Source organism: Daldinia loculata (assembly GCF_022478755.1).
Source record: "Daldinia loculata strain CBS 113971 unplaced genomic scaffold F4817scaffold_1, whole genome shotgun sequence".
Taxonomy (NCBI): Eukaryota; Fungi; Ascomycota; class Sordariomycetes; order Xylariales; family Hypoxylaceae; genus Daldinia; species Daldinia loculata.
The window spans coordinates 47,721-118,120 of NW_026054855.1; the positions used below are offsets into that span (position 1 = coordinate 47,721).

Sequence of the window (70,400 nt, forward strand, 5' to 3'; positions counted from 1 at the left end):
GCTTTATTATAAAGTTATAAAATTAAGTTAAAAAAAATTAAAAACGTAATTAAAAAACGTTATTAAAATATTAAAACTTAATAAAATCTTTTATTTTTAATTTATTATTATAATAATTTTATACTTAATAAAAATAATAAAACAAATATTAAATTTATTAAAAAATAATTACAAAAATTATATATTTATTAAAAAAAAAAAAACTGTTAATAAAAAAGATATTTAATATATAAATTAAAACGTATTTTAAAATATACCTTAAAAAATTGCATGGAAAATGTTTTAATTATTTTATAAAAAAGTTAAATTTTTACAATAACATTTTTTAATTTAATATAAACTTTTTTGGTAATATTTATTAAATAATTATTTTATTTTTAAATAATTTTATAACATTATTAAACCGCGTAAACTTTATTTATTTAACTTTATTTTTTATTTTTTATAAATATTTTTTTAAATTTTATTATATATTTTTAACAATATTTTAAAAATATTAATAAGTAATTATATAATATATATTACGATATATATTAAACAAATATTTGGATTATTAACCTAAATTTTAATAGTTATTTTTACAAATTAATAATAATAAATTAATATATTAATATATAATTTTTAATTATTAATATAACGTTAATATTTAATTAAAGTAATTACCGTACGTTAAATAAAAGGTAAAATAAATACCTAAAATTAATTTATTATTTATTTTAAAATAATAGTAATATATTTTATTACCTATAATACTAAACTGTTAATTAATTATAATATAATAATATTATTAATATAAAATTATTTATTTTATAAATATGTTAATTTAACGCTTGGTAAATATTATAAATATATAAAAAAAATTATTATTACAAAAAATAATATTAATTTAAATTAGTTTAAAAAAAAAAAAAAAAATTTATAAAAAAAAAGCAATTTTATATTATGTAAGACTTATGTTTAAACTTACGTTTAAATACTTGGTCTTAAAAGTATAATTACGTGGTAATATAAAAAAAAAAAAAAAGTTATTAATAATAAAATATTAATTATGTAACCATATTATATAACTAAAATTATGCTTATATATATTACTTAAAAATTAACCTATATATATATAAATAAATATTTCCCATTTAATAAATCTCCCACTTTTTTTACTTAATTAAATATAATTAATTAAATTATTTTATTTAAATTACTTTATTATTTTTTACCTTTCATATTACGTAATATATAGCAATACTATTGCCACTTTAACATTTTTTTCGATTTTTTTTTATTTAATTATTAAAATTTTTGTATTTTTTACAAATTTTTATGACTTAAATCTGTAACGTTATTAATAATATAAAAAGTTTATATTTTAAATTTTAAAAGCCATTAAAGTTAAAAATTATATTTTTAACCGCATCTTGGTTAATATTGGTCCAAATCACGTGCAATTAAATTTAAAATTTTTATTATTTTTTAATTAAATTTATAATATCTTTTATATATTTTTTATATTTATTTTTATATTTTTTATATTTATTTGTATAATTTTTATATTTATTTTTATAAAAAATAAATATAAATATAAAAAAAGTTTTTTATAAAGTTTAAAAATATTAAATAAATGTAAAAAAACGATTTTAAATTAAGTAAATTTTTTTTATAATTTTTACAATTTTTTATAATTTGTTTACTTTTTTTATATTTTATATTTTTAATATAAAAATATGGTTACAATGCGAGTGGAGTATATACATGGATTTAAACGAACGGACCATGTTTTACATGGCCGTGCGTGGTGGCTTTATGTGGCTTTATGTGGCTTATGTGGCGTATATCACGTGCAAAGTGGATGGGTTGGGAAACTATTAAATTTTACCTGGGAATTTAACGTTACTGAGCAATGCTGTGTCTCAACAAGACTTCAATGGGAGATTGATGTACGCCCTGGCACGGGGTAGTAGCGGGCATTAGGAGGTGGGTTATATCACAGAGCTTGTGTCGGGGGTTCGGTCCCAGGAAAGATCTGAGATGAAACGGGTACGGACCGGAATACCTATCCCCGCTGTTAATCCCGCCGTGAGCGAGATTATAAATAGCGGGCTGGTAGGAAGCTAAGCTGATCTAGTTAGCGTTTCCCAATTCTCCATCTTGGTGCGTCATTCTGCCGAGGCGTTCCCCAGGCACCTCACCGCCTGCTACCCCAGTACGACACGTACATAGTACGTAGGTTTCAAAGTATTACTGTACACTACCCGGTGCATCACCACACGACTCGAACATTAGGTAGGTTGGGGTTAAAATGCGCGGGTGTTGTACGGAACTCTATGGAATGAAAGCGACATGACTTGGAACGGATTTCTGTTGAGTTCTTTTTACTCTTGACTAAACGCTTAGACGTTTTAAATTTTAGACTGTTGATCACGGGCAATTAAAATTCTTGTTGATACATGTACGTTGGTACATGTTGGTACATGTTATGTTCTGAGCGACCTACATCAGTGACTGACGCAAGGACACAAAGACGCAAGGCTTGCTTTTATGAATGTACTTCTACTACATACTCGTACTGAAAATCGAACGATACGTGACGGCTAACCCAAAGTAGGGCGGTTGCAGAAGTACTTGAGCTAGGGTGGGTACCTATTTGCGAGCCGCTAATACCTTGTAAAGGATAGACAGTTCTTGCACTTAGCTATATGTACGTGCAGAACTAAGGCGAAAACTCCACTAAAATGTAAACCAGAAATACCCCTACCGTTCGAACCTGCCCTAACGTACCTAAGTGTAGATGCAGACTTATTAAAAGGGCGAGCCGTCGAGGACAATAGCCTGGTTCGCCGTCCCGTCCAGTCCAGTCCAAAAAACAAACCCTTTTCCAACCGTTGTCAACTCATTTGTCAACCTCCTTTTTAACTTTGCATCCTCAAATACCTATCGTCTACCAGCCGTAGCGTCTCATCTCCCGGTCCCGCATTCACTTACCATCACTTATTTTCGCTGACAAGATGAGATTGCTGCTACGTCTTGCCAATATGACCGGTACTCTCGATTCTCTTTGATCTGGCGTCTGCCGGACCGGACGACATCTTCCAACTCATCTTCCTATCAGCACTTGCACTTTAAATACGAGACACGCACTCCCCAATCTTACTGCTTAAATACTTCGCTTCTCCGCCTACACGGCAGGGTATTAACTGGACAATTCGGAACCAACCGCCGCGCCTCGCTTCCCTTGCAGAATACGCCATCAGCTCAGGCGGTTGGAAGATATGCTGTCCTGGCGAAGCCAGGATCACGGCGAGGACCTGGAGTCCTTACAAGATCGCAATGACGTAACCTATAACGAAGAAAAACTCGAATCACCTCACGCGATGGGAGTTAGTACGGAGTCTCCTGACGTCGTTCTTCGGGAAGCATATGTTTCCGCAAAGGACATAGCTGTTGAACGACCACTACTATTTTCCGGCGCTCCGCCTGTCAATTTTGCCGTGGTTCTTCCCGGCTTATATCGAAGTGGCTACCCAAAGGCTGCGGATTATCCGTTCATGCGGACCCTCAAGCTTAAGACCATCGTCACCCTAGTCGGAAAAGATCTCCCCGACGGCTATCAGCAGTTTATTGAGGCGAACCGTATCAAACACGAAATATTCGACATGACCGGCACGAAAAAGGCCGAGATCCCTATCAAAATGATGCAGTCGATCATCTCCATCGTCAGCAATCGGGAAAACTATCCTTTGCTCATCCATTGCAATCAGGGTAAGCACCGGACAGGATGCGTCGTCGGTATCCTGCGCAAGACTAAGGAGTGGGACACGGCCAGCATTATTCGAGAGTACAGCAAATATGCGGAGCCGAAGGTCAGAGAGACGGACGTCAAGTACATCACCGACTTTAAAATAGCCGATATTCCGAGAGTCGCGCCAAGACTGACCGGGGCGCCTTACATTGTGCGAACATTCTACGGCATGGTGATGTTGGCGTCCTTTACATTGTCGGTTTGGATGTACTCTGGCGCCAGGCTCCTGATACTCACAACAACATAACTATCGATGGCGCCGCTTCAATGATCAGATCTTATAGATGGACACATTCCCACGTATGTCTGAAGAGGCACAATCAGAATAGATAAACCCAATGCGATTAAACAGGTTGCGTAGAGTTAGTACTACGCTCAGAAGAGGGAAGAGGGGAGCGGAGATTTGGGGTAAAAGCTACACCATATGAGGCGTTGAGAAGAAAAAAAAAATGATGGCATTTCCGCGGGTTGAGATACAGGGGTTGTACCGGTGGTCGGTTTAGGAGACGATCAAGAGCTGAGGTGTCTCCTGGCGTTTGATTAAGGGTTGGTTCCGACGGACAACTCCGTCGCATCTTTGATTTATATTCTTTTGTCAAAAGGGTTTGTGGTTTCGGTAATTCGTCAGGATCCAGATAATGGAATTGGAGATCTCTGGTTGCAACTTGGATGGGTTAGACAGATGTTAAAAGAGTGCCGTGAAGCTTAATAATAGGCACGCTCGCATCCAGAATTATACTTCTTTCCACGTTCGAAGAGCTTTACTGATGTGTGACCTTGTATTCCGTGATACGGCCCAGTCTAGCTTTATATACGTACGGGCAGATATATGTACAAGCGATCTCTAAACCCCCTATGTGATATTCGTACAGCATCATGCTTTTATTTCTTCGGCACCTTTCATTCGCGCTAGGATCCCTCTACTCGACCCAACGCGGGTTATCTGTCCTCTCGGCCTTCTCCCTCTCCCGATCGCCTGTGCCGTATACCCACCCCGCGGCAATGGCGTTGATGATTCCTATACCAACGGCAGAACCTCTAACTAACCCCCTGACAGAGAAGCGATTTATGAAGGTGCTAGGCCGCCTTCTCATGGCGAGTAGAGCGTACGTGCCGCTAGCAGCAGCGGTGATGCCTGCGCTATCGATTTTGAAGCCTTGGAGATTTGCATAACTAGAAAAGAATAGGATAGGTACGAAAAGCATAGGTCGAATCTGCAGTGGGCGAAAGTGTACGGCCGTTATTAAGGTCGCGAGGCCCGTGGGGGCGAATGGGGAATCTGTCGTGCGTATTAGCTACCTAGATAGCTACCTAGCTATGCGTTCGCGAAACAGATGGCAATAATGTTAGGAGAGAATACGTACTTCCCCATGCTTCGAGGCGCGATCTTACGGACCTCGACGGCTCTAGTGTTGCCATGATTAGAAGCCGTAGTATTAGCTTGAAGCTCTCTTGATTTGGGTTTTCTTGATTTAGTGTTAGGAAATTCTCAACACTAGATTAAAATCCAAGAGGCAAAGCTTGACATCAATGACGATGGTGAGGCTCGGTCAAACAGAGATTCTTATTATTCTATTGGATAGAGACTTGAATTATAGCGGGGTGATTAGGATAGTATTAGTTCTATATCAGTAGCATGTACCAGCCACAACAAATGCGGTCTAAACAAGCCACATATGTTTTAGCTCTATCACCTATCACCTATCAATTACATGTAACCTTCAAGCACCTTAGACTGAGAATCGTGGAACTTTAGAACTTGAGAACTTCCGAGTTCTCGTCTCCCATTTATAGCCTCGATTTTTAATTCGACGACAACTTCGACCGCCTACGTTCCCCTAATTGGGCCTGGCCGAGTTTCGCCTCCTGGATTTTGCGCTACGTTTGTAGAACCTCTTTTTTTATTCGTTAATAGGTTTTCGTTTGGTACATCCGTTCGTTATTCGTCATTCGTCATTCGTCATTTGTTCCGTTCACGATAGTCTCATCCGCCCTTCTCCGTGCTCGCTTGATCTAGACCACCTAAGCCCAAATCGAATTAGCAACCAATACTATATACGTAATCGCGACTATCACTACCCGTCTCTCCGTATCCGTCCTCCCGAGTACGGTCTCGCTCGGCCATGCCCAGCGCAACCTCTTCCGGCTTCGACGCCTCGGGCGGGTCGACCCGGTCGCGAGATCATAACCAAGGAAACCAGGAACGCAAGTGTACTCCCGAGCAGAAAGCCGCGGTCCTGCGAATCCGGCGGTGCAAGGCGACCGCCTTCTACGACATCTTAGATCTCGAGGCCGTGCGGACGACGTGCAGCGATGCCGACATCAAGAAGGCTTACCGCAAGCAGTCCCTGCTCACGCACCCGGACAAGAACGGCCACGAACATGCAGACGAGGCTTTCAAGATGGTCAGCCGTGCCTTCGGCGTGCTAGGCGACAAGGAGAAGCGCGAAAAGTACGACCGCTTTGGTACCGATCCGGATAGCAGGTTCGAGAGCGCGAGGGCCCAGGCTAGCAATCCGTTTAATAATTTTGGTGGCATGAGACCTGGTGGAGGGCCGGGGGCAGGATTTGGCGGGGCAGGCATGTGGGAGGACGAGATCAGCCCGGAGGAGATGTTCGAGAGATTCTTCGGCGGTGCTTTTGGCGGTCCTTTCGGAGGTGAGTTACCCGCCTTCTATCCTTCTCTCTCGAAGGATGCGAACGGAGGGGATAGAGATCTAACGCGTGCTAGGGTTCGATACGGGACCGCAGTTCGTATTTAACATCGGCAGAAACAGGGGCTTCCGCGTACACCAGATGGGAGGGGCAAATCCGCGCAGGAGACCTCGGGAAGCCGAAGGTCAGCAGCGGCCTCAGACGGGCTGGGACACGCTCATCAGCCTGTTACCGATCCTATTCCTATTCGTGTTCCCGCTGCTATCATCTATATTTTCGGGCGGCGAAACGCAGCCGGCAGTACCCTCGATGGTTTTCGACGCGGCTGTACCGCCCCTAACTTACCACCGAACCACCCCCAAACTTGGAGTCGATTACTACGTAGATCCAGCTCAGGTGGTCGACTGGAACGACTACCAATTTCGTCAGTTAGATAAAGAGGCCGAGGTCGGTTTCGTGCGCGTCCTCCGCCGCCGCTGCGATGCCGAGATGCGCACCAAACGCGACCTGATCGACAAGGCGCAAGGGTGGTTTTTCCCGGATCCAGACAAGATGAAGATTGCCGACCAGTTTGAGATGACATCATGTAAGCGTATGGATGCCCTGGGTATCTCGCGGTAGCGCACCTCTGCAACTTGACTGTATTATTTAGACCTGTTGTCTAAAGACGTAGGCGAGTTCGTGAGAGATTTAGTCGATATGACTGCTTTGACGTTAATGAAAAGGAGCTACGCGTCGATTAGGCCGGCGGGATTTTGACAGATGCACCAGGCGTTCAGGGGGAGAGATTGGGAATCAATAGGGTAGCATATCCTCTGCCAAGTCTAGTAGTGCGCGGCGGACGTGGGAGTTCTCATATTCGTGTGATCATATATAGGCATTCCTATTTGTGCCACGTTTTGGCCGGGTGCGTTTCGACTTTTGTAGACCGTGTTAATACTGACTTACCTACCTTGCAGTCGTGCTTGGGACGAATCTTGAAGGCACATTTACCCTTATGACCACCGGATTCTCGTAGTTACCTATCAATAATGCACTCGTATATTTCCCATAGACTAGACGCGGAGTGACGGCAAGGACAAAAAATGGTCACCAAATTTAATACTGACAGCATAGCACGAATATTACTCCAGCGCGGCCTTGAAAGCAATGGTAAATTCCAACTTGCCACAAAGCTTTTAGCAAAGTTAAACCCTAAGGTTTAGGATTCTTAGGTTTGATTAATAGGTCAAATCGCAACATCTACGTAATACGTAGGCGGTATAAAGTCTAAACAAGCGCTACAACCAGGCGGCGGCCCGTGGTTTTATTAATTCGCATGAGCAACGCTCGACATGACTTGATGTGATATGTGAATTTTCCTTTTTCGTGCGGGCACGAGAGTAAAAGCTGTCTCGCTTATACTTCGTCTACCTCATTCCCCGCCGCGGATCCATGGCCTCGTTACGTCTAAAGTCCCGAATCTCCTTGGTGCCTAAACTTCCTAGACCCCCCTCGCTCCTACGCTCCCATCCGCCGAGCCTAACTACGAGGCATGTTGCGTTATCGCCGTCGCCGCTGACTTCGGTGGCATACGCCACAACGTCCCTAGCACCCTGCTCCGGCGTCTTCGCCTCCTTTACCACGTCCACGATCTCTTGATCGCTCAACGTTCCCGACACGCCGTCGGACATAAGGACGATGAAGCTGTACTGAGCCGGCCCCAGCTCCGTCCGCGTGATCTCCGGCTCGGCTGAGACGCCTAGACGCTTGGATGCCATGTCGCCAAACGCCCGAGAGTTGGCAAGCCCCTGAATCCGCTCTTCGCCGAACGAGTCCGTCACGAAGGATGCCGCAAACCGTCGCAGCCGATGCGACTCGCTCGGAGAGCTTGGGTGATGATCTGAAGTTAAGGGACGAGACAAACCGGTAGCAGTCTCGCACAGCAGGATGCGTGTATCACCCACGTGTCCGACTAATAGGGTGGAGCTCGCTGCCGGGTGCCAGAACGGAGCAGGCGTCGGTGTAGAGATGAGAGCGACCGAAGCTGTCGAGCCCCCTTTAAATCTTGTGCGGCCGCCGATGCCCTGGCCTGACGGCGGCAGATGGTGCGGCTTTCCCAGCACCTCGTCAAAATTCAGAGCCGTATCGGCTACGTAGGGATCGTCGGGGTCGGGCTTGCGGGCTTGAGCGGCGATAAAGTCGAGGTCTGCACGGAGGAACGCGTACGTGAGGACGGACTCGACGCTAACAGGTGGTTCGGGGGAATCGGGATCCCGCTTCAGTTGAAAGTAAGGAGGGTGGAAGCGCCGGAAATACCCGCCGACCGTACTCTTATATTCCTTTACTAGTTCGCTCTGCAGCTGCAGGGCCTTTGATGTCGATGCTTTAGCCGGCACGGGCTGAACACCCTCTATAGCGTCGGGGTTTTCGACTTCGCGGACCGCGCCGCGCTTGTCTATTTCTGGTATGTCTGCCTTAGCTGACACGGCCTCTGAACTCTTGATATCCAGCCGGTCGAGTCTCTTCTGTCCGCCAGCTTCGCTGTCTGATAAGATTGGAGTTGGCGCGCTAAGAGATTCCGAATCTGACCTGTGGCCCTTCCGCGCCGTTCGGAGGCTACTTTTTAGCTCGAACTCTTCGGCTGCCTCCTCGATATATCCGTGGAGCTCGTCCCGTAGGAAGTCGCTGCACTGGGTGCCTCCGTGACCGTCGAAAACGCCAAAGTAGAAGATCTGGGGATCTCCGTAGGGGCTGTCGGCTGAAGTTCCTTCTCCATTCTTGTTCATGGTGCTGCGGACGAGGCTGATGGGGGCCCGCTTTGCGAACGCGGGGATGTCGATGGTGCCGGCCTGATTCGTGTCTTCATTGTACGGCCTGGATCCTCTCGAATCCGCGACTCCGAAGTGGTGCTTAGCGCTACGCAGGGGAATGCGCACCACGGTCAAGTCGCGGTTGGGTGGCAAGTGAGGCGGAGACACGGGCGCCGCACCGGAAACTGCCGTGTGAGGCGCGGCGGCAGAGCGAGGTAGCTTGTGGTGAGGTCCGGTTGGGGCGCGAGAGTCCGGATGTAGCGAGGAGGACGGGAGGTGCGTGACGAAATAGGTGTGAAAGCTACGCTGGACGTTGTGACGAGGCGCGATCTTTGGAACTCGTGATTCGACGCGGGACGAAGTGGCATTCGCACTTTGTGGTACTGGTACCGAGCTAGAAGGTCGTTGCGCTGCTGTGCACCTTACAACCGCTCGGCGCGTATACGTACGCGTCTGTGTCTCGAAGAATGTTGCGATGAAGCCTACTCGAAGGACGTGTTAGCCGGCTTGGGACTTTGGCAGAAGCTCGAGATAGAAATATGCAAGACCCTAGAATATCTAACTGACCGTAGGTATCGTTTAGAGACCACCGCTTCGGACGACCGCGACTAAGTCCCATCTCGACGTAGAAATGCTCGTGGAGCGAGAGGGTATTTTACTTGTTATAACGAGGTCTATGGGACTTGCGATGTACCCATCAGATCGAGACGTGAAGACTTAGAAGATGTAGGAGTTGATCGAGAAGCCCCGAAGCTCGAAGTAGAGAAACGCTCAAAGGATAAGGGACTAGGCATGCCCACCTAGTCTTGGTAATAGTCCCTTGGTAATAGTTCTATGTAAATAATAAGATAACGCAGGACTCGAAAGAGGCTAGAAGCAATACTATGTAGACCTAAGAGGTTAGGATACCAATTGGCAAAAACCTGAACGAGGATTATTTCTGAGACGCCGACAATGTTCTTAGCCAGGATTAACACTGATAGAGAATGCCTGTCATAGGAGATTAGATTATATGCAAGCTTATTGCTTATTTGTTGGGATTAGATGGGATGAGGTTCGAGGTTTTGGGGAAAATGCTGTGAGGTAGGATTGACAAGACTGGCTTGCCTGGGCCGAATTACAAGAAGTCATTACCCCAACCCGACGCCTTGGACCGTTATAGGCTGGAAGGTTCCACTATCTGCATCTTACATAGGTACCTTAGGCACACTAATTAGCCTCGTTCGTCGACGTCGTTGTGGAGCGAATTTACACTATCTAGTGCAAGCACCTAGGTACCTAGGTTATCAGGTACATATACATATTGTATGAACTGCCCGTACAGAAGACGCTTATGTGCTATGCCGTCATACCCGAGTACTAGTTCAAAGAATCTATGCGGGGCTATATTTCGCTTTGGGCCGTCTAGCAATATAATGTGCGATAAGATAAAGATGATAAAGATAAAGAAAGAATACGGGGGATACGAGGGGTACGAAGGAATCTGCATTTACACGACATTGAAACAAACGAATGGCTTTTCGAGTTTTTCGAGTTTTTCGAGTATACCGCTCAATCTCTCGGCCTTGTAAACGTATAACGGTCGATAGTCAAGCAAATCAAATAGTCCGCATCCTCACCAAACTACGTTCGTAAAAGACAGAAGAGGAGCTGGATCCTGATCCGGCAAAGATCCAAGTCTTATGTAGCATCGACCTGCACCTCCATTTCCACGCGGACAACACAGCAGAGACTAGCGCGCGGTCTAAACTCGTTATTGAATACATATCCCCTCTCTCCCGTTCGTATCCTCTCTTAGACATTACCTTAGACATTACGTCTCTTACCGGACCGGATTATGTCTATATCCAATGTCGGCTCCGTCGTCTTACACCTCGTGGTATTCGTGACAACCCTTGTCAACTTTCACTCGGCGTTAGCTCACGTCGAACCTGTCATACTCATCGCCATATACATAATCTCTAGGCTCTTCGCCCGGACCCCCGAGGAATTTTGCATGCTAAAATGTCCCGAGTTCTAAGTACCCAGGTCGATGTCGAAGGAACCGTCAACGGTTATGTGACGCCCAGCGAAGAGTACTTCGACCGAGGCGCCTCTTCGCCGGTTCTGTCGCTGTCGAATCGGGATCGGCGGGAGAAGAGGCCACCCCCGGTTTCTCTCCGCGCTCCACCTAACGCTGATAGCCTAGCTAGGATGATCTCCAACGCTAGGAAGTCGAGAGGCGGAAAGAAGATTGGAATTCGGGATCGGATATGTTGCCACCAATGGACTTGGTTCACGATGGTACGTTTTTGATATAATATGAAATTCCCAAGTGTTGCTTCTTGGCCGCTAACGTCGATTTAGACTATGGTAAGCTGAGCTGTCAAAAACACTTGTACCCGCGGTCTTATCTGTCGGTTTCCTGTATATTTAACGAATTATCAACATAGGCAACCGGCGGCGTCGCTAACGTCCTCCATTCCGTATGGACCCCGTACCGCGCCGACTGGCTCTGGTACATTGGACTCGTCTTTTTTCTCTTTAATCTATGCCTCTTCGTCATGAATTGCGTCTTAATTACGATGAGATTTGTCATGGTCCCCGGAAGTTGTCTGCACTCGTTCCTAGACCAGATGGAGTCTCTCTTCATCCCAGCCGTGGTAAGCTCCGTTCGTAATCTCCCCGTCGGCGTGGAGCTCACGTATCACTCGATAAATAGGTAGTCTCGTAAGTAGCACGCAATCGTACGAGTCTCCCGCGCGCTTACCGACTACGAACGCAGTACAGCCACCATCCTAATCAACACCTGCGAATACGGAATCCCCGTGACCGGCCCCTGGTTGCAGCGCGTGATGGAATGGCTGTTCTGGATCTATATCGTCGTCAGCGTGGTGGCGAGCGCTGGCATGTACCTGATCCTATGGTCTACTCAGTTAGTCGGCCCAGCCCCTTAACCGTCTGGTTATACCTAACATATCGCACCCGCTTGCAGAATCTTTCCTATCCACACCATGACGCCCGTGTGGGTTTTCCCCGGCTATCCCCTTCTCCTGACCGCCCCGTTTGCCAGTACGCTCATAGCAGCAAACACGGCCGCTTCGGATAACCCGCCGGTCGATAGGTTGGCGATCGCGATGTGCGCAATAGCGGTGCAAGGGACCGGGTTTCTCATTAGCTTCATGATATGCGCCGCGTTTATCTATCGACTTATGACTCAGAAGTTACCGAGAGATATGCAACGACCGGGCGTTGTGAGTTCTGACGAATGATATCTCTTGAGAAAGGCTGATGCTCATGTAGCTAGTTTATTTCTATCGGACCTAGCGGCTTTACGGTAGCAGGATTAGGTAGGACTTCCCGTTTACATTTCGTCCCGCCGTGCAGTTATGACCTACCAAAGCACTCGGGCTAACGCATAGGTAGTCTCCCTCGGCCAGCAATCCGATGTCGTTATCCCGGACAATTTTCAAGGCTCGACCCACAGCGTCGTGATCCTGCGACTGCTTTCGACCATCGTCGGGTTGTGGCTTTGGGGTCTCAGCGTCTGGTTTTTCCTGGTTTCGGTCGGCTCCCTTCTGAAGTACGTACGCCCCGAACGCAAGATGCCTTTTCAGATGACCTGGTGGTCCTTCGTCTTTCCAAACACGGCCCTCGTGACTGCGACCTTAGCGCTAGCCGCCGCACTCGGTAGCACTGGACTTCGCATCACCGGCTGCGCAATGGCCGCCGTCCTAATCGTCGTCTGGGCGCTTGTCTTTATTTCCATGTTACGATGTCTCTGGAATAGGGAGCTGCTGTGGCCAAAGGAGTTGGAGAGCGAGTAAACTGGGGATGGAATACGAAGCAAATACTAGAAAAAGCTGGGCATTTTTATCATATCATCTAGAATCCTAACGCGGCAAGAGATTGGCATTTAGCTATAGTTAGAGTGATTATACCCCGTATCCGATAGAGCTTCGGAGGCAAAAATGGCCCATGTCCGGAATTCGACGGAATAGACACAATTAGATTATCTCAAATTTAGGTACTGTTCTATTTCCAGCATGTAAATGCCTGCCTGCCAAAGCGAACGAGGAGGCGAGGTGGATGTGGAATATCAATATGTACTTGTAATACTTTGTGCACAATCATCATAATATTTCGTCTGCACCGATATTCTAAGGTAGCTAGTCGATCTCTTCAATCTTAGGCCTCGCCTTCGGCTCCAAAGAAGGCAAGCTTGGAGCGGCCCCTATATCCAGCCCAGCTAGTCGCGTCAGCGCACCCTGGTCGTTCCGGACCTCTGCAGCGGGCGGCACCAAAGTGCTTAGTTGCCAATTATGTAGGCTCTCTACAACGTCTCTCGCGTGCTGCCGTACCAATCCGTCGTTGTCCGTCTGAGCTACGTACTCTAGCACGCGCGCGATATCCTGCCGGCTCGGGTCGGTTAACCCGAAGCCAAGACGTCTGCCGCTCTCGCGCGCATCTGCGAGCGACCGTACGAAATGCAGGATGAGTACGATGGCAGCTCGGCGAAGTATGCCGGTCTCTGGGCCTGTTTCGAGGGCGAGAACGTTAAGACACAGATCGACAGATGCTTCGACGAGAGGGGCGCCTAGCCCGGCGACGTTGGTCTCGATAGCAACCGAGAACACGGACAGCGCCGAGGCACGCATACGCACGTCCTCGGCTCCGCGCTTGCTCTCCCAGCCGGACACGATCTGCGCGATGAACTCGTTGCGCGCTTTCTCGTCTTCCGTCTGCTCGTCGTCGAGTTCGCTAAGGTCGGGCACCTCGCCCTGCCAAGCATCCTGTGCGGCCTTGTTCTTCATCTGCCCGAGCCGCTCCTGGCGATCTTGTCTTGCCTTTGCTTTAGGACGCTGAGCGCGCCGTCCCGCGATCGCGAGGAGCGCTTCGCCTACCTGCCGTGCTGTTTCGCCCGAAAAGGTCTCGCCGAGGCGCTGGACTACTTGGAGCAGTGCCTCGCCGAACCGGAGACGAGTGTCGGTGGTCTCTAATTCGTTAGCGTCGACATAATGCTCCAGGATCTCCTTGGTGGTTGAGCGAGGATGTCGGTCGGCGAGCTGAGTAAATAGCTTTACCACGGTCAAATTGACATAGTCGTCATCTTCATTCAGCAGAGATGAGAGGAGGACTAGAGTGGCTTGAATATCGAGAATGGGGCTGCTGGCTCGTATCAGGCTAGACAGCAGATTTAGACCCTCCGTGCGCACCGGCGGGGGCGAGTCCGGCTGCGTGATATAGGAGATAGCTAAGTTGTAAGTCTTGCGGTCTTCAACCTGGCGATCTGTAGGCGCTGTCGTCTGCTCAGACGGATCTTCTATGGCATCTCGGTACTTCAGCAGGAGAGAAAGGTTTCGAGCCGTTTGCGATACGTCGGTCGCTTGTAATTTACTTATTTTCTCGAGGGAATTCTCTATAGATGCGAGAAGACCGGCGCGGACATTTGCTTTCTGAAAGCCGGGAGCCGTGACTACGAGATTCAGCAGGCTGAGCGCTACGGCTGTAGCGTCGTCGTTGGCTGTAGCCGATGACGTTTCGGACCCGCCTAGTATCTGGCTGACGAGTTCGAGCATTTGCTTCCAGCTCGAGACTAGCCGGCCGGATAGCTTCTCCATCATTTTCTGCAGTACTTTGGCCTCTATCAGCTGCGCTGCCGGGTCTTTCTGCTTCCCCGCGTCCGGGTTTAATTTGATCTCTCGCGTAGTATCCGTAGAACCGAGCGAGTCTCGTAGCAGGCTGAGGAATAGTGTAGATATATCCGAATCGGTTCCGACCGACTGCAAGAGCTCTAGAAAGGCATCCGACTTAGACTCCAAAAGTCCCAGGTTCAACTCGATTTCTGCATCATTTGTGCCTCCCCGTAGGCGTTTCACCTGGATGTTAGAATCCCCGACCATATCAAATAGCCATCGAACCTTAGACGCGCTCCTACTTCCGTTTACGAGAAGGTTGCTAAGAAGCGTTTGGAACTTCTCCGGAGAGCCCGAAATTTTGAGATATATTTTCAGGAGAGCATTCGCTGGGTTTCTATAGTGCTCGTCAAACTCGCTACTCGCAGGCGGCCAAGACGATAACGTCCATAGCGGTAGCATCAATGGAGCAAGCAGTCTCTTTGTCAAGCCGGGATTCGGATGCGAGTCCAGCAGAGAAGACAGGCGTCTTAGCGCGTTACGCAGATCGACCGCTTCGACGAGGATAGCTTCTTTACGTAAGTCGACAACCTCGTCAGGGCCGGCACTGAATACGAGGGGTTCTCTCGTAGGCTCCTCGGACGATAGAGTAGGGTTTATCCTGGAGAGCATTGGCTCGGCAAACGCTTTCCACCCAGGCATTCCTAAATCTTGGTATTAGCGGATACAACTTTGCAAGAGGTTCCCCTGTCGAGTCGTACCAGGAGCCCCAAATTGCTTCCTCCCTAATACGCCGAAACCGATCACATAAGCGGCCGCTTTCGCAAGATCTGTGCCGTCTTTCCCGTCGAGGAGAACCAGAAGCTGGGGGGCAATGCCGGGAAACCATTGCTCCGGCGGAATGGTAGCGGGTGGCGTAGACAGCAGTTTAGAGGCGAGTTTAAGAGCCTCCATAGTGATATTTGCACCTTGCTTCTGAGGTACGGCCGCCTCGGACGGGTTTACAGCGCTCGAGGGGTGGACGGAAAAGACAAATTCCAAGGTGGCCCGGACGCCATCATGTCGCTGGGGAAGCAAGGTGAGCACATCCATTAGATGGATTCGAAGCCATGCCGGAACGCGGTCGGGCTGGGTCAAATTGCTTAGAGCGGACATAAGTGCCATGGTATTGGACCTACGACGATGTTCAGAGAAGGAAAATAGAGTTTTGTCAGGCTACCTACCTCGACAAGACGGTGCTAAGTTCCCGCTGGCCTTCCGAGCGAGATTCCCCGTCGCTTTGAGGCTGAAAGGCCTTTAAAGCAGCCTTCTCGATTGCGGATTCGAGCGTACTCTTTTGGCGATCCATGATGGCGTGGCAAGGAAGTTTACAGATTCCTTTCTTCAGACGTGAGATTAGAGAAGTCTGGTTCGTATTTATTAAGCTTACTTTATAGCATATCCAAAGATGTTAAATTTAGTGTACGGGACATGACCATAGCTAATATAGAATGTACCTATGTAAGAGCTACGTCGATATAGATTACTATGGAAATGAATGAGAAGCAGTTGACGTTTGTGGGGTTATAGGATAGAGTTACGTACCTAATACCTGTAGGTACCTACATGTAACTAGCGGTACTTCGAGTTAGGTACTTCCACAGCGGGGTCAGATGACATTGTAGCACGCTCAAATGGCACGACGCGACCCTTTTAAATTCTCGCGTCTTACACTTTATTTACTTTCTTTTACTTCCACCAATCATCATACTCCTATAGCATCCATCACCAACTTCCATCTATCCTTTATCGGAGACGAGTCTGCTGTTGATATCCAACCCGAGATACAGGCTGCATTACTCTGTCGCATTTTTATCTCCCTCGAGTTAGAACTCTTTCGCTCGTATCTTCTTCCCGGCGGAGAAGATTGAGCACGTACAAACCTCGCACTACGCCTCCCCTACGGTCCTCCGATTCTCATTTTCCGCAAGGAATGTCTTCGCGACCCCTCGGTTGAATCCAAAAACGCCTCGTACGATACGTCGCTGCTCGGGGTCCGACCCGATGAGCATTGCCGCGTGAGGATCGTCGTGCGAAGGTAGTCAGTCGCACCTGGCTAACGGATCAACTGCCAGGGAATGGAGTCTCGGAACTTAACCCTAACTACCTTTTGGTTCCAAGTCTTGCGCTTATAACCTTCTAGATTCCGCTTTATAAGCTTCTCGTTGCGCCTGCGAAAGTCTTACCCTGCTGAGAAGCAGGTTTGGCTGATCGGGACTTCGAGGGGTGGAAGGGTGGTGGTTAGATACTCCAGTCGCCTTCGGGTGCGCGAAGTGCCTTTGCTATGAGTCGTGCCGTTAAGAACTCCTGGCCCGGAGTCGCTCGTCAGCTCTGCGCCGCTGGAATTATACTCTGATCTACGTCACCGTGCTGGCGATGCTTGTGCGGGCTGGATACGATGGAAGATGGTTTTCTTGGCAGCTTGCTGCTGTTGACCAGATGTAGCATTGACCTTTCTTGGGTCGGCTATGCGCCGCCGAGGATGACAGGGAAGAACGTGACGCTGGCTACCTACAGTCGAAAATCCGGGATAATTTCATCTTGTCGCTGGCATCGTTCGCCGGAATCACTTACGGTGCTGTCTCGCGACTAAGCCAAGTGAGCGACGGCCACGCGGCTACAACAGAAAGTTTCCCTGAGCCCTTCGATACCTTTACCGCCGCGTCATACGCTCCGAGTACCCTGTCCCCTCTGGTCGCAGTCTGATCATCTGCAGTTGTCGGTGTAAAACCCGACCCTTTTTGAGCCGTCACGAATCCATCCACTCCACCTGCTCTAGCCCTATCCAACTCTCAGCACCGCATCGCGGCAGCAGCCACTGATGCGTCATTCTATGAGGTGAGATCAGGCGCATTAACCTCATCCCGTGGGTCTTGTCCCACGACGATAGGGGACGCCAAACCTATTTATCAGCTGCTCTCGCGGCAGTTGATGAGTATCCCTCGCCTCTGCCAGACATGGACTGAGGAGAGATGACAGCGCGACTTTTATGGACGTCTTTTGGTCGTGCGGAAATGCCCCCCTTTGCTGCTTGTTAGAGCTCGTCGGGGAGGAATCAAAAACCAGTCCGCGTTGGCAATGCGTTTAACAGAAAGAGCATTTCTTGAGATCGAGATTGGTGTGAGAGGTCGATGCAACCTGCCGGTTTCAGCAGTAGACTTTGTCGATGATGGTATGGGATCATGTGGGAAGTAGGTTCCGTGGAACTGTTGCGAGGCACACACGATTCTACAGTCCGTCGGATGCCACTCTCTATAGGGACAGAACCGGGATCCATCTCGTGTTGGATTCAAAGCTTAGCGCTTGTCCGGGTCTATTCACTGAAGCGAGTAGCGTCTGTGCGGGAAGTCTCAGTGTCGATTTTTTTTTTGGATGTTTGTAAGGACAGGCCAATAAGGAGGGTAGTCCTAGGTTGTCCTCTACTCTACGGGTAGAGGGCAGCCCCCTGCTTTAGGGATAAGTCTCACCGCCGTCCTCGAAACGTTCGCATCAGTTGCTAACATCGAGCAGGTCTCTCGTGTGCCAATAGGTCCGAGTATCCATCGTCCACTTACTCGTAGCTAAAGCCCTTCTACTTTAGGCGAGGTATTTACCTTTGCGCCTACTACGCTCTACAGGTCCAACCTATACGTACCAACATACATGCGGTTTTACTCTCGTGTTATACCTATTTGCTTTAATTGAGCTGGCCACAGCGGGCTTTCCCATTTATTCAATAGGCCATGAAGATCCGCGAAGCCATAGACGGTTTCCCCTGTATTGCCATACATGTACGGTTGAGGTAATTGTAATAGAGTTGAAAAAGGTATAGTTTGGGTCCGTATGGGTAAGTATCACAGTCCCGCAGAAGAGCTGTTGCATAGATGAAGCATCACAGACGTCTTCCTATTAATAATTGACAGATGTCATTTTTATGCATTCGTGGGATAGTTAGATCGTGCCTCTGCAAGAGTATCGCTGTGATTGAGAAGACGTGATAGTAATTCTCAGCTGGAAGTCAGACGCTTGTGTAATGTCTGCCTTGAATATTCAATTCGGTAGGACACTACGAAGGTTGGCACCGTATTTTGTACGTATTTTGACTTATAAATACTGTATTAGCCACTCGCTAAGCTAAAGGTCAGATAGTGGCCTGTCTACTAAATTTAGGTGGCTTACCACTATATTTATAGCGACATCAGCCACTATAACTTAAATAAGACCGTGCAGTTTCTTTTTTACTTGCACGCAGCTTTGCCAAGCTCAGATGTGCGAAACTTTTGGCCTGTAATGCATCCTTTTATCTTCATTGTGGTACATCTTCGTGTATATAACCGATGCCGATCCGATATGTAGCTCACCAGTAAACGGCACCGTTTTTTATCTAGCAGTCTGGGCACTCGGTGGCGTGCCGATCAAGTCGATACCTTTAGGTTGTTACCGCGGGGCTATGTCCGGGGCTATGTCAAGGCATCGGCTCGGCATCAGCATCAACATCAACGGACAGTCATAATAACAAACACTAGCCTACTGATCATTTCCATATGCTCTCTTCTTGATTTCTCAATGTCTTTACCGTTGCATAAATATTCGTCTCGTTCACTATGGCCAACGACGAAAAGAGGTCCTGGTCATCGCGCCTCTCCTTCTTTCGCACCAAGAGAGCCATCTTCACTTTGGCCTTGATGGTTATTATATCTGCCGTGTTGATCGGTAAGTTCTATCATCCGCAGACCCGAATACCTACCTGTCCTGTCTTCTAACTTCTCCCTTCCATCTCAGCTCTCGGTGCCACGCACATACTTCGACCCAAGACAGATATCAGCGATGACGACGATCAGCAACCAAGTGATATTAACAGTACGGCCAACGGCATCCTGACCGCGCCGGGCAATTGGAGGCCGGAGAATTCCAGCAGCATCGCTAACGGCACGCCCTTGCGTATCATGTCGCTCGGCGCCTCTCTAGTTCGAGGTGAATTCTCGACTGGCGATGTCGGCTTTCGCAAGACGATGCGCGACGAACTGGTCGATCTTGGCGTACCTGTCAATATGGTCGGATCCCAACGCTTCGGCGACATGCTTGATAACGATCTCGAGGCGTACGGCGGCAACCGCGTCAGCCAGATTCACGAGCATGCCACGCATATAGTCCCCCAGCTACAGCCCAACTTATTTCTCATACAGGTGGGAACAAATAATGTTCTACAAAATCGAGACGTTGACAAGGCCGGCGCGCATATGGAGGACTTTATCAACTACCTATTGAAGGCGTCGACGCGGGCTACCGTCATATTCAGCACCTGCTTGACCAACACGGTTCCCGATTGCGAGCCCAAGATCCTTGACGTCAACAAGCAGTACCGAGATGTCATCAAGAAGTTTGGTTCGAAGCCCGTTTTGCTGGCCGAGATGCATCCCAGCGAAGGCTTTCCCGACCGACCTCAGGCTGCAGACATCGGACCGGACGGTACGCACCCGACGGACTACGGATATGACCTGATGGGACGCATCTTCACGGAGAGCATCCAGGAGGCAGACAGGAAAGGTTATCTCCGATGGCCGGTCGAAAACGGGCTCGAAAAGGACGGAGACGTAGGACGAGCCGAAGAGACTACGACGACTCCAGAACTCCCACCCCCGACTATAGAAGTCCATCGTTGAAACCGTAGCCAGTCTCGAGCACTTCGTATACGTTATATCGCGTTAGTCGAGCCGAGTCGAGTCGAGTCGAGTACTTCGTATATCACAATTTAACGGTAGTACTCATTTAAGGACGTAGCCCGAAGAGATGCTTCAATCTCCGGATACCCCGCAACTTGGATCGGCTAGGCACTGCCTCCGTAACGAGACTAAATATGATCGAAATCGCGACGTCGCGTTGCTAGAGGGAGACTAGGATTTTGAAACGTAACTCCCAGCCCATACTATGTAGACCTATCATAGTAACTACGTAGAATACCTAACACTTACATGGATCCAGCTTTTTTACGATTGTCTTCCATCACGATATCGGAATCACGCTTTGTCAATCATTAAGTTGATGCAAAGGTATCTACCTAAGTATTATTACATGTATTTTCAATATGAATAACTTTCAGTGAACTAAATTCTCACCGAGGTTGGAGGTTGAGGCCGATAAATCTCGAACGGGCGCTAATACGACCCCCTGTCCCCCCGGTCCATCTCAGACTTGGTCGAAACAACGAGGGTTACGCGAGTTTCCGTGTAGTTTCGATCACTCGCTGTCTCATAAAACTAATATCTTGTGCTGATCTCCACGATCTACAACTTTCTTTTCTCATATCCTCCTCGCTTCGACCGACCCTAATAAAACCAGTAAATAGACGATTCCCCTGTGTAGATCACGATGGAATCTCAAAAGGCCAAGTACGCAAACTTACGGCCCGTCGATGATCGCGATGACTCGAGGTCCAGCACCGAAGTCGAGGATTCTCTGATGGGTGATGAGAAGCGGTGGCACGACGTAGAACTAAACAGGCCGACGACGCGAACGGGGAGACTAGGCAGATTCGTCACGGCCTTTAAATCGGCGAGGTGGATCATCGATACGGGTTTACTGCTAATTATACTGGCGCTGTTAATTCGAGACCAGTGGCGCCGGCCGGCAGCGGAAGAAAAAGAAGTCAACCCGTGGCAGTTCGGCCAAGACCTAACAGGAGTCGGCCCTAGACGTAAGCTTGACTCAGTTACTAGCTAATAGCCTCTTGATCAAATCTAACAGACTCTAGTTTCTCAAAGAATCACGACATTTGAGAGAGATGAATCGTACGCGCCGAATAACACGGCCGAGTTCTTCACGGATGAGGTATTACAGAGATGGAATGATCTGATGCCAAGTAAGTATTCGCGACGATTCATCTTCCGGGAATTCTGCTAACTATCGGATAGAGGGCATGGGGTTCGTATGGGTGAATGATACGCAAAAGTATCATGATCTTCCAACACCCATTGAGTGGCCGGACAAGACCGTCTTTACGACGTCGGCGACTCATCAATTGCACTGTCTCGTAAGTTGCCTGCTAACTCATCCACGGGCCTGTAAAAGCCGTAGTATCAAAATCTAACCATCTATCAACAACAGTTTGCCATCGTCCAGACGTACTCGGGCTTAACCTCGGGTCACGAAGTACCAGGCGACCATCACTGGCATATGATCCACTGCTTCGACTACATGAGACAAGCCATTATGTGCAGTTCTGATATGGCCTTAGAAGGCCTCGAGACGACATTCCCGGACCACAACGGGGGTTCCGACGGTTGGGACTCTAAGCACGGTAAGCCCCAACGCATTTCATCATATTCCATATCGGATACTAATCGTTTAATAGTGTGCCGGGATTGGAACGATGTCAAGTCGTATCTAGAGAGCGTGCGAGCGTATGATGACCAGCTAATCTACTGATTTTGTTTTGTATAAGCGACGATGAGCGATTGGAGTTAGGCGTAGGATCCCAGGTTACCTGTGAAATCATTACCTGTATTATGAGTGTCGGGAGAAATAGTAAAAGTTATTAGATATGGCAAATCGCTTGCTACACTTGAGCTATTCAGTGATATTTAAAGATATACGAAAAGAGACAATAATCAATTATCTGCCTACGCAAGTTACCTACACGAATTACCTATGTGAATTACCTATGTGAACGTTGCCCTCTAAACCACATAATTAAACCTATTTCGGATACACATCCATGTATACCGTAAACTCTCCCTTCGCCCGCTTCTCTTCAGCGACGAGCATCCTAGCTTATTTCTTCCTCTGCTCTTCAGCTGCCTCCTCAGGATAACAGACGGGGCAGGTCTCGTTGATGACCGGGGAGATCGGGTGACCACTCTTTGTCATGATGCTGTTAGTAATGCGTGTAGGATGGTAGCCTTGACCCTGCAAGCCGAATTTTGCGGCCAAACACTTCTTCACCACGGATCGAGTATGGCGACTATGCACCGGGTTCTTGCATCTTCTATAGTCTTCTACAGTACACTCGCACATCTCGACCGACTTCAAGTATGGATGGACAGGGAGGATATTTGAGTACAACCTACTAGGGTTGAAAGATTGGGTAGGAATTTAGTAGCAAACTGGAAACTTTCTGATGGCTAGAAATCTGGCTGCGAATGCAATCTCCCGGCACGTACGCCGTTATAAAACATTGGGTTTCTTCAACGATAACCTTTGATATTTAACAAAGACATTGTAAACTGTCGCCTTTCACCTTTGCAGACCAGTTTAACTAATTTAGTATTAAACTCCATTCAACCAAGATACCAAGCGGCTTTCTATGTCTCTTAGAGTAGCCCTGTTCTTTTACCTGGCTCTTGTCGCGAACTTTCAATGTTTGTTCGCATGTTTTTCTCGCCACTTGGCCGACTGCAAGCTGTGCTGAGATTCAATCTCGACTACACAACTCACAGTACAGTAGGCATGTATGATAATCGAAGCATTGTCATCTAAACCGAGCAGTAAAGTACCAGGAGAACAAAGCCCTCCTTGAACTCTACAATAACGAGCGAGACTAATTGTTCCGTTTCTAAGCATGCTACAAAGCATTCTTATATACCCTAACAATGTTCGTTACACCATGGAGGTTTTCCCCGGGAAGACAATATGTACAAGCAAAGCTTTGTCTTGATTTAGAACTGCACCCAGCTCATTTTGTATTAGTCAACTTTGAATTAATTATGAAGCTTTAATATCCAGCGGCTATAGATCAGAAGCAATTCGAGGAACCATCAACGGAATATAGTACCTACTAGTTAAAAACAACCCCAGACGTATGCAAGCGGTTCAACTTTGCAATATTCTTATTAAATGGGATTGTCGGATAAAAACGGCTGACCTTAATATATTTGATACGAACGAGGCTTGTGTAAATTGCTAAGCTGATACGATATCAACCGCAAGGCTGCATTGGATAAGACTACCTTACATATCTTAAAAATGTAGGACTATGAATGAATCTGAAGCAGTACTAAGAATAGCTCGAGGTTCTGGGCATGTGGTTTGCTATTTACTATTTGCTAATACATGTAGCTAACAGATGTCAAATTTAAGGTTGAATTTGATAAAGTTTCGAGGGCTTGCATTGCCGAATCTATTCTGTAGCTAGTTCTTGCTGATTCTTACCTCCTTTTATGCTTTGGCTTTGCTAAGTGAAGGATACATGTGACATGTGAACGGCTAGACCGTGCATGATAGTGACTTAGCCCCTGAACGCTATTGAAATCTTACACGATACCTGAGGTACTTGTGTGCATGTGGCCAAGAATTTGAAGTAGTAAAGTACCCATGGCAGCCACAATTCTCTTACTTGCTGCACCCTACAGCTACATAGGTACAGTACTCAAGATGTGATAAAGACTCAGGTAGGTTAGGTATGTACATACCTAGGTGGGTAAGCGGGTAGGTACTGTAAGCCGCTAAATGGCCGCTAGTAAGGGACGGCAGGTACAATACCGCTAACGCGTTCCTCGGGCCATGCGCCACAGTAGAGACGCGGAATTTTGGCCGATCTAGACGTCAAAGAATTTCTGGCCTGAACCCTGAATATCTGAACTAAACTAATAACCTCAACTTACAGAATAATAGAATTACTTGCTGCTCTCCTTTGCCTGCGAAAATTATCTCTTTATCTACCTAGGTACTTAGGCATTCAGAGTTCCAAGTCCAAGTCTTCAATCCGATCTTGCGTTACAAATCCCGTGCCGCTTTGTCCTTTTGCCGCCTTGCCGCTCTGCCCTATCAGACCAGACCAGACCAGACCTGACTCGGCCGTGCATTATCCTGCCTCCCTTTCCTCCTCTGTTCCCTCCGGTGCGACTGTGCGAGGGAAAGACGACAGGAAAGCAGGGGGAGAGGTTCGAGCGAAGATGCAATGTCGTATCCACCGGCCAAGCGACAGCGATCCAACACGTCGCGAGATTCCGTCAACGGCAACCCGCAGACTACGGCTCCCGCCCTGCGACATCACCAAATCAGTCAGGGTATCAACTTGTACTCGCCTACGGGCTACGAGAATGGCGGCTATTCCCTCCAACCCGCCGCGCGCCAGACTGTCGCCTACAACCCCTACTCTCCTGGTGCGGTGACAAATTCGGCTGGCGGATACGGCGGAGCGTACCAGACCTCGTCGACAGGCTACGGTGCCGGTCCGTACAGCCCCCAACAGCAGGCTAACACCTTCGCGGCTCACTACTCTCAACCGCCTACGAACGGCCACATGACGTCTCATGCTACACACTTTAACGGGATTCGGAATGGGAACTTCGCCGAGACACAGGCACAAGCACAAGCACAGACGCAGACGCTCTTACAGGGACAGTCACCGCAGACGGCCGCGGGTGGAACGTATTCGCCCGTACCGACAACTCACCACATCGCGAATTATAACCAGCAGCAACGTACTAACCCCCCGACGTCCACAATACCACAGCATCTATCGCAGTACGGGGAGCCGTACACTTCCCAACCCGCAGCGCACGCCACGTCATATCATGCCAGTACCAATTCCTATTCGGACGCTTCTACCTTGAATTCCCACTTCAGCCCGGCACATCTGCAGAGTCCGGCCCATCTAGCAAGCCCGGCTCCTCTATCGACCTCCGCAGCCCAGAACGGAAATGGTCACACTCCCGACGATGTCATGCAAGAGGATGACGACGAGGAAGAGGATGCGCAAGGCGAGACGGCGGACGAGTCGACAGATGTAAGGAGCAGCAAGAAAAATTACCAAGGGGTCTATATAGGGATCGTAGAATGCTAACGCACGCCTTGTAGGTTTACACGAATCCCGATCCGCCGAACGGGTCCATATCGTCCATACAGTCGGTTCCCACGCCACCGATCGATGCGTCGTCCAGAGGCGGTCAGCGAATTAAAAAGTGCTCCTGTAAGACGGGACGCGGAGACAAGAAGGCCTGCGTGTTTTGCGTCTGTAGTAAGCATGGACTCGGTTGCACTCCGACTTGCTCGTGCGGCGACGCCTGTGCGAACCCCTTTGCGGACCTGACGCAATTCTTCGGCCCGCCGTCTGCGTTCCCGAAACCCTGCGGTGCCAATGCGTGCTTTGCCACTTGGCTCTGTAACCAACCGAACGTCGAGGAGCTGGATGTAGATCTGATAATAGACATACTGTTGTACGACGATACGTCGTGGGCGACCATCAAGGAGTACGCGGAGCCGTTCAAGAAGTGGGAGGACAGTTGGAAGCGGACCCGTGGGGGTAAGAGGAAGAAGAGTCGCGAGGAGCGCGAGCGCCTGGAGTTCGAGTTGCTCCGCGGCGCGCTAGGTAACTGCAACCAGAACGACTTCTACGGCTACTGGTATAGTTTTTGTCGAGGCGGCTGGGTGGCGACCGATCTCTGGGACCATTGCCAGGAGTGTCGCGTCTGCAAGCCCAGCGCGGAATGGCACTGCGACAAACATAGTCGCTGCACGTCAGAACGCGTCTGTCCCGATTGCGCATCGACTGCACCGTACCCGAATATGATGTCTTCGTATCCGGATCCCGGTAGTTAGTCCGGTCTCGCTCTATATGAGAGAGGGTGCCTTGTTTCCTTGGTTTTTATCAACGTTTTGGGGGGATGGAAATCGGACATAGACAGCGTGCGTTAGGGATACATAACGGTATTTGCTATGGCTTACTCGCGTACATCTTGCATTTTTAGCGAGAATGCGTGCGTCGGCACGGAAACATACGAGGACTTCGGACAAAAGACAGATCGATCAGTTAGGGGTGCGTACCTATGTATAAGAACTAGAGCCAACATTATCAATATCAAGAGCATGGCTTGGGACTAAAACCCAGCTAATATTGTCACCATCTAGCTCGCCGCTATGCGTCTAGAGTTCCGTTATGCCTGGTAACGATAATTCCCGGCTGTCGATGTCTTTATCCTATAGACCTGATGAGCGATAGAATTTGACTCGAATGCCTTAGGTACTTGAACTTTTACGTCGACAAGACAAAAAAATTGACTATACAACATACGTGTTTTAAGTAACCACCGGTTTATACCTACCATAAGGCCTCGTTTAGAGTATAACGCGTATTCCAAGCACGGCGGCAATGATTAGCTATGTCGACTACAACGCCAAGCGGATCTTTTACGTCGACAGACTACTCGAGCCTAGGTAGCTACTACTACAAATACCTACTTCGTTGTCCAGTTCACGAATTGATTCGCTAGGAGCAGGAAAGAAGATACGACGGTAGTAGGTCGATGATAGGATATACACTAGGGTTGTTAAGGCATAATATTGTCGACAATATGCTCCTAGGATAACCTACCTTAGGTGCCCAAGGCATATTATCCACTCCGGCCACGGAATTATGATACTAAATGATAAACTATGGAGGAATTGCTAGGTATTCCTTATGACGGCAGGAGCTTGTTTTAGTCCGAAGACTCCTGGATAGAAGTCCCAAGGACCTCTTAATCTTTATGATCAACTTCTCGATCTTGACCCTGTCTTGTGGCCCTCTGGGGATTTCTAGTTTCAGGAAAATGCGACCTACTTACGGGATTTAGTGGTATCAAACTTCATCCGTATTTGTTAGTTACTAGGTCAATCATAATTCTCCGAGTTCGTGGATGCCATAGCTATTACCCCGATACTATACCGAACCTCAGCGGCTTACGATGGTGCTAATAAATTTCGGAGTGATAGTATGTAAGTGTAATTAATGACACATGAAAATCAAGAACAAGGCCAAAAAGTTAATACGACGCAGTTAACGTGCTCCGATCCATCCACCTCGAAAGGGGAATGAACCGGAAGTTGACAGAGCCTGGTATGTGGTAGCATGCAGATCTATGACCCATGTCACGATGCGCTCCTCTCTCGCAAGGGTATATCCTGGGCAGTGGGTGACTGGGCTTAGGCCTGGTAGGTGGAGTTTAGGGTTGGCTTGACGTGCGTCCTGTCTTATTACGCACATGCATGCACCAAGATCTCGCCAGCTCCTGTATCTGTGTAGTTGTAGTTTGGAAGAGAGAGACCGGGTATACAGGACCCAGACGTGGCTCGGCACGACTAGGGTGATCAGGTGGAGGTAAGAGATGCGACATTAGTCGAATCCTGTCTATAAGATGATTTACTCGGCTTACCTAGAATTTTGATAATGCTACCCGACGGACAATGCTTTATGTCTTCTATGAGAAAATCTTTTCGGCTGAACCGCCGCCACGGGTCGCGTGGTAGGCTGACTTGTTAGCCACGTTTCGATTATGGGTGTTGGTCCGCCTGCTTTTCCAATGGCCAATAAGGGGGACTTCTACATTAAAGGTTGGTCTTCGTATTAATCGAAAAGGGTATGGTTTAGGGATTCGTAATGCACTATATATGAAAAGAGGGATTTTGCACAAACAACAGCAAGGCGAGGAAAGGTTTCTACGGATTCGATACGTATCTCTAGAGCTCCCTCGGGTAGCTATAATAGGAGATATGTACCGAAGAATATATGAATAGAACAGGCCAACGTACGTTTGGGATAGTTTGTGGACATGATGAAAATGCCTATAGATAGGGACCTCGGTGTCAAGCTGTCAGAATGTATATAGGTTGGTATATTAACTGCACCTACCCATTAAAACGTCTTGTAAGAGAAAATACACTAGACACTAACCTAAGGGGGGTATACTTAAATAAATCAATGTTGGATATTTCACGTCTCGGGGTGGATAAGCCGGTATATACCTCTCACATGTAACTTGGGTATATTGAAATTGCTAGTGAAGTCGGCAAGCAGCGGTGATCTTATATGCCAGGTAGGTAGTTAGGAACCAACACCGTACGTAATTCCTTAGATTTAATACCTTAAATGGCCTTTTAAGATGTATGGTTGAGCAACGAGGGCCCTAGTATCGACCAACAATTGAGTCTAGAGCGTGGAAGAGAGTATATGGGAGATGTAAGTCTTGACCGCACATGTTTGCATTATCTGATCCTTGTAGTATGAACTATTCCTCCAATCTCATATCTTCCTCGTTTAGCATCTCGTCTATCTATTATCCAAACTGGCTGATAAAATCAAGACTGGGTGGTTTGTTGAGCCGGCCCAACTCGGAGTCCTCATAGATATGAATGATACGCAGGCCAAGTACAACCTATCCGGATCTCCGCTTTTGTATCTTCCATGCGAGCTGGTTGTACATACTGCGTCGTATCTTTCCCTAGACGACTTGTTCAGCCTGCGTTTGACATGTCGTCGTGTCGAGACGTTCCTATTCGAAACCTTCTCGGTCGAATTCTTTTCTGATAGACGTTTTATGGTTAATGAATGGTGAGTACCTAGGAATACCTTGTGGTCCTATACGAACCTGTCAAGCCTATCTAATATCGTCATTAACCATGATGTAGTACGTGTTAATTTGGCACGTAGTCTCTAGAGGAGATAATAAGAGACTATGATCCTCTTTGCCCTTTGCGGTCCCCTATATGACCCTTTCTATATTATCATACACCTTGCTGACAGCTGTTGGCATACGCAGATAGCCTGAGATGTCTATTGAATATATCGAAGCACTCTCATCTGTCAAGGTGCTTGTCAAGGCTGACTATTGGGCTTGATCGACTATACAGCAGCGATGCCTTGCCAAGCTTTGGGCATCGAAATGGCAATGCTGATAATCCCCGCGTAAAGAAAGGAATCGAGCCTTATAAACTAGAGGAGCTTGCCGCAGAGCAGAACTGGCTAGTCAGTAGCGGGCGGTTGCAGCTGTTGCTTGGCGAGGCTCTAGGCAATCTGGCAAATGTGGTAGAACTTAGCTTGCGGGATGCCAATGCCGTGAGAGGACATTTACGCCCCGGATTACGACAGCGGCTTGTCAGCTACGGGACCGCCGAAATCCGCCGACAGACAGGGGTAGATTTCCTCAGCGACGAGCCGCATCTTCACTCGCAAGATCAGTTTGCCGACATGGTATTCTCGGCTGCTCTGTTGGCTGTCGCGAGGAGCGGAAAGCGGCTGGACGCCATCAGCGTGGACATACAGAAACAGGATATGGGATTATCTAGCTCGGCTTTTGTGTTCCCGAGGTCTCTTCTCGAATCCCTTAGGCCTACTTTACAAAGCCTGCGGTCTCTCAACCTCTCCGTGAGCTTCACTTACATATCGCTGGGCAGCTTCGCGCACGGGTCTCTAGGTTTCCTGCGGTGGCAACCCCATTATCTATTCTCGCTGCTTGAGGAGACACCTAACTTGGTTAGTCTTCGGGTGATATCCAAGGGACAAAGCTTCCTGCTAGATGGGGTAATAGAATGGCTTGCTCGACTGGTAGACTTGTCAACCGGAAAGCAAGTTGAGAAGGCTAAAGGGTCACACATGTACGGTGATCTGTCTGCAAGCTTCGATCGCATAACGCTTTCTCAAACATTCCACGATTTACGGGACCTGGAGTTGGGAAATATGACGGCGCCAAGTGATTCCCTCTCCAAGATTGTCCAGCACCTCGCTGGTTCTCTACGGAAGCTATGCTTGTGCACGATAGGGGTAACAGTTTCCCGGGGCGACGATGAGCTCGATAATGACCCCGGGAGTGCTAACGCCTGGACATCAATATTCCGAGAGATGTCTACGTATTCCAGCTTGGAGAACCTGCAGGTTGGCCTTTTAGGCCACCACACCGTGAACTGTACGGGGAATGCCAACGGGCACCAAGCCGTCTTCTTGAGATCGGAAGTTGGTACGCAGTCGGGCCCGCCTGGTGGATTATTCGACGCTTGGTCATACTCGGGTAGCGTCACATCTATGAAAGACTTCTTGCTAGAGCTCTCCTCGAAGACAATTATCATCTGTACCAGGTGTAGACAGAGGAACCCGGGATATCATTCCTCTGACGAAGTCCTCGAGGGGTAATTGGGAATAAGATGACTCGAACAGTCCTTAGGATGACATAGATGTTAACTCTAATTTATCCAAGATCCAAGCTCGATTAAATCTCGAATAAGATCAACTCCTATTAGCTTATCAGTAGCACTAGTTCGTATTGGCGCAGGTGCATAATGTCTCAACTGACTCGGTCATAACATTCATCATGCTTCTACACGTAGGAGGTGACGATAAGGTTCTTCTAGCTATAAAATGATACCGCTTATTGCGATATTAACTACTCAAGATGCTCCAAGGGGAAAGGGGGATTTAGTCGACAGATGCTCTTATCAGTTGACAAAGAGAGCATGCGTGGAATGTCGTGCGACACCCTCCGGCAATTGTGCTTATCTTTCTCAACAGGATATATCGACGGCCTGGTTACAACGCCTCGCTGCAGATCGGCAGGGGTTCAGATAACTGATTTTCCCATTTTTGGTTCTGGGGCGTGAATGGCTGCCCAATACAACGGAATCCCACGCTTCTCCTCGGTGTGCTCGGTACCAGGAGTGCGTCAACGTGCGTGCGGGGGGATAAGCCCGAGACTTCATTTGTTGTGCTATTATATTTCTCTGTTATAAGTATTTGAAGGTGAGCCCCCCAAACTTGCACTCGTCTGTCCGCTATTCTATTCGCTTTCTCGGGAACTTGAAAGCCACCTAGGTAGACAGGTCATTCTAACTAGTATCGGCTTTACTGGTATCGACATTGCGGTAAACCCGACGAGCCCAAGATGGCTCCATCGGTGGCTTCAAACCCCGGAGATCTCGACGAGTCGCTGGTCCCCGGGACGGTCCACCTAGTCGACCTCGAGCACACGATGGCGACGCGACATGCTAAGGACCAGAGGGATATCGTGCTCGTGCCGACCCCGTCCGCAGACCCCAACGACCCGTTGAACTGGGCTCCTCGACGCAAGTACCTAGCCTTGGCTTGCGCTCTCCTGTATACCTGGTTTAATGGCATGGCACTGTCGGTCGTCTACTCGGTGCTCGTGCCTCTTTCCACGGCCCTATCCGTAAGCGAGGGGGATCTCAATGCTGGGACGGGCTATATGTTCTTACTCTTAGGTTGGGGCCTGCTCTTTTGGCAGCCGTTTGCGCTGCAGTTTGGAAAGCGGCTGACGTACTTGGTCTCTCTCCTCGCGCTCACGGCCGTCACGGTCTGGGGGCCCTACGCGCGCGGCAACAACCAGTGGATCGCGAATCGCGTTCTGACGGGCTTCTTTGCAGCCCCTATCGAGGCTTTGCCTGAAACCAGCATTGCGGACCTCTTTTTCGCCCACGAGAGGGGAACGTATTTGGGTTGGTACGCATTCATGTTGGCTGGCAGTAACTTTTTCGCCCCCGTCATCTGTGGCTTCATCAACGACGGGGTTGGCTATCGGTGGGTTTTTTACTTCCAGGCCATCTTTTGCGGTGCCACTTGGCTATTTCTATTCTTCTTCATGGAGGAAACGAATTACGACCGACGTACCGTCGGCATCGTCGCCGAGTCTAGCCATGGAGTACTCAAGCCGAATCCGGATGACGAGAAGGGCAAGGAGGCCTCGATGGATCCGTCCGACGCCATTAGGCAGGTTATTTCTCTAGAGGGCCAGCCGTCAGCTGAGACGAAGACGTTTTGGCAAAGATTGTCCGTCGTGGATCAGCCGCGGCCGTTCATGATGCACTACCGCGCGTGGCAGTCTCTCAAACTCTTGTCGTGGCCCGTGGTATTCTATTCGGGATTTAGCTACGGCACGTACCTCATCTACTTTAATATTCTCAACGCTACGAGCTCTATCATCCTAGGCGGACCACCTTATAATTTTCGCCCGTCCCTCGTCGGTCTGAGCTATCTCTCCTGCATGGTAGGAGTTTCCGCCGCGGCGGCTTTCACAGGTGTATTTTCGGATCGCTTCGTTATTCGATTAGCGCGTAGAAACAATGGTGTCTCAGAGCCCGAGCACCGACTCTGGCTCTTCTCCGTTTCGACGCTGATGATCCCGTCTTCGCTTATCCTCTGGGGTGTCGGGGCCGCCCACCAGGTGCACTGGTTCGGTCTTATTGTCGCCATGTGTACTACAGCGTTCGCCAACACGATGGGCATTACTCTCAGCGTTTCGTACTTGATCGATACGTATCGAGATATTTCCGGCGATGCGCTAACTACGTGCATTCTTATTCGTAACACGATGAGTTTCGCTATCGGGTATGGAATCACGCCCTGGCTCGACCGCTTAGGATACCAGAATTGTTTCGTCAGCGTGGCTTTCATCGGATTAGCTATCTGCAGCGTCTTCCTAGTGATGGTCAAGTGGGGTAAGAAGTTTAGGGAAGCGAAACGCCTCGACTATTGGCGCGAGGTTGAGAAGAGGATCGATCTTGGGCTAGTTCACTAACAGATTCCCATCAAGAGCTGCATGTGCTGAATATCAAACTATATTTATCTTAGGTACCTAAACTAACCACCTAAACTAACCACTATCTGATACTAGTATGGTATCGAAGCGCTATTTCTTCTTACCGAGTTCGCTACTGTTGGGACGACCACGGTCATGTGACCAGGGCTGGGGCCTGGACCCCCCACACACACAATTAGATAAACACCCCACACGTTTCATAGATCCCCTTGTAACTTACCATCTCTATCAACCAATCAAGCAATACAGTTTCAGTTACATACCTTGTACCCTTTCTTCATTACGTAAAGGTACATACAGAACCTTGTCACTCCAACACTGCTACTGCAAATCTTTTTAATAGGGTAGTTCCTTAGTTTAGGTGCTGTTGGAGCATAGACGATATTTGTATTGCGGAACAGACTAGACTTTATAAGAGGCATTGGCCTTTATAAGACATTCCTCCTATCACTCGCTCTAGGTTATCTCTTTGTTTTCTCAACATCACATTAGGTTAGGAGGTACCCAAGGTACTCAACCTTCTAACCGCCATCCTATGTAGGAAACAAACCTACGACTAATTCCTCTCATAATATTCCATAGCTATTCAAAGTGCTGCATTATGTACAAGTAGGAGCATGAACTGTGCAGTCCGGAGACGCTTCGTCATACATGCTACATTGGTATCGTCGATCTATCGCAATCTTGACTGACAGGCTATCCTGTCCCACCACGCAGAATGATGATCAAAGCATTATAAAAGAGTGAAGCAGAAGCGCTAACATGATCCGTCCCGTTCGCTTACGTATGTACTCGTTGCAAATAAAGTCCCTCGCTCGTAGCCCACATAAGCCTCAATATCTACTACATTACAAAACGACTTCCACGTTCTCAGTTTCGGTCACAGTTTCGGTCACAGCTTCGGTCACAGCTTCGGTCACAGCTTCGACCACAGCTTCTGCCACCGTTGGCTCCTCTAACTCCGATGACATGACTGGGGTTGGGTCTTCAAGGGGAACATCATCCGTAGCAACGGATGGTGTGGCCTCGGTTAAAACATCAGTAGCAGACATCTTGACAGTTTCAGTCGCCGTCTCTAGCTCCGTCTCTGTGACTGTGTGGAAGACTCGAACTACTTTCTTCTCCGTCACAGTTTCGGCCTGCTCTGACTGAAGTGCCATGTATATAAACTGGTCGTAGGCGCCTGCAAATGTGCTGCACGGCTCATAGACAGTAGATATGCTTGTCGCCATTGCTGTGCTGTCCTGGGCTGCCGTGGGCTCGATTGCAACTTCTAAAGCTTCCTCATAAGTCGTCGGGACTGGTTCAGCTTCGCTCTGAGTTGTCTCTTGCTGAGGCTCTTCGGCCACGGACTCCTCTTGGTAATCCGCAGGGGCCGCTGCAGGCTCGCTGGCGGATATGTCCTGCTGCGATACGACTTCCAGGTCGCCTTGATAGTCCGTCTCAGCCACTGTAGGCTCGGTCTGTATCGTATAATGAGTAGACGTCACGCTTGTAGGCTCTTCAGAGATGATAGGTTTCCCTTCGGATTCGTATTGCTCCTCTTCTATTGGTGCTGCTTCTATAGGGGACTCAGAAACCGGTGCATCTTGGTGCTGAACTGCTCCCAGCGGCTCTTGGTCGGGTACGGCCGCTACAAGATCGGCCAACGGCGCATGCTGTCGAGGCGTCGTGGAAGGTTCGCCGCAAATTGACGGCACAGCTAACGATTCTGTCGTCGGGAAATTTACCTGGACGGTAGGAACCTGAGGTATATCGACAACCTGGGCGCGGCGCATGATTGGGACGTCTCTCATCCGGTGGATCACTGGCTCGTAGACGGGCTCGGCCGGAGTGGGAGCGTTCCGGAAGGCAAGCATAAGCACAAAAATGCTGAGAGTGAAGATGGCAACATTCCTGCGGTCTTGCAATAAAACCCTCATAGACTGAAGTAGAAGCTCGGGGAGCGACGCGTTCTGGTAGGCAGCCTGATGAGGTTTCTTTTGTTTATAGGCCTCGTCGGAGGGAGGCGACGGTGGCACATGCGACCCCTTGTCCTGGTCCGGATGGACCGACGGCTCCCGAGATTGTGGTGGCGGCGGCGAATGCCCGTAGATCTCGCGAAGCCGTTCTTCATCTCGCCGGAGCCGCTCCTCCGCAGAAATAGGTGTGCCAACGCGCGACGGCTCTGGCTGAGGTGAGGAGGCCCCGAATTGGGAGCCCATATCGGCCCGTTCCCTCTGATGCTGCGTAGTCTCCTTTTCAATCTCTGCCTCTTGGTGAGTCGCGGCGAGACGGACTAACTCCTCTTGCAAAGCGGGCTCTACGATGGGTTCCAGTTCGACGTCTACACGTTCCATCTCTTTCCAGCAAGCTTCCCAGGCGCCAGCCCTCATCAACCCGTTGCTGGCGTAGACCTTAACCCGAAAGATCTTGCCCGAGCCGAGAGAGTTGCCGCGGATCTCGCTTTTGCAAGTGTCACACCAGTGCCGCTTATCCCCAGCGCGAGATCGTTGGGAACTCCACTCGTCTTCGCTCTCTTCGTCTTCGGTCAGGGTTGACTCGTTGGTAGGGCCGAGGTAATGACCGCATTCCAAGATCCGAGCTCGTCGGCGGAACGGCAACTCTAGCGCTTCGAGCAGGCGCTCCTCGAGAACCTCATAGTCATTCTGAGGATGGCCTAGTAGTATACCTCTCTCGATGACGGTGTCGCCGATTCGGTCTTGCAGGAGCCTCCAAGATTCTTGGAGGGTCTTCACCTGCTCGCTCACATTGTCCGTATCGAGATTGTTAAGTAGATTGCCCCATGCCCACCTTAGCGGTAACAATGTGACGTGGAGTAGGACGAGAGGTGCCTCCTTGCGTCCCTTAAAACGCGACGGCGTGGACATCCTCTTGGGGGAATATTGCGCGGAGGCTGTGGGCGTCCCCAAGCGAGAAACTGTAGGGAATTGCCTCTTTGTGGACCGGGGAGAACCGAGGACCGAAGATGGTGGCGAGGACATCTGCATGGCTCGCACGTCCGAAGGGGTCCGAAAAGGCGGGCGCGGTGTTCCTCTAACGGTAGGAACGAAATCTCCCTTCTCATATTCCCGCTCGTTTTGTGAAATATCCGAAACTCGAGGTGACCGAGTCGCGGTTGTCATATTGTCAAAGTCTTTGTGTGCCCTGTCGGACTCAGAAACGGCATCGTACGACCCCAGAGAGCTTCGCGGGCTCTTGTCGCTAAACACATCTTCGTCCGTGGCTTCGTGATGAGAACTAGTATCACCGCCATCATCGGCGTGGATGTGAGAATCTGCAAACTCGGGGTCTCCAAGATATGAATCATCTTTTTGGGCTGGATCATGAGCATCATCGTCATCTGTCTCGTCGCTCAACACTGAGCCGTCTTCCACATCCTCATGCTTGTCCTCGCTTTCAAATTCACCCCGTTCAGATCCTTCGGCCTCGTCAAGATATTCGTCATCCATCTCGCTGTGGTCGGTCTCTACGCTGGGCCGGACCTCCGATTCTCTGTTATTACTGGTCATCTCCGTCCCATTCCCTGCCTCGTCAATAGTAACAGACTCCTCGTGCCGGTTAGAAGTGTTTTGTTTGCCGTTTGCTTTTAGTTCTTGAGGATGCTCCTCATCTATCGGTGTGCTCAGGCAAGACGGGTCGACGTAGATCTCGAAGTTGTGATTTGTTTTTTGTCGAGGCATCCGAAGTGTGAGAAAGAATAAGGAATAGCACGTAGGGTTTTTAATTAAAGGATGTGCCCTCCGGAGCCGTTGGGTCCTCTGAGTTTGTTTTGATGCGTACGTTGCGTTGGCAGTATATTAGACCTGCAGGTCTAAATGTCAAGATGAATGAAATGGTTGGGCGAGATCGAAAAGAATGCGGGTCGCTAAGTGTCGGTTCTCACGTTGTTTACACGCGTTGCCTGGTCAACGCCAACCATTCAACCCTGGTAATCCATTTCCTTGTCCAATGACAGACCGGATCACAATCTAGCACGGATGATTTTCAGCAAAGGGAATATTATCAATCGTTACAATATGATCATAGAAAGGGATCCGAGACTCTTATAGATGGGTAGGTATGTATCAGAAAATATTTACCTCCTTAAGTGTAAATCCAACCTGTCACTTTACGACTGCTGGCATTGACGTCATTAGTTGTATACAAGTGCCTAATCTACCTAGGTAGCCTCTAAACTTATAAGATACAACACGCCGTCATCTACAGGCAACGTTTTTTGTAATAAAGCTATGGTCACTTAAGTACCAAGATATAGCTTTTGGATCTTGCGACAACTTACTCAATTTGACATGAATCAGATAGATCTTTCCCCTTGCCATTATGGCAATAAAAGGTCATCATCACTGGATTGTCTTTAGGATGGTTTAGTTCTGTATTGAGCTAACTATATCTTCCGCGCAAGATCAGGGTTAACCCTTTGGTATGATCCTAATATTGTATCCGAGTGACTCGAGGCTAATCGATTGAAGAGAAGATCGAAAGTATTTTTCAATAGTTCATGATAACAAGATCATAGTAGCCAACTACAGGGACCAAACTGTTAAGTAAGTGTTTTCTAGTTATAAGAAGAAAAGAGTGAATAGAGTAAACCGTGCTTGTAGTGCGTTGCCTTAGGTAACTTGATGGAAGGCAACCAAAGAGCTTATACAGGTGAACTACTGGGACAATAAATAGGCCAACATACATATAAGTAAGAGGCTCTCTAGCATCCATTTGACTACCTCCTAGGTAGGTAGCTACCAAATATGTTCCAAGTACGATTTGTGACGCCTCGAATATTGACTACTCTTCCTCAGATTCTCTACTCCATTTGTCGGCTACGTCCTTTATCTCGATCAGTAGCTGCTCCTTTCTCTCCTCGGTACACCAGCTGCCTAATACGGCGCCCTTCGCAATCGCTTCCCAGTCCCTGATGCTCAAGTCGAATGCGTCCTGCAGGGCGCAGTAATTCTCGAGTATGTATCCCCCAAAATAAGCCGGATCGTCCCTGTTAATACTAAACCTAATACCAGCACTTATCAGTCTTCTAAGGGGGAACGAATCTATCGAATCAATGCAGTTTAACCTAACATTCGATGATGATGATGATGATAACGTTTACGTCTATTGGTCTGCTATATCTACTTGCGTAATTACAGCGGCGCATCTCTGGCGCTTTAAACGTCTAAAATACTCCTTTAAAGAAAACAAAGCTAAAATATCGCCTAACATGAGAAAAAGACAAAAGAAAGTATAATCTATCTAAAGGTTAAAATTTGAGGTTTTAAGGCCTTTTTTTTAATACCTTATATAGTTTTATAAAATATTATGGCTGTTTATAACCGATAATTAATAAAATTTAATTTTATTTATTTCTAATAATAAAACTTATTTCGGGCTTTATTTTATAATAGGTTTAATTATTATTATTTTTAACGTAAAAGTTAATTTTTTAAAAAAACTACTTAAAATCTTAATATTTTATAAGTTTAAATATATATTTTAAAATTTTTTTTAATAATTTTAATTTAAACAATTTCCTTTATATTATTTTACATTTTATAAAATGTTTTTTATTTATATTTTTACCGTATTAATATAATTTATTACGTTTAAAATATTTAAACTTTACGTAATAAACTATAAAATCTTTATAGCCATTTCGTTTAACAATAAATTTATAAAGTATAAAACATATTAATTTTAATTTTTTAAATAACATACGCGTTACGTATAACTTAAATTTTTTATATTTTTTTAAACTTTTTTTAATTTACCAGTTTTTATATAAATATCGGCGTTTTCTTTTATTTATTTTTTTTAAATATATAAAAATGGAAAGTTTATTCGATATATAGTTTTTTAATTCCGGTTTAATTTTGCGTTTTATTTTTTTATCCGTTATTTTATTTTTTAATATTTTTATATATTTAAAAAACCATTATATTAACTAATTTTCCAATTTTTTAATTATTTTTTAAAAATTTAATTTAATCTTTTATATATTATTTAAAAAATATTTAAAAAGTTTTAAAATAACTATTATATTATTAAAATAAAAATAAAAAATATTTAATAATTTTATAAAAACTTATTTAAACATTTTTTATATAATTTTAATTTTTATATTAAATATTTTTACTTATTTAAAAATATTGTATTATTGAATAAGTATAATGTTATTAAGTTTAATTATAAGGTATTTTATTATGTAATTTTAGTTTTACAAATCATATAAAAGTCTTAAAATCATTTTATCTTTTTAATTAAAAATATATATATACTTTTATTTTAAATTATTTTTTAATTAATAATTATATAATTATTTTTAATTTTTAGTTTATATTAATTTTATTTTATTACTTTTTATCTTTTGTTTATTAATTAATTAAATTTATATTTATAAATTAAAGTATAATGTTATTATTAATAGTTTAAAGCTTTTTACAAAAATTAAGTTATTAAAATAATAAGTTATATTTTATAAGAATTTTTATTTTTTATTTAATAGTAATTACCATAGAATTTAAACCTGTAATTTTAATTTTAAAAAGATTGTTAAAAGTTGATTAATAAAAATGGTTTTATGGCCATGGATTTGATTTCAAGTATTTGTAATTATAATTTAAAAAAAAATAAAAAGATTATAAAAAATCTTAAAACTGTTAAATATTAATAATAAGTTAAATATTAAAACCTTATTTAAATTCTTTTATTAATTAATATTATTTAATTAAAAAACTTTTTATTAATATATTAATAATATAACCGAATATATTAAAATATTATTAAAGTATTTATGTAATAAAGTAATATTAATAAAATTATAAAATAAATGAAGTAATTAATATTATGTAATACAAATTATTAAGATTATTAAGATATTATAAAAATTAATAATATAAAAGACGAATTATAATTAAAAATATAATATAAAAAACGATATATAAAATATAATGGAACGGTTATTAAAAATAATAAATATAATATAATTAAATATTAATATAAAAAAAGGTTAAATTTAAGCTTAACTTTATAATTATATTATTATAATAAATAGTTTGGTAATAATTAATGATAAAATTTATAATTAAAAAACTTATTTGTTTATTATTATTATTATGTTAAAAGAATTATTAATTAAATTATTAATATAAAAAAAATAAAAAATTATTAAAATTATTGTAATGATTTTGCTATTATTTATTTTGTTATATTTTAAAGCGATTTAGTTAAAGGTTAAGTTAATAGTTATTTATTTTTAAAATAAATTTTATAAAATAAAAATATTAAAAGATGGTTAAATATTTGATTAAATTTTAATGGATAAAAATAAATATTATTTTTTTTTATATTAAAAATAAAGGATAAAAGTATTATCGATATTATTTAGTAAATTAAATATTATTTATATTTTTAGTTTATCAAAATATTAATTAAATTGTAAAAATTAATTTTAATTAAAAATAAGTTAATAATAATAAATTTAAATTGTAATTATCACGTTAAAAAAAAATAGTTTAATTTAAAGTATAGTTAAGTTTAATACTTTTTAAAAAAATTATATTAACATTGTTTATTTTATTACAAATATTATCGACTATTGGTTTTATTTGTATTAATTAATTTAAATTTATTAAATATAAAAATATTTTAAGCATATTATTTAAAAGTAAAAACAATTAAGAAAGTTTATTTTTTAAATAGTTTTTAAGTTTAAAATAAGTTAAAATAATTAAATTTATTGTTTAATTTTATTAATTTATTAATTAAAAGGTTATTAAAACTATATTTTAATTATAAAAAAGATTAATTAATATTTAATTTATTGTTTAATAAATTTAACCATTTAGTTTTAAAAGTAATTTAAATAATAATTTAATAATAAATTTTATTAGTTAAATTTAATTAATTTTTTAAATATTATTAGTTAATTTTAAATTATTAATTTATTTTTATTAAATTATATTATTTAATCTTTAAAATTATAAAAATAAATTATTTAATAATATAAAAATTATATAATAATTAAAAAATATTAATGAAATTTTTTATTAATATAAAGTAATTAATTAAAATTATATTAAAAAGATTTTATTATAAATTATAAATAAAAATATATATAAAAAGGTTAAAATAGTTATTTCCGATATTATTATTTAAAATAAAATTTAAATTTTATTAAAAATAAAATTTATTATATGTAATTTAAATTAATATAGATTATATAAGTTTAAATTTAAAAATTTTAATAAAAGATATTTAATTAAAAATTTGGTTAAGTTAATAAATTTAATTAAAAATTATTTAACCATTTTTTAAAATATTAAAATAAATATGATTTAAGTTATTATTTTAAACAATTATATTAAAACGATTTTAAGTTAAATTTAAAATAATATTTTAAAAAATATTATTTATTATGTTAATATATTTTTTATAAATATTTAAATTGTTTTTTTTATTTAGATTAAAGATATAATTTATAATTAAGTTAATTAAAAAGTTAAATTATTTTATTACTATTATAATTAAAAAAAATTATTTAAATTTAAAAATTAAAATAATAATAATATTTTATTATAAATATAATTTAAATATATTTAAAAAGGTAACTTTAATAATTTTTTACGTTTAAAAATTTTTAATAAGTTTAAACTATTAATAATTAATAATTTAATAAAACATTTTAATAATATATAAATTAATATATAAAAAATTATTTTAAATTAAATTAAATAAAAATTAATTATTATAAAAAATATACCAACAGTATTACTTTATATTATATTATAAAATAATTATATTTAATTTCCAAATTATTTTTTAAAAATTAATTAAATTATATTTTATAAATAGTTTTAACTTTTTAATTTTTATACAAAAAATTATAATTTAATTAAATTATTATTATTATTTATATTTAATTATTTACCTAATACTTGTTGGTTTTATAATGTTTAAAAAAATGCATATATAAGATATATAATACCTAAATATCCCATACTTTATACTATATATGTAAATAACTTTTTATATTATAATAAAAATTATAATATTTATATTATAAATTAATTAAATGGATAAAAATCAATTTAAAATTTAAATATTTCGAACTAAATATAATAAACAATTAAATAAAACGGTTAATTTATTAACATTATTATTTATAAATATATTATTAATTAAAATATTAACGGTTTTTTTGCGAAAAAAAAAAACTAAATATTATTTAAAAAAAATTACTTTAAAAATAAAAAACTTTACGGTTTTACAATATAATATTAAAATTTAAAATATAATATAACAATATAAAGATATAATAATTATTATAAATACTTCCGTTATAAATTAAACCGTTACAAATTTAATTTAATTTAATATAATTAATATAATAAATATTAGCGTTATTATAATTAAAAACGGATTAAAAAATATTATTAATAATATATTTCTAATTAAATACGGTTAATTTTTTAAAATAATAAGTAAAAATAACATTATATAAATTAAAAAAATTATTAAAAAGAAAATTAATAATTAATTTAATAAAATAACGTTTAATATTAATACAATTAAATAAAAAAAAGGTTTAAATAATAAAATAATTAAGATTAAATATTTAAATATAATTAAATTTAAAAAAAATAAAAGTATTAATTAATTTAAATTTAATAAATTTATTTTAATAAAAGTTTTAAATATATATACTAATAAAACTATTAAGTTTTAAAAAAAAAAGTTTATTAAAAACGTTAAAAAACGATTTAATATAATATAAAATAAAATAATTAAATTTATATTTAAATTTAGCAATTTAATTTGTTAAAAATTAATTAAAAAATTTTTAAATTGGAAAATTATATCAATTTTAATTATTAAAATTTTAAAAAAATAAGTTTAAAAAAATATAAATATTAACGTTAATTATATTAATATTTTTAAACTTTAAATTAAATTATATACATTTTTATTTAAAAAAATTAAACGTTTTATAAATAAATAATAAAAAAAAAAACTAAAATCTTTATTATTAAATAATTTAAAAATATATTTTAAATTATATTTTAAATTAATTATTAAAGTTAAATTATATAAAAATAAAAGTTTAATTATTAAAATAATTAATACTAGAACCAAATTATTGATTATAATATAATTATACGTTTAAAATTATAATTTATTTATATAACAAAATAATTTTATTTATAAAAAATTTAATAATTTGATTTAAATCTTAATATTAAAATATATTAAAAAATTAATATAATTAATAAGTTATCATTGTTAAGTCATTGCTTTGGCAATATTGCGCATAAACCATAAAGCTTATAGCTTTATAACTTATTAGCTTATATATTTAAGATTTTTACATAAATAAATAAATGCGTATTATACGTTATACATTATAAATCTTTTCTTTTTTAAATTTATTATTTTTATTAATAAAACTTAATTTTTTAAATCTTTATATTTTTATTAATTTTATTATATAATAATAATAAATTTTATTATATTAAATTTAAAAAAACGGTAAATTTCTTAAAAGAAATTAAATTAATTAATTAAATTAATAAAAATTTAATGCAATATAATAACGGATAAAATATTTAATAATATAACCAAAAGTTTTAAAAAAAATAAATATTATTTTGTTTAATAATTTGTAATAAAATAAAAAACTGTTAAAAAATTTACTGAAAATAAACTTATTTAATTGTTAAAAAAAGGTATTAATTTAATTATTATAAAAATTTAAACCAAACTTAATAAAATCGAGTTATTATTTTTTAAAGATTTAAAATAACTTAAAATATAACTTTTTTAAAAAGTAAATAGTTACTTTTTAAACCTTATACTTTCTTTTATTATAAAAAGTAAAAAATTAATTACTTATATATTAAACGTTATAATATATATTAATAATTTAATTTTTAATAATTTATTATTTATTAATAATAATAATAATTTTAAATAATATACCTTTTTAATAAGTTTATTTAACTTTTATGCGGATTTTTATTAACGTATTAACCATTACGTTTAAATAATAATAAAAAGAAATAAATTTATTATGTTTCCTTTTATGCCTTTTATTTAAAAAGGTAAAACGTTATTTAAAATAATTTTAGCCATAAATTTTACGAAATTTTAAAAAATGTTTTTTAAAGATTTAAAAGTTATGTTTTAAAAAATAAAATTTTATATAATTTATAAATTAATTATATATTAAGCAACGTTAAACTTAATTATAATTATTAAATAATTGGTATAAAATTTAAAAATTTTACGTTTATAAACTTAATATTTAAGTTTAAGTATAAACGTAAATAATGTATAATTTAATTACGAAATATAAACTTAAAAGTAAATAATATAAATATAAAAATATAATAAAGTTATTATAGCCTTAAAAGAAAAGATTATTTAATAAATAAGTAATTTTACCTTATTAATTAAAGGTTTTTTAGTTAAATAAACCAATAAAATTAAACGGTTTATTAAATAATAAGACCTTTTAATTTTTATAAATGATAAGTTAATTTCGGAAAAAAAAACTATTAAGTTTAATTATTGGCATATATTTTTAAAAAATAAGTTGCGTATTAACGTAAACTATTTCGATAATAATAAAAGAAAAATTTCTTATATTTTTATTCGAGTGGGCAGTTTTATAATTAAAAATTTAATGCCATTTATTATTAACAAATATAATTTATTAATACTTAAAATTAATTAAAAAATTTTAAATTATTTATATAAATAGTATAAAGATTTAAATGTTTACGATAAAACTTATATAAGATTTTATAATTTTATTATGTTTTTTTTAAACTTTTTTGTAAAATTCCAAATTTAATTTATTAAGTTAACAAGATTTGTACAAATTACCTTTTCCGATTATAAACAAAAAATATTTAATAAATTACCAATGCAATTTAATAAATAATACATAAATTAATATTATAATAATAATTTAACGTTTATTTAATTTTACAATTATATATAACAATATAACCAATAATAAAATAAAAACTTTTTTATATAACAAAAGGCGTAAAAGAAAAAAGACTTTAAAAAAACTCTTAAAATTAATAGTACCGGAAATATTAACCAAAATAACCAAACGTTTTTTTAGCGCGTTTCGATAAATACTTAAGCAATTAAATATTATAACATTAAAATTTTAACCATAACGTTTAACGGTAAAAAAATATATGTTAAACTTACTTTCGAAAAAGGTAAATTACTTATTTAATGTGGTTAATGTTATATTTATTATAAGTTGAGATATTAAAATTGCAAATGTCCATTAAACAAGAAATTTTAAAAAGCGTTAAAAAAACGGCTTAACATTATTGTTAAATAAATAATAAAAAAGTCCTTAATACGGTTAAACGCTTAATTTAATAAAGTAAAAAATTAACCCTAAAAAAATTAAACTCTTATCTTAAGAAAAGAACGGTAACAACGTTAAATATAAATATTTATTAAAAAATTTTTTTTAATTTTATAAGCCAATTTTTTAAAAAAAACCTACTATTTATTAATTATATAATAGTTAATAATAAAGAAATTTTAACCACTAAAACGTTTATTAATATAAAAATAAATATTTATTTACTTATAAATATTATATATATTAAAAAAATAATAAAATATTTAAGCATAAAATATATTAATAACTTTAAACCAATTATAATTTTTAAATATAATAAAAAAAAAATATAAATAATTAATATAGCTATAAAAGTACATTTACATATTTAAAAATAAAAAATAAAAAATGCGCCTTTTTTAATATTAAATATAAAATATAACATTATTATAAAAAAGAAATTTTTCGCTTATTATAACGTTTTGGTAAATAATAAATAAAAAGAATTAATATTTTTAAATAATTAAGTATTAATAACACTTATAACTAACCTATTAATAAATAAAGCCGGTAATTTATTATAAAATAAAAATTATTAAAAAAATACCAATAAAAAAGATAAGAAAATAGAAAAATAAAATAAAAAAAGAAAAAATAAACATTTAAGTTATAAATAATAATACGTTAATATACCGCCAGCTTTTTATTAACCACTTTTATGTAAAAACATACCTAAACCATTTAATTTTACAAGTTAAAAGGGTAGAAAAACATTATTAAAAAGGGTTAATAAGGTTTTAATTACCAAAAAAATAAAAGAATTTTAGCAAAAGATTTAAAAAGTATACCAATATTCGTTTAAAATAATCGCGAAAAAAAAAGAGCTTTTAACAAAAAAACTTATCGCAATTTTACAACTTCCACAACGTAATATAAAATAAAATACAAACTTGTAAAAAATATACCAGGCTTTTCACGAAAACGAAAACTTAAAAAACAAATTAATACAATTTAAAAAACACGTTAAACCGGTTAATTAACTTATTAAAAAATATCCCGGTTATAACGCATAAAAAAAATATACCTTATAAAAAAATAATATTAAATAATATAAATATTAACTAGTTAACGTATATATTATAAACGTAATAATTTTTTATTAAATATTTAACGCGTTTAAAACTTTAAAAACTAAAACCATTAATTTATTTACTTTAAATAAATATATCGATAATAAACGCGTAAAAAAATATTTATTAAATAATAAAGAAAAACTTTATAAAACGGTATTAAAAATAGTTTTACTGCAACATTATAAACATATAAACGTTTTTAATAAAACCGTTTCGGATAACTTATTTTTATACCGATTTGGTATAAATTATAAAATCGATTTAAATATATTATTTAAAAATTTAAATTATAATCTTTTATATAAAATAATTTTAAAAAAAACGGAAGCTTATAAAAAATATATTATAAAAAACTTATAAAAAGATTTTATTAAATTATTTTCGGCTTTATAAACCGCTTTAATTCTATTTATTAAAAAAGTAAATAAAAATTTACGTCTTTATATAAATTATAAAAAATTAAACGCAATTATATAAAAAAATCGATATTTCTTTTTTTTAATTAAAGAAATATTAATTTAATTTTTAAAAGTAAAAATATTTACTAAAATTAATATATAATAAACGTTTTATAAAATATAATTAATTAAAAAAAATAAAAACCTTATAACCTTTTAATATTAATATAAAGCTTACTAATATAAGGTTATATTTTTTAACCTAATAAATAAATTATTTACATTTTAATAATATATTAATTATACGTTTTGCAAATATTTTAACAAATTTTATATTACGTATATTAATAACATATTTATTTTCTTAAAAAATTAAAAAAAACATAAGGAATATATCCGGAAAATCTTGCAATAATTGCAAAAAACGGAACTATAAACCAATTTAATAAAATGTAAATTTTATATTAACCATATTAAATTTTTAAAATTTAACGTTAACGTTAATAGCGTAAACGTTAATAATAATAAAATAAAAATAATATAATATTAAAAAATACTGGAGAATAAAAAAAAAATAATATTAAAAAATATGCAATCTTTTTTAAGTTTTTATAATTTTTACCGAAAATTTATTAAAAAGTATAAATAAATGGTTAAATTATTAATAGAATTAATAAAAGTTAATGCAAATTTAATTTAAATATAAAAATGTTAAAAAGTTTTTAATAAATTAAAAAAAAGACTTATAAACGTACCGGTATTAGCATATTTCTTTTTTAACCTTAAAATTAAAATAAAAACGGATATTTTTAACGAAATAGCTGTAAAAGCTTTATCATAAAAAAAATCTCTAAAAAATTTATAATATCTAGTAACGTTTTATTCTAAAATATTGCACGCAACAAAACTTAACTATAAAATCTATAATAAAAAAATATTAACGGTTATAAAAACTTTAATATATTAACGCCTTAAACTAATAAATCTTTAACACGCATATCTCTTTACGGTAATAACAAATTATAAAATTTTAAAATATTTTACCATAAAATAAATACTAAACCTAAAGTAGGTAAAATAAAGGAAATTTATTTTACAATATAACTTTATTATTACTTATTAATTTAAAACTTTTAATACAATCTCGGATATATTATTATAACCGTAAAAAAAAATCTGCTTTCAAAAATAAAAATAAAATAAATAATAAATAATAACATTATTTTAACCAACAATTAAAGGCTTTAAAATATCCAAAAAATCGGCTTTAATAATAAATCTATATATCCTTAATAAAATAAACCTGCCAAAATTATTAAGTATAATATTAATAAATCGATTATTACACGCCAATTAATATAATAAAAAACTATCCAAATATAAAATTAAAGTTTTATAAATTAAAAAAACGGATTAAACAATACTTAATAACTTAATTATTTATAAAAAATAATTTATTATATTTAAAAAAAATAATTTACAAATTAATATAATAAAAGAAATATATAACCAATTAATCTTAATTTACCCCAGAAAAAATAAAACTTAATAACTTATTACGTAACAATATTAATAACTAAACTTGCATAAATATATTAACCAATACGTAAATAACTGCATTTATAAATCTATAAAAATATTACAAAACAAAAAACCGAAATTTCTATTACCATTACTTATACTTTACCAAATATAAAAAAATTTAATAATAAATTTTAAAAATATACCTATTAACAATAATAAATATAATAATATATTTATCATTATTAACCAATTAAATAAAACTTTATAATTTATCTTTTATAAAAAAATAATAATAATAAAAAATATAACTTAAATATATTACAATAACTTATATTAAATAATAAAATAACCAATAATAATTATTAATAATTAAAACAAATAATTTATATTATATTTTATAAATAAATTTTCCAAATTTTACAATATAAAACTAAATTTTTTAATAACTAAATATAAATAAATAATAAACCAAATAAAAATTATAAATAAATATATAAACCAATAATTAAAGTTATTTATTAATTATTATTAAAAAAATTGGTTTAAAACAATTTTAGTATTAAACGTTGTTTAAAATAACCTACCCCACAAATTATTCGAAAGAGCGTTACTTAAATAAATATTTATAAGTAAAAAAATGTATATGTTATACAATTGGGAAATTTAAACAAAAGCAATAACCCAATTGTTAATAAAAGAAAAAGTTATTCGAAAAAAAGCGTAAAAATTTATTAAATAATTAAAGGAATAAAAAAATATAACTTGGCAAATTATTTAATAATTTTAAAATAAATAAATACAATATATTAATTAATATAAATAAAAACTAAACTTTAATATAAAAAATTAAATATTTATTTTTATTAAATTAAATATATAAATAAATTAACCAAATAATAAATTAAACTATTTTATAATACCATTTTTTTATAAAATTATCGAAAAATATTTAGTATATCCAAATATATATAAATTAAAATTTTTTTATATATGGTAAAAATAATAATAGTTTAATGTTGATAAGTTAAGAAAAAACTTAAATAATTTTATTTTGGGATAAACCTTTAAAAATCTCAAAAAAAAAGTGGTAAACCTAGATTTAAAAAAATAAAAGTAAGAAGTTTAAAAAGTAATTACATTACGAATATATTACGGCAAATTTAAATATAAAATTAAATAAAAAAATTAAAATTACAATTTAAAATGGTATATAATAGGTAACTTAAAAAATATTGTTATATAATTTAAGAAATTTTATAACAAAAACTTAAAAATAACAGGCTTTTTAAAACAATTATAATAATAGTTAAATATAACGGTTAAAGATAAATTTAACTTAATTTATTAAGACAATAATTATGCAATAATAAAGAATATATTTAAATTATATAAATAACGGTAATGATTTAAACTCGAAAACAAGTTTTATTAAAACGGGAAAGTTATTACCGTTAAGCCATTATTTTAACAATGTTACGTATAAATTATAAGGCTTATAGCTTTATAACCTATTAGCTTATACATTTAAAATTTTTATATAAATAAATAAACGCGTATTACGCGCCATACATTATAAATCTTTTCTTTTTTAAATTTATTATCTTTACCAATAAAACTTAATTTTCTAAATTTCTACATTTTTGTTAACTTTATTACGTAATATAAGTTAAAACTTACCGTTATTAATTTATATTATCAAAAATAAATATTATATAAATAAATTTATTATAAATTTAAATTTTATTTTCCAATTATAAATTAAATTATTAATTAAAAATAATAAAATATTAATAAAAATTATAACGTTTAAATTAATATAAATTAAAATCTTATTATTATTAAAAAATTTAAATAATTAATTTTTTAAAAACTTTATTAATTTATATTACGTATAAAAAAAATAAAAACTATTAATAATTAAAGTTTAATTAATAATATAATAAAATTTAACTTATATAATTAATAATTAATTAATAATTTTTCTTATAAAACATTTATTAAAATCGGTTTAATTTTAATAAATATAAACAAAAAAATGAACTTAAATTAATTTAACTTAAAAATTACCAATATTAAAAAATATAATTTAAATTTTTATAATTAACTTAATATATTTATCATTTCCAATATAAAACTTATAAATAATAATTAAAAAAATTGAAATATAAAAAATAACTATCCATTTAATTTAAAAAAAAATAAAAAAATTAAAATTATATTATTAAACAATAAATTTTTTATATTTATAATAAAAATTTTACAAAACGTTTTTAAATATTATAAAAAAAAGAAATAAAAAGCTTAACATTATAAAAAAAATCAAACAATTTAAATTAATATAATATATAAAAATAAATTTTAAAAGGTTTAATTTATAAATAATACCTTATTTAATAAATTAATTTTACTTAAATTATTAAATTAAAAAGAAAATATATTAAAAAAAACTTTAAAAAATATTAAAAATTTTAATTTATTTAAAATAAATAATCCGTATTAAAATATTACCTTTAAATTTATTAAAAAACTTTAAAAAATATAATTAATATTTAAGCAATTTAAAACCTTAAATATTAAATTAAAAAATATAAAACTTATTAATTAAAAAAAAGAAATATTTATCGAAATTTTATTTCGTTAAAAAAAAGTATTAATATAAAGATTTAATAAGTTAAAGAAAATTAAAAAAAAAATCGTACCTTTTTATATTATTAAAATATAATAACATAAGGCTTGGTAAATTAAAAACATTTTAATTTTAATACCATTAAAAAATCGTGTAATTAAGATTTTATAAAATAAAATTAAAGTAAAGATTTTTAAAAAAAGTTACAATCTTTATTAAAACGTTTAATTTATTGTTAAAAAAAAAATGGTAAATTACGATTAATTAATTCCGTCATTAAATTAAACGTTTAAACGATTAAAAATGCGTTTTTATTTAAAAACTATAATATATTTGCCGAAAAATTTGTTGTTTATATGATATTTTTATACATAAACTTATTTTTAAAATACAATTATTTAAATTTATTTATTTATAACCGTAATATAATAACATTTATTATTCCATTTGGATTGTTTAAATTTACGACGATTTTAATGGGAGTAACAAATTTAATTGTATATTTTTTAAAGGTTATAAACCGCATATTATTTAATTTAATTCCACATATTTACGAACCGTTTTTCGATAACATTAATGTAAAAGGACCGAATATTAAATACGATAATTAAAAGATTTACTTAAAAATTTAACAATTTATATTTAAATACATTAAAAATTTGGTAAAAGTGTTATTAAATTTTAAGTTAACTAAAGTTATTGTAAACCCGGAAAAATTAAAATTTTACAAACTTATAATTAAAATTATAAGTTATATTTATAAATCAAATAATCGTTTATTTAAAAAAGCTAAAGTTTTAAAAATCCTCGAATAAAACACGTATAAAAATATATTAAAAATTTAATCATTTTTAAAGTTAACCGTATACTTTTATATATAAATCAAAAATTATGCCATTAAAACATTATTTTTAACAAAACTGTTACGTAAAAAAAAGCCATTTATATGGAATAAACCTTAAATTTAAACCATAACTAAATTAAAAAAAACATTTACAAATCCACTTTACTTTATTATAATCAATTACAAATTTAATCGTTAAATAATGCTTAAAACGGATACATTTGGTTAAAGATGGGAAGTAATAATAAAATAACTCGATAATTAAAAAAATTTTAAACCTTTTCGTTACAAATTAAAAACATAAAAAAAAACTAAGTTAAAATACGATATTACGAAACAAAAATACCTTACAGTTATAAAAACATTAAAACAACTTAAAAACTACTTTTATAAAATTTAATTTTTATTTAAAATTAATGTAAAAATCTTAATTTTTTAATTAAATAACAGTTTTTTTAATTTATTTAACGTTATATTATTATAATAAATTACTTATATCAAAATATTTAACTTTAAAATAAAACATATTTTAAAAAAACGCAATATAATAACAAATACTTTATTAAAAAAACCAAACGGCCCATTTAATCAAAAAAATAAAAAATGGGAAAAAAATTTTAATAACTTTATTAATGTTTAACTTAATATAATCACATTATTTCCAATTAATTTTAAAACTTAATTAAACGATAGTAATTTGTAAAATAAACCATAACCAATTATATTATTTTTAATAAATAAATAAAATATTAAATCTTAAAAAATTACTTAATATTTTACAACATTAAAATTACCGAAACAATTATTAACCGATTAAACGGAAAAGGTTAAAAAGCTCGAACCAAATTTAAAAATAAGGTTATAAAATATGTTATATTTAAAAAAATCCTTTAAAAAAAAAGCGGAAAAAATTAATTAAATTGCCAAATTATTAATTATAAATTTATAAAACGAAAACTTATTGCCGATTTACATATTTAATACGGATATAAAAGTTAAAATTTAATTTATTAACGTATTTTTAATATATATTATTAGAAAAAAATGTATAAATATATAACAAATGTAATAAAAACTTATATTTAATACCAAAAGATTAATTAAAAAATACCGTTTAACAAAATAAGTTATTTTAACTTTAACATTGTTTTAACTTATTAAATTTTTAATATATAATATATGTTTAACAATTACGGATATAAAACAATCATTAAAATACAAAAACAATTATCGGATTATTTAAAAATAACATTTTTAAAAGCAGTAAATTTAGCTAATATAATTAAATTTATAAAAAAAAAAATAATTTTATAACATAATTAACTGTTAAAAATTAAAATAAACAAAGGTTTAAAATTTAAGGATTAAATTATAAAAGTTTGTATAAAACTCGGCATTAAGAAAATTGTAAAACCATTTTATTTCCCGTAAATTTAAAAACAAGTAAAAGTTAACCATAAACCAATTAAATTTAAGACTTTATTTAAATAACCGAAAGTTTAAATAACTAATCTTTTAACACATTAAAGATTTTATAAATGGGATATAATTTATTTAATTAAATTATTTTAACAAATATTTACGTAAATAAAAAACGGACCATTTTTATTTTAATTTTAAATATAATTGGCATACGATATTATTAATTTAAATAATATTTAAAACTTTTTATTAATAATTATTTAACGGATATACCGACCAAACGTTATATTGTTAAAAAAATAAATAACAAATTGTTTAAATAATTATAAGTTTTAATTGTTAAAAACATAATATATTATTAATATTTAAATTATTTATAAATTGATAAAGTAAAAAATGCGATTTTTTTATTATGTTAATTATTTATTAGTATTTCATTGTTTAAAACTTGTTAAATTTTTAATTAAATTGTTTAAAAGTTTTAAAATAAAAAAAAAGCTTAAAAATAAAACTATTAATGTTATTACCGTTATTACTGTTATTATTAATTAAATTAGTAAAAGTGTTAAAATTTAAAAAAAAAATCCGATAAAATAATAAAGTAATAATAAACTTTTTAAACGCTGTATTGTTAATAAAAATAAAAAAAAATAATATTGTAATATAAATAAATACGGAGATTTTAAATAACTGTAATGTATATTATATTATTATAAAACGATATAATATTATTAATATATTAACGAAAAAACGAAAATTTAAAATAAATTAATTAAATAATATTAATTTAAATTAAAATAGTTATAAAGATTAAAATTAAATTATTAAAAAAAAAAAAAAAAAAAAAATTATATAAAAAAAAAAAAAAGAAAAAAGCAATTCATATAAATCGTACGTATTAAAATAATTACCTTATATTAAAAAATTATTAATATATATAAATATATATATTACTTTTTAACTGATTTTTTTAACCAATTATAACAATTTAATTTTTAACAATAACTTTTTAAAATATAATATAAAAAAATTAACTATTGTATTATTTTTCATTTATTTAATTCTTTTTTTTTTAACATTATTTAAAACATTTTATTATTTTAATTAAATTATTTTTTACTTCGAAATCAGTTTAAATCTTTTCCATTATAATATATTATTATATTATACTATTATTAATAACACTTTTTTTTATTTAATTATTAAAATATTTAATTCTTTTTTTACCAAAGTTAAAATAACCAGCAAATAATAAAATACATATAATATAATTTACATACTTAAAAACGCCATTTATAATATTATTATACCAAATTAAAAAAATTATATTAATACTAGTCTTTTCCAAACAATTATAATTAATAAAATTATATTTTTAAATGTTAAACTCACTAACTTACTTAATATATAAATACTGCCCTTAAAAATTAATAAAACTAAATAAAAACGTAAATTATTTCTTAAACTTATTTGCATTTTTCAATCGTATAAAAAAAAAAAGCTACTTTATATTAAATAAGTTATGGCCTTATAAAAGTTAACAATAATAAATACTTTTAATTATATAAAAAATTATAAACAAACGTTAAACTAAACGCTTAATCATAATACTATCGGAAAATTTAATGTTAAAATAAAAACAGCTTTTAAAAAACGACCTAAAATAATAGCATTTTTAACATATATTAATTTAACCGATTTTAAAAAAATAAAAAAAATAACTAATAATTTATATTATTACTTTTTTACAATTTATATATTTAAACAATAACGTATTTACGTTTTTAATATAATTAATAATAAATTAAAATAATAAATTAATTATATTAAAAAATAGCTAATATTAATTTTAAAAAGTTAAAATTTTATTTTTAAATTTAAAAAAATGGTTACGTTTAATATAATTAATTAATAAAATAAATAATTATGTAAATATTAATATAAATTTATTTTATATTTGATTATATAATATTTAAAGGTTTTTTTTAATATAATTAAGTATAAAATAAATTTATATATATTATTAAAAAAATATATTATTTTTATATTAACGTATTTTAATATTAAGGTAATTAATAGTTTATTTATTAAATTATTGTTATTAATATTTTTTTAAAAAAATAAAAGTTTAATAATTAAAAATAAATCCCGATTTAAGATTTTTATTATTTAAATTAAATTTTTTAAATTTTTTATACTTAAAAAATAAATAATTAAATTTTTAAATATATTTAAGATTTTAAAATGTTTAATTAAAATAGCTATTAATAATAATAATATTTTTATTAAAAATTTTTTATTTATAATGGATTTAAATAAACGTTATTTTTATAACTTTGGTTTATATAAAGTTAATTAATATAAATATGGAAAATTTATATTATATTGATAAATTATTAATATATATAAAATTATTATTAATTAACTATAGCCCAATTTTCCGATAAAATAATTAAGTTAAAATGAATTTAAATTATAACTTAAACATATAAGGTTAAAATTTAAAAAAATCATTAATTAAATTAAAAATTATGTAAAATATGCCAAAATTAAAATTAAAAAACAAATAAAAGCTGTTAAATTTAACGATAAAGATATAAATAATTTCGATTATTAATTATTATATTATTATTAAAGTAATTTAATTAAAAATTTTTACGTTTATTTATTTTTTTATTAAAATTACTTTATTATTACTAACATTGTTAATTTTGGAAAATATTAAATAAGTATAATATTATTAAACCTAGTTATAAAGTATTTTATTACGTAATTTTAACCTTATAAATTATATAAAAATCTTAAAATTATCTTATTTTTTTAATTAAAAATATACATATATTTTTATTTTAAATTATTTTTTAATTAACAATTATATAATTATTTTTAATTTTTAATTTATATTAATTTTATTTTATTACTTTTTATTTTTTATTTATTAATTAATTAAATTTATATTTATAAATTAAAGTATAACGCTATTATTAATAGCTTAAAACCTTTTATAAAAATCAAATTATTAAAATAATAAGCCATATTTTACAAAAATCTTTACCTTTTATTTATTATTTATCTATAATTTAAATTTATAAATATATAATTTATTTTTAATTTATTACCTTATTTTTTAATTTATTTAAATATATTATTATATATTTTAATAAAATATTATTTAATTAAATATAATATATATTTTAACCAAATCTTTTATTGTTTAAAATTAATAAAAATTACGTTTTTTATATTTAATTTATAAATATTAATTTTAAACCAGATAATATTATTACTATTATTTATTATAATTATATATATTTTAAAAACGTTAAATAAATTATTAATTTATTTTTTTTACTTTAAAACAGTAAATTAAATTATTTAATTAAAAAGTATAAAACGTTTAATTTACATAATTATATTAATAATTTAAATCAGATTTATTTAAAGAAAATTTTTATTAATAAAAAGTTTAATTTTTAATATAAAATTTTAATATTTATAATTTTTTAAATAAATAATATTACTTTTACTACTATTTTAATTATTAAATTAAAAAATTTTATATATTATTATTTTTAAATATTAATTATATTATTTTTACGTTTAACTACCGGTTTATAAAAATTTAATTATTAAGTTTTCGTTTTATATATAATTAAAAAAAAAACGTATATTATAACCACTTTTGCTATAAAAGTTAAAAACATATTTAAATATACTTTATTTAATTTTTTTAAATATTTTATTACTTTTAATACTTTAAATACTTACATTTTTACATAAGGTAAAAAAAATAATTTAAAATTAAAAAAAATTTCCAACCATTTTATTACACCGTTAATTAATTATATTTAAAAATTATTTATTTTTATTAGATTTATATATTTACATTATTTATAAAAATGTATAAGTTTATATTTTTTAAAAAAGAAAATAATAATATTTTTAATTTTTTATTTAAAGATATTTATTATATTTTTAACTAATAGGTTTATAATTTTAATAATAATAAATTTTATTTAAAAAAAAGTTATATTATTTACATAATTAAAACATATTATATAATTGTTTTGATTTAAAAAAGGTTTGATATAAAATATAAAAAAAATTAATAAAATTAAAAAGTTTTAAAGAATTTTGTAAAAAAAAAGTTTTATAAAAATCGATTTATTTTCCAAGTAAATTAAAATTAATTTATTTATTATAAAAAATTCGATTTAATAAATTATTTTTAAAAACTAATTTTATTTATAAAAGTAAAAAATTAATTTTCTTTTAAACATTATATTAAAAACGTTAAAAACGTTTATAATTAATAAAAACGTTTTAAGTTTATTTATAAAAGTTTTTTTTATGTTATTTATAACATATGTTGTTAAGTTTATAACCAATTATTTAAAAAGCGTTTTAAAATATTAAAAATTAAATAATTTAAATATAATAACTAATGTAATTATATAATAAATTATAATTTTTTTTAATTTTTTATTTAAATAAAATAAAAAAGATATTAAATATTAAAATTTTATTAACGTAAAGTTTTTTTTATTAATTTTTAATAATATAATTATATTTATTATTTAAAAAACTATTAAATAATATTTTATTTATACGTTTATTTTATAAAAAGTGCGGATTTTTTTTTTAAAAGTGGGCCAAACATATTTAAATAAATATATTAATATTTTATCTTTATTTAAAAATATATTTACAATTTAAATATAAAAGGTTTTAACTTTATAAAAAATAATTAAAAAGTTTTATAAAATAAGTTTTACTTTATCGGCCACAAAGGGTTTTTACAAGTTTAAAATATTATTTTTTATAATATTAAATATTAAAACTATATTTTTAAAATATTTAATTTTTTTAATTATATTATTTATTATTTAATTATTTAGGTTTTTAATAAAAAAAACTTTAAATTTATTATTTATTTTATATTAATTAATTAATTTAAAAGCGTTTTTAAATATATTTACGTTTTAAATTACATTTATTTAATAAATTTTTTTAGTTATTTTTATTATAAATTTAAATTGTTTATTAATTTTTTATTAAACGTTTATATTGGTTATTTTATTATTTTTTACTATATTTACTTTTTTATCGGTTTTTTTACATTTATTATTTTATTATAAAATATTAAAACTTATATTTTTTTTTTTATTTTTACGTTTTTTAAATATTAATTAAAAAGTTTTACCAATTTATTTATTATTTTTTTTATTTTTTCTTTTATATTAACTTTATTTAAAATAATATAAACATATGTGTAAATTAATTATATAAATTTAAAAATGTTATTAAAATTTATTTTTAACTTATTTAACCTTATATTTTTTACCAATATTATCAATATATAATATACAATTATTTAATAGTTTATTAAAACGTTAATTTATTAATTAATTTTTTTTATAATATTAAAAATATTTATAAACATTAAATTTAATATATTTTTTTTATTATATATTATTTAATTATAATATATTAATTTAAAGTTTTGTATTTTTATTTAAATTATTATTTTTTTATTTAAATTATTATATTATTTATATATAAATTATTATATTATTTATATATAAATTATTATATTTAATATATTGTATTAAAATTTTTTATAATAAAGATTTTTTTGGAAAAATTTTAACTTTTTAAAAAGTTAAAAATTTTATTATTATTATTAAAATTTTTATATATATTATAAAAAATTATATTATTTATTTTTATTATATATAAAAAATTATGTGTAAAAGGTTTAAATTAAAAGTATTTTAAGCCTTTTTTAACAAAAATAAAAATTTAAAATTATTTGATATTTTAATTATTAATTAATATAAAAGTATTATATTTAAAATAATATTTTATTATACGTTTTCTTATTTTTTTATCAATATTTATAAATATTTTTTATAAAAAAACTATATTTACTTTTATTTTTTAAGTTTTTTTAAATATTATATTTTAATTAAAGCTTTTAATATGTAAATTTATTTAAAATATTGTAAATCTTTTTGTATTATATTTATTATAACTTTTGTTTTTATGTTGTTTACAGCGGTAAAACGTCTTTTTACCAATTAAATTAAAATGATTATTTTATATTAATAAAAGGTTTAAAATTAACTGTAACCTTAAAACTTTACTATTAAATATTAAATATTAAATTTATAAATTTATTAAAAAAAAATATATTTTAAAAATAAATTGTTTATATTTATACAAATTAAATTAGTTTTTTTATAAAAGGTTTTTTTTTTTTAAAAAGGTTTAAATTTAAAAATTTTAAAATTAAAAAGTAAAGGTTTTTTATTTTTTTATTCTAAGTTAAATAAGTTTATATTTACATTTTTTTATTTAAAAATAATAAAAGTATTATTTAAAAGTTTTATAAAACGTTTTTTAATATTTATCGTAAAATTTTTATAAATTATTTAATAATTTTATTTATTAAATTATTAAATAAAAGTTAATTAATTTTTTATAAAATAAAAGAATTTTTTTTTTTATCGAATAAATTTGGTTAAATATGCCGGGAAATTTATAAGGTATAATTTTTTACAATTCGCACATTTAACCGGTTTTTTATATTTATTATTAAAAATTATTTTATAATTTATACCGTAATTAATATATTTATAATTTTAAATATAAAATTATAAATTATAAAAATTTTAATATTTAAAATATTATATAATTTAAATTTTTCGGTTAAAATACTTAATTAATTTAAAATTAAAAAATTTAAAACTAATTTTAATAAATATAATAAAAGATATTATTTAATTTTTTATTATTAAAGATTTTTTATTAAAATATTTTAAGGTTTTATAATATACTAAATTTTTATTTATTTAATTTTTAATTTTTTAAACGATAATATTTTCCATTTATTTTTTATTATTATAAATGTAAAATATTTTTAAAACATTAAATATAATATATATATACCATTTATTAAACTTTTTTACTTTAATACTTTTTTTTTTAAATAACGGTTATAAATTTAAAAATTTGGTTTTAATTTTATTATTTTTAAATTTTATAATTTATTTTAAGCAAATAATTTAAATTTTACAAATTTTATTTAAATAAAAATTTATATGTTTAAAAATATTAATTTTGGTTTTAATTACAATATAATCTTTTTATATATAATTTTTTAAAATGTAAAAAAAAATTTAATTATTATTAATTTTTTAATTATTTATTAAATAATTAAATTGTGTTATAAATATAATAGTAATAGTTATAAAGTTAATAAATTTATTATTTTATTTTTTTTTATATTTATTATATATTTTAACAATTTATTATATATATAAATTTATTTATTAAAGTTTAGTTAATAAAACGTTTTTAATAATTAACGTATAAATTTAAAATGGAAACGCATTTAACTATTTTTAAATATAGTTATTATTTAATATTATATTTATTAACACAATAAAAATTACGGTTTATTAATTAAATTAAACTAAAGATTTTAAAGTTATTTTTTTTACTTTTTTTTACTTATTATTATTTTAAATATTTTGTTTATTAATTATTATAAAGTTAAAAATAAACGTTATTAATATTATATTTTTAAAAAAGATTTATAATATTACGTAAGCTTTTTTTACCCATTATTAATAGGATTTGGTTTAATATACAAATAAAATTTAGTTAATTATTATAATAATTTATTTAAGTATATTACGTTAAATAATGCGTTAGATTTTATTTTTTTCCAATTATATTATAACAAAATTTGTAAAAATATTTGCATTATGCCTTTTTTATACGTTGTTAAAAATTTTCGGTTGTAATATTTTTATAAAATTTATAATAATACGTTTTAATATTTTAACCTACCGGTTTAAAATTATATTAATACGTAATTGTTTTGTCGAAAATATAATAATAAAAACGATGCGAGGTACGCGCGGAGTATATACCTTAAATATTGCAATAATAAGCCTTTTTAAAAGCTAACTTTTATTTTTATTTATCTCGTTGTTATTTAGCGGCGTAAACGTTTTAAAGCGTTTTATTATTTTTGCAACGGTACGTAATACGTACAAAATTAATTACGCAATATAAGTTAATTAATTAAATACAAATAAGGTTAAAATCGAGTTTTTATAAAGAAAATTCCAAATGTAAGGGTTACTTTGGTTATTATAAAAAGGATGAAACCTAACATTCGACAGAGGATACAGGGTTAGCAGGGTCTTAAAGGAGGCAAGACGCGCGACTAATGCATCGTCGCCCTCCGTTAAGGCACGGACGCCGTGGTCTATACGTTCTACGTTTAGTAGGTCGAGGGCTTGAGCGACGTAGAGTGGCGGGCCCTCCTCCCCAGCATGGATTGTCCTTCGAATGTCTAATTCTTTCGCGGCGTCGTAAAGATCCTTCCACAGGGGCGGCGGAAACGGTGCCTCAGAAGAGTCCATACCGACAGCAGCGAGGGTACCGTTAGCATAGTAACCTCCGTCTCTCGCTTGCGAAAACATCTCCATAGCTTCGTAAAGGGGTAGATGCCGTAGCAGACACATAATCAGCTGTGTGGTCATGCCGAAGTCAACCGCTGCTCTCTCTTGAGCTCGACTAAAACTCTCTACGATTGTCGAGAGCTCGACGCCACGGCTTGCATGAGCTTGCGGGTCGAAGAAAACTTCCGCGTGACGGACATTTTGGGATGCGGCTTTGGCAAAGTAGGCGTACGCCAGAGCCTCAAAGTCGGCCTCATCTATTAGGACTGACATGCCGATATAGTAGTAGCTAAGAAAATCATCCAAGTTCTGAAAGTTCTCGTAGCGCTTGCGGAGGCATCCTGCGGAGGCGAAGGCTGGATCGGAGGAGGGAAGAGTGATGCCATTCTTTGCTGCTAATTCAAATAGGAGTTCCGGCTCGAGGGAGCCCTCGAGGTGCATATGGTGCTCGGCTTTGGGCAGAGCCGCAAGAAACGCGTGTAGCGACGTATTACACATAGTTGACGTGATAAAAAAAGGATATACTTGGAAGGATTAGGGATGTCTTCCTTTGTAGACTGTTTTAGGATTTGAGATTTGAGAGGTTGCCTGGACTGTTCATGATTTGTGTGAGAATCCCTAGAAAATTCCTAATATCCTTCGATAAAAACCTATAATACATAATAATACATAGCATAGTGTCTCTGGCACAAACAACCGGCAGCAAGCCGAAGCCAGATTAGGTACTATAGGCCGCGATATGTACCTAGGTATGCAAATAATCTATATAGCTGTCGGCGTATTTAGATAAAATGTAGTACTGAGGAAACGCCCACCTTTAAGGATAATGGTGGCTTGAAATAGGCTATCGATTCAGCAACTACAGATGAGTATAAGTGTTATGACATCGAGAACCTACCAACCCGACCCGAGAACAACTGCTGAGAGAAAAGACCCGTCTGGCTAGATCCCGGCAGGGAGGAAGAAAATACTAAATACTTATGGCGATAAATATATGACTACCTGCGCCGTCGATCAGGACGAGGTAAAACTGGATCCTAACCGGGACGAGCTAGAAAATCGCAGCAAACCGCGATGACAAGCAGGAGATCAGCGGTTATAAATTACCTCTTATTATAACACTGCTATGCACGCACTGCCGCTTTCGGCTTCTAGAGTTTGGATCTTAGCTGCAATTCCTAGGATGGCCCTGGCTTGGTGATAGCAACTTATAAGCATCCATTCGGTCGTTGCTGCAAGGGGAACGCCGTCTATTGGGCTCGCGTCAGGTATTGAGATGCTGCTATACTGGGGATCCCGAACTCCGTTATGCATTGCGCATTTCCGACCCGTTTGAAGGCTTCCGGACCCCCTCTTCCTCACACCCGGCCTCGCGGGCTTGCTTATCTTGCAACAACAACCAGACCAATTACGGTAGGTTCGACGTAGACACGCAGTGAAAGGGGCCACCGAATCTATTAAAGGGCGGAAGCAAGCGAAGGGAGACGCGGTGCCAAGGTTCCTCAGCATACGGTAGCTTCCATAGCCCTTGAACGACCTGGAAATCTGCCCATTCGATCAGTCGGTACGGACAGCAGTGTCCTCGGAACCAAGTACGTTGTCAGCGTTCGTAAGTACGTGTGAATAAAATATCCTACGAAGGCGTCACTGCTACGAGGGCTGTGACGAATCGGTTCTCTCCAAGATGCCACGAGAAATCCTAAAATAGAAGTACAGTACGCTCTTCTAAGCAGCGGCGAGTACCTATTTAATTCTATTTCTTATCATCAGCCCATGTCAGATGTGGCGCGCATGCTCCCTGTTTGATGGGCGAGAGGGATTCTCCTGCGAGAACGCATCAAAAGAACTTGCCCCTTTCCTTAACTACCTACCTAGGTTAGGTACCTAACCTAATGTTTCTTCGATTATCTGTATCGGGATCCGTATCCCGGGTGCCATGAAAGGAAAAGAGGGTAAACCTCGTGGCACGCTTACGCCGCTCGCCTACTTGTGCATATCAAGCGGTCCTCTCGAGTAGAATCCTGGCGCATGTGCGCTCCTCAGCCGCAACAGTCGCGGAAAGTGAAGAAAAAGGAAAAAAGACAAGACCAATAAACGCAGCAGTAGGTATGCGGGTTGAATCCTATAGCTACGATTATCCCTTTCCCTTTTTCAGGTTCCCGAATCTCTAGAGTTACAAACGCTACGGGGTTTACTACTTACCTGCGGCAGGCAAGTAATCCTATCCAACACTCTAGATTCCTTAGTTTGTAGCTGAGCCCGGGGAAGCCCTGAGTCGAAGTCTCTAGCTCTGGAGAGAGGAAAGAGAAGGCGATATTGTTGAATAGTTGGTCGTTGTGATGGTAATACAAGGTCGTTCGTTTCACTACATGTCATGTCTTGGCCTGTACTACTTCCATCTCCGAGACCATATGTCGTCTCGCGTAGCTTGCACGCATGGGGCGAACGGCCTTCGTATTACTTCGACGCATGCACTTGTGAAAGCATCCAGCTCGGTTGCGTACAGCGCCAATTAGTGGGCAGGTTGAAGTCCACTTTCGAGGCGTTTTCTGTTTCTCTGTCTTTCTCTCTCTGTGTAAATTACCTCCTTTCTCTCCAGGCCGTGCCGGTGCGGGGGTGAGTCATTTGAAGTGCCGCGGTGGTATTTGATTCTCTTGGCTGGCCTGGTGATGATTCAGGGTTCTCGTCTTGCTCTCCCTAGACGGGCGTTCACGTTCTTTTTGATACCTGATACCGTACATAGTAGTATATGGTATGCACACGCTCTTCTCCGTCTAGGTCTTTATGCTTGCGTGCTAGTTTAGCGTATTAGACTTGTGATGCGTTACACGGGCGACATGTTTTCCACGTCGCACGGGATGGGATGCTACTTCAGGAAACGGCCAGAGGAGAGATTCTAGCCCCCCCCCTCCCCGCCCGTGGACACTCCACCACGTAGGAGCGCAGCGGCAGGGTACGACGAGTCGGGGTAACGACAGGAGGCAAAGTAGGCAAAGTAGGAAAAGATTCTACTGAGGATGAAGTCGTACGCGAGGGCTATTGTACGCATACGCATGCTCATGCGCAGGTAGAAAGCCCAGTAGGCAGCCCAGGAGACGCGTCCGTTGCCGACCTATCGCTACAGACTACAGTACTTGCACCCCTCGAATCTCCCACGGGAGCCTCAGCTGTCGAAAGAGGCAACGTCCGTGTTTCGAGTGAGTGCGGAGCCGATCTTGTCGTGGATTCGTCCCGTTCGCCCCGCGAGGTCGGCAATCGGCCGCTACCCAACTGGCACGCGGTCTCTTGGCTCCATTGGGCAAGTTTCCCCATGCGTCCTTATACTTACTACCATGCCGACTCGGTACCAGAGTTACCATCCGTGCATGTTGGTGGGAAATGCCGACACCAACGAGAATCTCGCTCGACGGCATATGCGTGTGTGTATGTAGGTAGGTATGTATGTATGTATGTAGGTCTAACAAGGCAAGATTTATGTAGCCGGCTTCGATGGAACTCGATCGTCTATAACGTTTCGTTCATCTGCCTACCTGATATGTATGTATCTGTCGGATATCTGTCGGGTTTGGACCTCTTACGAGCGAGCTGGAGCTTGGTTTTCTAATTTTTCTATGCCCCGTGATTCTGTATACCTGGTCAACAGATTTTGTAATTGGCTAATTGGCCAATTGGCCACTTGTTTCATAACCGTTGTCGTCGACGGGCATGGATCCTTGGGACCGGTAATGCCGGTGACGTGTTCATCCGCGGGGGGGTATAGGTTATCGTGGAATCCACTTCGCCTTAGGAGAGACGGAATATACCTGATATTAGTACCTAAGCAATGGTAATTTACTCTTCGGTTTATCCGGCGGGCTACATTCTACGCCGATGTTGGCCGTTTCACAATATATGCGCATTTACTCTCAGACCAAAACATGGAATAGGGAGGACACGGCTTGCTGCGGTATCGTGGCTTTTGGCTTTTGGCTTTTGGCTTTTGGCTTTTGATTCTCCTGATTTCACCTCGAAACCCCTGCATCGTTCACTTGTAGGACAGCCCGAACATTACCTTCATCTTATGCGGCTCGTAAATACAGATCGTCTCGGCGCAGCTAACGTACTGCTCGTCGGCGACCCTGCAGGCCAGTCGCGTGCGGTCCCGGAACGTGGAAGCATTCCAGACCAATATTGAAGGTGGGCAGATGCAGGTATGCAGGTATGATGCAAATGGCCGTTGAAAGGGTCTTTCTAGATTCTTTAGAGGTAGACGCCGACGAAGCGCTGGTCTCTCCTGACTGGTGGCCTAGGTTTCTCATTAACTTATACAGATCCCAACATTCGGCTATCCGGTTCCCGGCATATAGGAACCGGGGAGAAGGTCCATGTGCGACGATGATGAAACGGACCAGTCATGACCTATCACCTTTCAAGACGAGTCTAGATCAAACTCGGTCCAGACTGGCCGTTGGTATGGTAATCTGAACTTGTACGAAGCATTCGAAAATAGTGCCTGATGTTCGAAACGTCCGGAGGGAGCCGAGAAGTGATGGACACGCGATTCCAGGGATGGAGGACGCTAGATTTGTTAGCTCTTCTACGAGCTCTACACCAAGTAGACTGTAATACGCTTAGGCGACTGCAGTAATAAACGTGATGCAGATTTAGCCTAGGTAGTAAAAGGGATGATGATCCGTCTTCACGGCGAGCTACAGAATGCCGGCTTAGAAAATCTAGATTAGATCGCAGGGTGAATATCCGCTAGCTTAAGATACCTAGCAGTAGATGCCCGATCTATCTTACCTCTTCAGCTCCACCGCCTTTCTAATACAGTCTTACATAGCTACCAAGCAGCGAAGTCTGTGGATGAGAGAGTAACCTTCATCTAAGGGTGTTAGGCCTTCCAATCCTCTGCTATGGGCTGTTAGATTTGTTTGGTGTCATCCTTGATTCACACAGTACGCTCCTTGTATCGTAGCAGCGTAGTTGCGCAGGAATAGCTTCAATCTCCGACTAGTTTTATTACTAACTAAAAAATAAGGATAAAGCTTACGTAAATAGAATCGCGGAAAGTGAGACATCATGCAAGCCGTAGGTATACGTTTCCTGTCTTGTTGTAGTAGATAAATTGAATGTCAACCAAGGAACACTTCTAGAAGACCGAGCTGGCTTTACATAGTATGATCAACGTTGCTCTGTTATAGTACATAGCACTCTATTCCGCACCGCGCACATAATACACTACTTAATGGAGCCCAGTCGGATGCCTTCCGCGTCCCTTGGTCGGTATGTGCGCCGTACAAAGCGAGTTTCTATCGCTGTCGATTCGTTCGATTCGTTCGATGCGGTAACACTTACACTGCGTAACATGTGTCCTAGTTACTTTATATTTACTACCTACCTCTTCTTAGAAATTACAGACTCTGACCTTTATCCGCTTAACTTAACTATCAAGTCTATAATTGAATGATTGCTGCTCGGGTTGTTTTGGAAAATTACTGCTCATAATTTTACCGAGTAGGTACCTATATCTGGAGTCTTTATACGACATGGATTTCGATTTTGCCGTAACAAACAACGGGTGCGGCGCAAGCATGAAACCGACAGCCCTAGAAATCGGCCATAATCCCGCTTCAATGGAAGCCAAGATATCTTCCCATGCCCGTGGCTCTCTCCTGGAAATATTCCCTGATATGCTCACACCCTCCGTATCTCGATGACTACCTAGGTACCCTTCAGGTAGGTTGAAATCGTGCCAATAAGACACGGTACCGTCCTTAAGTACAGTATATAATCATATTCGATACCTGGGACCGTCGAACTAGCAAGCTAGTTGCTTGTAAGCATACCTACCTAAGTAATCAGGATCCGTAACTCGGTGAAATGAGCGTTGCTTTATCCCTGTGATTTGTGATTTGGCTTTAAGAACTTTCTATCCTCCTAAAAGCCTCAAATCCCCTGACGATCTCGATATTTACCATGCATCTATCTGCCAATTTTTTGACTTCAGCCCCATTTTGCCTAGGATTATTCGCGATCAGTGGATGGGCCAAGTACTTCGCTGGGAAAGCCCGCAAACAGCATGCTTCTCTGCCATAGCTCTTTAGTATAGCTCCGGTTATGAGCTGACAGACAACGTGGGATAGCGTCCCGGATCTTCATGATCTGATTGACATGCTTATAGTTGTTCTGTTATTATATGATTTTTGACCAGCCATCCATAAGCTTCGCACCTTAATACAACTTCTTATCCTTGTCCCCTTGTTTTAGCTTGACGACTGGTTGCTACCTATCCGCGTGGCCTTTATCCATGATCCATCTGCTACTCTCGCCCTTGCTCGAAGTGGGTTTCGGTGAAGATATTTTGGATAGCCTTCTCCCTTTGTGCAAAGATATGATTAAAATTTCAAACTTCCCTGCTACCCTTATTCGTTTACTACTATATAGGTAAGGCCCGTGTATGAGGCTACCAGGCAGACACTAATAATAGCGAAGCAGACGGCTTGCGATCCCGAGATGGGGCGTGTGTAAAAGTTGGACGATGTCTTTCCTTATCAATGCTAGTTTGTTTAGGTAGTTACTAGAGTATAATCGCAATTACTTAGTTGTAACCGCTTACAGTAGTTTTATATAAACACTGTGCACGTCTACGCTGTTTATGACGTTCGGCGTATTCGAGTGGCACTGTTCATATAATTATAATTCTGTCGCTATCGGCTGGGGCTACTGCTTTAAGATGGGCTTTCAATAACCATTCACCAACTTCTATATCTTCAATCTTGTCCTATGCTATAATGCAGCCACTACAAATTATATGTACGGCATCCCATGCCTTCAAGCGGCACGGTTCTCAGTTAGGAAACCCGGTGGGTAGAACGAGTTATTAGAAAGGTGCAGGATCGTTTCGGCAATATGCTTAAAGCTATCTTAACCATTCATACGGCTGTAAGGATGCCGTCGCCGAGTATCTACCTATGTAGGTAGGTAGGTACTTACGTTATGAAGATGCGGCGCATTATCCACCCCTTCGTCGATTGGAACTGAATTTGTACCTTGGGTAGGTAAGAGCGGAAAACTCCATTATCCCCCTTGCCTGTTCGGAATCGTCCCTCATCGCGGACTGGCGGGCTCCAAAGCTAGCATACTGATATGCAGGCTACGCGTTGGTAGTGTGATCTCTTTGCGGCACCTTGCATGTTCCCCATGCCCTTTTCAACCCCAGCCAGATTACTACAGTCGAGGCCGAAGGGGTATTCCCATGCAAAGCGTTAGGGCTATCACCAGGACAAAACGTGCCTTGAAAATGACCAGATCGTCCCGGGATCGCTAACTTAGTCGAGAAAGATTGAGGGGCAGGCTAACTAGTAATAGTTGGGGGTTTTGTTCTTCTTTTGTCCTCGGCGTAGGACCTCCATAAAGCGCCGCAGGTTTTGAGCGATGCCACGAGCTTGTGGCACACCCGACTGCCTGCCCGCTGGGTCGCCCGAAGGATGAAAGAGTAAAGACGACAAACGAACACCATCTCCAGAACGAAGGTGTCGGGATGGGTGCCAATGCCTCGGAGTTTATTAGTTTTAGCTGAACCAAGCGATCAGGTTACATCGGCATGAGCACGGAGAGCATTCGATCTTTGGTACGTTTCAAGCTAGCTGTCGTTAGTGACCATATTCAACCCTGTCGTGAGCCGTTGTCCGCCAGTGGGACGCTCCTCTTTTCATATGCCAGGTTTTATTAAAAAGCGATCGGGTCACGGGCTCACAGACGATTGTCTACATACCTACCTACCTACCTACATATAGTACATACGATAGGTACGTACATGCTTGTCAAAAGGCTGCTAAAACAACGGACCGGCCACTGCCGCTTACCAGGGAAACCCCCTACACGTAGCATAGGTATTGTTATTTCTCTCGCGCTACCTCTTGCTAACGGACACCTAGCGTGTCGCCAAGTTGAGCAGCTGAAGGGCTGGGGGGGGCTACGGCGAATGGACCGGGCGGAAAGGTAGCGATGATGGGGAAGGGACGTAGCGTAATGAAAGGCGCGGGAAGAGGAGGAATGCGAAAAGGGCCTCTACGCTTGATTCCTGGGTTCCGAATGCACATCATGCAACCCGAACGGGCCTGGTCGAACCTGGGCACAGCCGAGGGGAGTGCCGACTCGCCAGCCAGTCCTACCTAAGATATCCCACGCTAAAACAATGCGCAGCTTGCTAGGTACGGTACAGCTTTCCAGTGTGGAGGTTGCATAGTCCAGGTCCAGGATTCCTACACTACACTACACTACATGGGCAGGGCAGGGCAGGCCAGCCGAACATTAGGGATGCCTACCGTCGTAGGGAGGGTAGACTTGTCGCATGAATGTACTTGGATACGCTATAGTTCATATTTAGCATCAAGCTGGGGGAAAGGAGGGTTCCTCTGACGAGCCATTGGCCTCTGCAAGCCAAAATGGACATCCTCCCTGC

General features: G+C 36.3%; 12 protein-coding genes across 12 annotated transcripts; 8 read left to right on the top strand and 4 right to left on the bottom strand.

Annotated features, from left to right (window-relative positions):
- Positions 1 to 2,710: 2,710 nt before the first annotated feature.
- On the top strand, positions 2,711 to 4,543 carry F4817DRAFT_321799 (tyrosine phosphatase family-domain-containing protein). The gene has a single exon (XM_049301322.1). The coding sequence runs from the start codon at positions 3,264 to 3,266 to the stop codon at positions 4,038 to 4,040; it is 777 nt and encodes a 258-aa protein (XP_049163741.1). The 5' UTR covers positions 2,711 to 3,263; the 3' UTR covers positions 4,041 to 4,543.
- On the bottom strand, positions 4,544 to 5,361 carry F4817DRAFT_321802 (uncharacterized protein). Its single transcript, XM_049301323.1, has 2 exons — positions 5,158 to 5,361; positions 4,544 to 5,072 (listed from the first exon to the last, which is right to left on the bottom strand). The coding sequence occupies exons 1-2, from the start codon at positions 5,210 to 5,212 to the stop codon at positions 4,714 to 4,716; spliced, it is 414 nt and encodes a 137-aa protein (XP_049163742.1). The 5' UTR covers positions 5,213 to 5,361; the 3' UTR covers positions 4,544 to 4,713.
- Positions 5,362 to 5,487: 126 nt separating this feature from the next.
- F4817DRAFT_321803 (DUF1977-domain-containing protein) lies at positions 5,488 to 7,485 on the top strand. The gene is made up of 2 exons (XM_049301324.1): positions 5,488 to 6,451; positions 6,525 to 7,485. Exons 1-2 carry the CDS (start codon positions 5,917 to 5,919, stop codon positions 7,067 to 7,069), a joined length of 1,080 nt encoding a protein of 359 aa, XP_049163743.1. The 5' UTR covers positions 5,488 to 5,916; the 3' UTR covers positions 7,070 to 7,485.
- Positions 7,486 to 7,857: 372 nt separating this feature from the next.
- On the bottom strand, positions 7,858 to 9,859 carry F4817DRAFT_310885 (protein serine/threonine phosphatase 2C; the record flags this gene model as incomplete). The annotated part of the gene is made up of 2 exons (XM_049299919.1): positions 7,858 to 9,722; positions 9,808 to 9,859. 2 exons carry the CDS (start codon positions 9,857 to 9,859, stop codon positions 7,858 to 7,860), a joined length of 1,917 nt encoding a protein of 638 aa, XP_049163744.1.
- Positions 9,860 to 11,149: 1,290 nt separating this feature from the next.
- On the top strand, positions 11,150 to 13,217 carry F4817DRAFT_332 (voltage-dependent anion channel-domain-containing protein). Its single transcript, XM_049302590.1, has 8 exons — positions 11,150 to 11,523; positions 11,587 to 11,592; positions 11,673 to 11,882; positions 11,942 to 11,949; positions 12,005 to 12,154; positions 12,215 to 12,473; positions 12,527 to 12,569; positions 12,646 to 13,217. The coding sequence occupies exons 1-8, from the start codon at positions 11,245 to 11,247 to the stop codon at positions 13,044 to 13,046; spliced, it is 1,356 nt and encodes a 451-aa protein (XP_049163745.1). The 5' UTR covers positions 11,150 to 11,244; the 3' UTR covers positions 13,047 to 13,217.
- On the bottom strand, positions 13,218 to 16,424 carry F4817DRAFT_420 (uncharacterized protein). Its single transcript, XM_049307440.1, has 3 exons — positions 16,079 to 16,424; positions 15,617 to 16,029; positions 13,218 to 15,559 (listed from the first exon to the last, which is right to left on the bottom strand). The coding sequence occupies exons 1-3, from the start codon at positions 16,201 to 16,203 to the stop codon at positions 13,389 to 13,391; spliced, it is 2,709 nt and encodes a 902-aa protein (XP_049163746.1). The 5' UTR covers positions 16,204 to 16,424; the 3' UTR covers positions 13,218 to 13,388.
- A 2,479-nt stretch (positions 16,425 to 18,903) lies between these two features.
- F4817DRAFT_530 (carbohydrate esterase family 3 protein) lies at positions 18,904 to 20,889 on the top strand. The gene is made up of 2 exons (XM_049307589.1): positions 18,904 to 19,586; positions 19,656 to 20,889. The coding sequence occupies exons 1-2, from the start codon at positions 19,478 to 19,480 to the stop codon at positions 20,534 to 20,536; spliced, it is 990 nt and encodes a 329-aa protein (XP_049163747.1). The 5' UTR covers positions 18,904 to 19,477; the 3' UTR covers positions 20,537 to 20,889.
- A 353-nt stretch (positions 20,890 to 21,242) lies between these two features.
- Positions 21,243 to 22,298, top strand: F4817DRAFT_355469 (uncharacterized protein; the record flags this gene model as incomplete). Its single annotated transcript, XM_049305661.1, has 5 exons — positions 21,243 to 21,567; positions 21,625 to 21,732; positions 21,785 to 21,903; positions 21,978 to 22,170; positions 22,225 to 22,298. The coding sequence occupies 5 exons, from the start codon at positions 21,243 to 21,245 to the stop codon at positions 22,296 to 22,298; spliced, it is 819 nt and encodes a 272-aa protein (XP_049163748.1).
- Positions 22,299 to 24,768: 2,470 nt separating this feature from the next.
- On the top strand, positions 24,769 to 26,411 carry F4817DRAFT_310890 (uncharacterized protein; the record flags this gene model as incomplete). The annotated part of the gene is made up of 2 exons (XM_049299920.1): positions 24,769 to 25,599; positions 25,671 to 26,411. The coding sequence occupies 2 exons, from the start codon at positions 24,769 to 24,771 to the stop codon at positions 26,409 to 26,411; spliced, it is 1,572 nt and encodes a 523-aa protein (XP_049163749.1).
- Positions 26,412 to 28,446: 2,035 nt separating this feature from the next.
- On the top strand, positions 28,447 to 30,753 carry F4817DRAFT_355471 (uncharacterized protein; the record flags this gene model as incomplete). Its single annotated transcript, XM_049305662.1, has 3 exons — positions 28,447 to 28,494; positions 28,991 to 29,178; positions 29,391 to 30,753. 3 exons carry the CDS (start codon positions 28,447 to 28,449, stop codon positions 30,751 to 30,753), a joined length of 1,599 nt encoding a protein of 532 aa, XP_049163750.1.
- A 588-nt stretch (positions 30,754 to 31,341) lies between these two features.
- F4817DRAFT_681 (MFS general substrate transporter) lies at positions 31,342 to 33,284 on the top strand. The gene has a single exon (XM_049307759.1). The coding sequence runs from the start codon at positions 31,499 to 31,501 to the stop codon at positions 33,146 to 33,148; it is 1,650 nt and encodes a 549-aa protein (XP_049163751.1). The 5' UTR covers positions 31,342 to 31,498; the 3' UTR covers positions 33,149 to 33,284.
- Positions 33,285 to 36,681, bottom strand: F4817DRAFT_363007 (uncharacterized protein; the record flags this gene model as incomplete). The annotated part of the gene is made up of 2 exons (XM_049306596.1): positions 33,285 to 33,870; positions 34,099 to 36,681. 2 exons carry the CDS (start codon positions 36,679 to 36,681, stop codon positions 33,769 to 33,771), a joined length of 2,685 nt encoding a protein of 894 aa, XP_049163752.1. The 3' UTR covers positions 33,285 to 33,768.
- Positions 36,682 to 70,400: the final 33,719 nt, after the last annotated feature.

What these genes read in the sequence shown, in the direction of transcription:
- F4817DRAFT_321803 (XM_049301324.1), top strand. Translation starts at nt 5,917, where the DNA reads ATGCCCAGCGCAACCTCTTCCGGCTTCGACGCCTCGGGCGGGTCGACC. An exon ending in TTTTGGCGGTCCTTTCGGAG is followed by an intron (nt 6,452 to 6,524) that starts GTGAGTTACCCG and finishes AACGCGTGCTAG; the next exon opens with GGTTCGATACGGGACCGCAG.
- F4817DRAFT_321802 (XM_049301323.1), bottom strand. Translation starts at nt 5,212, where the DNA reads ATGGCAACACTAGAGCCGTCGAGGTCCGTAAGATCGCGCCTCGAAGCA. An exon ending in GCGCCTCGAAGCATGGGGAA is followed by an intron (nt 5,073 to 5,157) that starts GTACGTATTCTC and finishes TACGCACGACAG; the next exon opens with ATTCCCCATTCGCCCCCACG.
- F4817DRAFT_321799 (XM_049301322.1), top strand. Translation starts at nt 3,264, where the DNA reads ATGCTGTCCTGGCGAAGCCAGGATCACGGCGAGGACCTGGAGTCCTTA.
- F4817DRAFT_681 (XM_049307759.1), top strand. Translation starts at nt 31,499, where the DNA reads ATGGCTCCATCGGTGGCTTCAAACCCCGGAGATCTCGACGAGTCGCTG.
- F4817DRAFT_332 (XM_049302590.1), top strand. Translation starts at nt 11,245, where the DNA reads ATGTCCCGAGTTCTAAGTACCCAGGTCGATGTCGAAGGAACCGTCAAC. An exon ending in ATATGCAACGACCGGGCGTT is followed by an intron (nt 12,474 to 12,526) that starts GTGAGTTCTGAC and finishes TCATGTAGCTAG; the next exon opens with TTTATTTCTATCGGACCTAG. An exon ending in CTTTACGGTAGCAGGATTAG is followed by an intron (nt 12,570 to 12,645) that starts GTAGGACTTCCC and finishes ACGCATAGGTAG; the next exon opens with TCTCCCTCGGCCAGCAATCC.
- F4817DRAFT_420 (XM_049307440.1), bottom strand. Translation starts at nt 16,203, where the DNA reads ATGGATCGCCAAAAGAGTACGCTCGAATCCGCAATCGAGAAGGCTGCT. An exon ending in CTTAGCACCGTCTTGTCGAG is followed by an intron (nt 16,030 to 16,078) that starts GTAGGTAGCCTG and finishes ACATCGTCGTAG; the next exon opens with GTCCAATACCATGGCACTTA. An exon ending in GAAGCAATTTGGGGCTCCTG is followed by an intron (nt 15,560 to 15,616) that starts GTACGACTCGAC and finishes ACCAAGATTTAG; the next exon opens with GAATGCCTGGGTGGAAAGCG.
- F4817DRAFT_530 (XM_049307589.1), top strand. Translation starts at nt 19,478, where the DNA reads ATGGCCAACGACGAAAAGAGGTCCTGGTCATCGCGCCTCTCCTTCTTT. An exon ending in TATATCTGCCGTGTTGATCG is followed by an intron (nt 19,587 to 19,655) that starts GTAAGTTCTATC and finishes CTTCCATCTCAG; the next exon opens with CTCTCGGTGCCACGCACATA.